At 40.3% G+C, this 72,089-nt stretch overlaps 1 protein-coding gene across 1 annotated transcript; it reads right to left on the bottom strand.

Moving 5' to 3' along the window:
- Positions 1-23,632: 23,632 nt before the first annotated feature.
- LOC140737774 (sorting nexin-18-like) lies at positions 23,633-57,392 on the bottom strand. The gene is made up of 2 exons (XM_073064406.1): positions 55,371-57,392; positions 23,633-25,709 (listed from the first exon to the last, which is right to left on the bottom strand). Exons 1-2 carry the CDS (start codon positions 56,923-56,925, stop codon positions 25,456-25,458), a joined length of 1,809 nt encoding a protein of 602 aa, XP_072920507.1. The 5' UTR covers positions 56,926-57,392; the 3' UTR covers positions 23,633-25,455.
- Between the last annotated feature and the right edge of the window lie 14,697 nt (positions 57,393-72,089).

Below are 72,089 nucleotides of genomic sequence, written 5' to 3'. Positions count from 1 at the left end.
TACTGTAAAATGTTGCCAGCTTTCAATTTGTCCTGGAAAATAAGCTGTAACAGAAAACATCAGCAGGGGAGTTGTTGCTATGTTCTAGTTCACTGACATTGTTCCTTCAAAGCAGATTCTATACCATTTTAAATGTGATTAGGTTTCATCATGGTAATAGAGTGAAAACTCCTGGTTTAATACTAAATTTCCAAGCTTCTTCTTGCTGATATAAAATATCAAATTATACTTGCTATGCCTTTATTTACTGACCAATAAACAATATTTATTTTTATACATCAGCACGTTGAATAAATGATAAATTATCTTTTTCAAAAAAAAATTGTATGCTGAACTAAATGAAATAGCAAGTGAAATATTAATAATACATGCAGAAGCATACAGGCTGAAGAAAGTATTAGTCAATATCCCAATGAGGATATTAAAAGAATCGGCCATCATTGGAGTGGCCATTGTCTGAATGGAAAGAGTCAGAGTAGTGATCTTAAGGCTGTAGCTCTTCGAAGCGAAGAGAGGCCTCACTCAGAGAAAGTAAAGGAAAGAAAAGCTCATTGTTTTGTCCTTCTCTCCTTTATATCTGCTCAGCTAGGTAGAAACGACAGGCAGGATAGAGCAATGCTCCTCTTGCAAGATGCGGAAAGGCAGGGAGACCTCCAGTGTCCCGGACCGCTACAACGTCAAGAAGTGCATCCGGCTGCAGCTTCTAGCAAATTGCGTTAAAGAGTGGAGCTGGAACTGGATGAACTCCGGCTCATTCGGAAGGCTGACGGAGTGATAGAGAGGACATAGAGAGAGGTAGTTACACCCAAGGTGCAGGACACAGGAAACTGGGTGACAATCTGGAAGGGGAAAGGGGTTACAGAGCCAGTGCAGAGAACCCCAGTGGCAATCCCTCTCAACACGAAATATATATCACTTTGGATACTGTCGTTGGGGAGGGCGGGGGTGTGACCTAATAGGGCAAAGTCGCAGTCATCGGATCTCTGGCACTCAGTCAGCCTCTGTGATTCAGACGGGAAGGGGGCAGAAGAGGCCCACTGTGGTAGTAGGGGATTCGTTGGTTCGGAGAACAGACAGGAGGGTCTGTGGGCAAGAACAAGATTCCTTGAAGGTATGTTGCCTCCCAGGTACCAGGGTCTGGGATATTTCAGATCGAGTCCTTAGCATTCTTAAGTGGGAGGGTGAACAGCCAGAGGTCGTGGTCCATGTAGGTACCAATGACATGGGTAGGACGAGTGACAAGGTTCTGCATAGGGGTCAGGGAGTTAGGTGCTAAGTTAAAAGGCAGGACTTCCAGGGATGTAATCACAGGATTGCTACACATGCCACATGGCACAAGATTTTTGGAGCATTGGGCTCTCTTCCAGGGAAGGTGGGACCTTTACAAAAGGGATGGTATGCACCTGAACTGAAGGGTGACTAATATCCTAGCAGGAACATTTGTTAATGCTGCACAGTGGGGTTTAAACTAGAGTTGCAGGGGGATGGAACCAGAGTGCCAGAACAGTTAGTGGAGAGGTTGTGGAGGCAGATGTTGTCAAGACCTCAGATGAAGTCAGGAATCAAAAGGTTGAGCATGGTGCAACAAAATCAAAAAGGATGAATATAGGACAGAAGGTGTTGAATCTGAATGTGTGCAGTGTATGGCATAAGGTAGATGAAGTTGCTGCACAGTCACAGATTGGCAGGTTTGATGTTGTAGGCATCACTGAATCATGGCTTAAAGATTATAACTGGGAGATTAATGTCCAAGGATACACATTGTATCGAAAGGGTAGGCAGGAAGACAGAGGGAATGAGGTTGCTCTGTTGATTTAAAATGAAATCAAATCATTAGAAAAAGGTGACATAGAGTTGGAAGGTGTTGAAGCATTGTGGATAGAGCAAAAGAAATGCAAGGGCAAAAAGACCTTGGTGGGAGTTGAATACAGACCCTCAAACAGTAATAAAAATGTGGCCTACAAATTACAATAGGAGATAGAAAATGCATGCCAAAAGTTATAATAGCCACGTGGGATTTCAGTATGCAAGTAGATTGCTGATGCACCAACAATAACTCACTCTGAGACGTAAGAAGCGAGATATCGGCTTTTATTGACTGGAAGAATGAACAACACTACATCCTGGAGAATGAGGCCGGGCTCAGGCCTCAATCGCCTTTATACAGGGGTCTGTGGGAGGAGCCACAGGAGCAGTCCAGACAGGTATATGTAGTTCACCACAATTGCAAAAATCAGGTCGGTGCTGGATTATAGGAGGGGGAATTTCCAGAGTGCCAATGAGATGGCTTTTTAGAGCAGGTCATAGTTGAGCCCACCAGAGGATCAGCTATTCGGGCTTGGGCATTGTGCAATGATCCAGAATTGATTAGAGAGCTTAAGGTAAAATAAGCCAGGGGAAATTGATCATAATATGATTGAATTCACCCTGAAATTTGAGGAGGAGAAGTTAAAATCAAATGTATCAGTATCAGACTGGAGTAAAGGGAATTACAGAGGCATGACAGAGGAACTGGACAGAACTAATTGGATGGCAGCAGAGCGGTAATGGCTAGAATTTCTGGATGCAATTTGGAAGGCACAGGATTTCTACATCTCAAAGAGGAAGAAGTATCTGAAGGAAATATGACACAACAGTGGCTAAGAAGAGAAGTCAAAGCCGACATAAAAGCCAAAGAGAGGGCATGTAATACAGTACAAATTAGTGGGAAGTTAGAGAATTGTGAAACACTTAAAAACCAACAGAAGACCAACAAAAAATGTCATTAACAAGATAAAGATGGAATACGAAAGTAAGCTAGCCAATGATATTAAAGAGGATACCAAAACTTTCTTCAGATATATACAGTGTAAAAGGGAGGCCAGAGTGGATATCGGACTGCTGGGAAACGATGCTGGAGAGGTAGTAATGGGGGACAACAAAGTGGTGGATAAACTGAATAAGTATTTGGCATCAGTGTTCACTGTGAAAGACACTAGCAGTATGATGAAAGTTCCAGGTGTCAGGGGACACGAAGTGTGTGAAGTTACCATAACTAGCGAGAAGGTTCTTGGGAAACTGAAAGGTCTGAAGGTAGATAAGTCACCTGGACCAGATGGTGTACACCCCAGTGTTCTTAAAGAGGTGGCTGAAGAGATCGTGGAGGCATAGCAATGACCTTTCAAGAATCACTGGATTCTGGAATGGTTCCAGAAGACTGGAAAATTGCAAATGTCATTCCACTTTTCAAGAAGGGAGAGAGTCCTGTGGACAAATCAGTCCCCCAATTTACAACAGGTCTTACCAGTGTAGAGTGCACAACAAGTGCACTGGACACAATAGACAACCCCAGCAAATTCATAGATGAAGTGTTGCCTAGCCTGGAAAAACTCTTTTTTAGGCCATGAATGGAGATGAAGGAGGAGGTCTATGGACAGCTGTAGGACCTGGGCCGCTTGAGTGCTGGGAGGGATGACTGGATAAGGGAATTGCAGAGGTAGTGATCCTGTGGAAAGCAAAGGGAGGTAAAGATATGCTTGATGGTAGGATCCCTTTGGAGAAGGCGGAAATTGTGGAGGATGATATGTTGGATGCAGAAGCTGATGGGATAGTAGGTAAGGACAAGCGGAACTCTATCACTGTTTAGGTGGTGGGAAGATAGGGTCAGTGCAGATGTTTGGGAAGTGGAGGAGATGCGGGTGAATGCAGCACAAACAGCTCTTTAAAGAAACTCTTTGAAATTGTACTTCCTGCCATTTAGACACCTGCCCATCCTGACATGTGCCTGTTCTTCAAGTCCAGGTTGGTTTCATGAGCCCTACAAATCCATAGCCACCATCAACTGAGCACTGTGATGAGACAGACGTTGGGAAGAGTTGGATTCTTATTTTTCTAGCCACAGCCTCCTTGCCCTGTTCCAAGTCACCATGCCATACGAGTCTTCCAGATAAACTGGGTAAAGATATCACTGGTCACTCCTTTGAAGAAATTGCATTTATTCCAGTGATTCTCCAGCCTATGGTCTCTGTTGGCTCTGAGGAAAAAACTGGTGCCCTATATCTCCGCCATTTAACACAGGCAACTTCCCTTACACATACACTAAGCCATTCATGGAGGCAGCTTACCATCACTTTTAGGGGCAAATGGTCATGGGGAATAAATGTTAATCTTGTCAATAATGTGTATGTTCAACAAAAAATGAACAAACATTAATATAGTTTATTTATAATAACCCTTTGAAATTTCTTAGCAAATGACTTAGTTGTATCGAGCAACCACAATCGAGGAAAGCCAAGGACAGACAATAAACTTGCCTGTGCAAGTGAACCCTCACTTCAAGAGTTACGAAAATGCTTGCAGCCATCACCATCTGTTCTAGTGTTGCAGACAGTCTTGTGACAAAACACCAGCTTGTAATCATGAATTACCTCAGCATGAATCAACACCTTCAACTGAGAGTGAAAATTAAACACATTTTGAGTAGTGCACCAGCACTGTCCATGACAGCAAATGTTTGACAATGAAGGACAGTAAGTGTAAAAGTGGGGAGACAGTCCTAGATTCAAGATCTTCTGTATTAACAAACTGAAAGTGGAAGCTATAAGGAGTGAATGTAGGGCATGTTGTTATAAAAATGCAGAAAAAACCCAAAAAAATAAAACCAGGTTAATTTGATAGATACACTGTTGGTTGTTCAGAAGGGAGAGGACAGGCCTAAGATTTGCACATGACATCCACAGGCTACCCAAAGGTATTGTCCAAGGAGACATGCAGTCTGTTTGCCTTGAGAACAATTCACTCTGAATATGGTACTTGGACAAAGCCTCAAAAATTGCCCATATTTATCACATTTAAATTGGGAAAAAGTATTGTTGTGCTGGAGGAAATACAACTCAAGAATTAAAAATCAAGTCAAACATAGTTAGCAGCAGAGATGATCAAAACTTTATCAACTCTAGTGGGTTGCAGCTCATCTCTTTGTGTACTGTGGGTTTGCGAAAAAGGTGTGGAGAAAGATGCAAGAGTCTGTGTCGTGGTTCATCCTGGGCAGTTGCATGACAGAGGACTTTCTGATCTATGGTCTGTTCTCAGGGGCACACAAGGGGACAGTCATGAAGGTCTGCTAGTAGATCATCAACTCAGTAAAAGACCCCCTTTGGTATGTCCAAAAGTTGTTGGTCACCCAGCACAGAGCAGTCCATGGAGGAATGCTGCCCACTGGCACACTCCAGGCTGCAGGAGTACGTGCTGAGGGACGCACTGAAGCTTGGAGCAGCCACTGCAAGGTCTTGGTAGGGAAGGACCATAGTATAGGGTTCTTCTGCTACTGGAGAGGGAGAAGCAGTGCTGGGTGAGGAAAACCCTCAATGAGTGTAGTAATGTACCACCCCAGAGGGCCATCTGAGTGGCAGCAGTTCTGTTGATATGTAGGAATGATATAGAACAGTACTGAAGGCATTGACTATGGATGTAAAAAGTGAAAAAGCATTACATGGTTTAATCTTGTAAATATATTTTTATTATGAATAAAGTCTGATTGAAAAAGAAATATTGATCGGGAGAGTAAAAAGTGAAAGGGAAAAAACTTGGGGAATTCATAGGAAGAAAAGGAGGAACACACAGAGAGGGTGGGACAAACTGGAGAAGTGATAGCTGGAGAGTATTGAAACAGAAATGGATGAAGTCATTAAATGCTTAGCTGATGTGACAACAGAAATTACTTAATTTAATGCCTAGCTCACATCACTGAAGTTGCCAATTTTTATTTAATAACCTAGGAATGGGATTTGAGCCCCATGGGAAAAATGGACGGAAATCACTGAAAACATAGCACTGACTAATCCAAACATTGGAATTAATCACCAAGAACCATACTTCAACAAGAAAATAACTAACTGCAAGAATAACATTATAATGCTATTTGGAGGCATTGTACAAATAAGAAGTAAATGTAGAATGAAATAACACATGCAGATAAATTAAGAATCAGCCATCAAAAATATATAAAATATTTGCGTTTTAAATTTACTCAGTCTGCATGCACAAGCATGACAGGCAGGTGAGCAACACACACACACACACACACACTCACTCACTCACTCACTCACTCACTCACTCACTCACTCACTCACTCACTCACTCACTCACTCACTCACTCACTCTCTCACTCACTCTGCTGGAGGGACTCAGCAAATCAGACAGCACTTTGTGTGTGCTCCTGAAGATTTCCAGTATCTGCAGAATCTCTTGTGTTTATGATTGGCAAATGTTTTCCTTTTCTGTTGGACCGGAAGGACCTGTTACCATGCTGCATCTGTAAATAAAATAAAACTTTAATGGCATTGAAAATACCATAGCAAAAGCATACTTACTTCACCAAAATTTTTCTACCTAAAAATTAATCACTTCACAGTCTTAGGCATTTTAAATGGCATGAGAATGTTAAAAAAAAACAATCCCATTATGTAATCTGAATTTCCAGTTGTTAATCGTAGTCCAGCTATAAGATTCCATTATTCTATGTGAAACTCATTGAAGTATTGCTCCATAGGGAAAATAAAACACAGACCAGCATTTTCACACCTTATGCCTTATGGAAACTGCAGACTGTGTGTTCTTGAAAACCACAGCGCTGTCAACTGCTCGGAAAAATTTTAAGTGCTTCAGAACAAGTATTGTGCACTTGGAAAACTGATTGATTGCTAGTTAGGATACTGAAAGAAGGGGATACACAAAGCTAAAGATGGTCATGGGCTGAGAGACTGAACAGACTACTAGGGACAAGTAGGGGTTGCTTAGAGGTATCACACATACAAATTCAATCTTGAACAGCAGGGCAAAGAGTGGCCACAAAATATTACATGAGGATCCATTACATAGACATTCTTGCTATTGAGGGAGTGCAGCGTAGGTTCACAAGGTTAATTCCCAGAATGGCGGGACCGTCATATGTTGAAAGATTGGAGCAACTGGGCTTGTATACACTGGAATTTAGAAGGATGAGAGGGGATCTGATTGAAACATATAAGATTATTAAGGGATTGGACACACTGGAGGCAGGAAGCATGTTCCCGCTGATGGGTGAGTCCAGAACTAGAGGCCACAGTTTAAGAATAAGAGGTAGGCCATTTAGAACAGAGATGCGGAAAAACTTTTTCACCCAGAGAGTGGTAGATATGTGGAATGCTCTGCCCCAGAAGGCAGTGGAGGCCAAGTCTCTGGATGCATTCAAGAGAGAGTTAGATAGAGCTCTTATAGATAGCAGGGTCAAGGAATATGGGGAGAGGGCAGGAACGGGGTACTGATTGTGTATGATCAGCCATGATCATAGTGAATGGCGGAGCTGGCTAGAAGGGCCAAATGGCCTACTCCTGCATCTACTGTCTATTGGCATTACAGAAATTCATACTGTGCTGATCTGAAGAAATACAGGAGATTCTACATGACTGCTTCGAGTCAGTAGACAGATCCATATGCAAGGACTCAGCAGTCAACCTATATGGCTATGTTATCACTGTTACAAATTTTATCAGCAAGTGTCTTGAGGGCTATGTATCAAAGTGGTCAATCTGGATTCTCAATCAATGCTTGGAGCCGAAGATATAGCCAAAATATGACTAAGTGCTTTTCATCTGTATTCACTTTGGAGCAAGACATTAGTTGGTAGACTTCAGTTGGTAAAGTGAATTACTGGAGAACTTTAAAACTGAAAAGGTGGAGGTAAATATATTGATAGGCATTAAAGTTGATAAATCCCTAGGGCATACCAGGTTAAAGTGTGGTGATATCTGGTAAGGGCATGAGATATCCTCTGAATAGTAGAGCCCTAGGGAATATTGAGGAAAAAAGTGACCTTGGTATAAGTTCTAGCTTGAACTGAAAGTCCAAAATGCATCAGCTCACACTTATCCACGTTAAAGTCTATTTGCCATTCCTCAGCCAATCTCCTTAAATTAATCAAGATCTCTTTGCAATGTATTGTAACCTGCTTCACTATCAAAAAATCCCATAATTTAGAGTCATATGCAAACTCGCTAATCATGCCATGTACATTCATATCCAAGTTGTTTCCCTCTTTTCCCTCTCACACCTTATGTCCTTGTCTGCTCATCTCTGGCACTCCTCCCCCTTTTCTTCTTTCATGGCCTTGTGTCCTCTCCTATTTGACTCCCCCTTCTCCAGCCCTGTATCTCTTTCACCAACCAACTTCCCACCTCTTTACTTCACCCCTCCCCCTCCTGGTTTCACCAATCACCTTGTGTTTCTCCCTCCCCTCCTCCCACTTTTAAAATCTACTCCTCATATTTTGTTTCTCCAGTCCTGCTGAAGGGTCTCGCCCGAAAAGTCTTTTCCATAGTTGCTGCCCGGCCTGCTGAGTTCCTCCAGCATTTTGTGCATGTTGCTTGGATTTCCAGCATCTGCAGATTTTCTCTTGTTTATGCCCCTTTATTCATTGGCAACATGGAAACCCGTGTTCCAAGCCTTGCCTGGTAGTGCTCCCCAACTCCTCCTGTGCTAAATTGGCGACTGCATTTGTGCTGCTTCATGCACCCATGCTGAACTCATCAGTTTCATCAACTTTGCCTCCAACTTCCACCCTGCTCTTAAATTCACTTGGTCCAGTTCTGACTCATCTCTCCCCTTTCAAAACCTCTCTGTCTCTAGAGACTTTCTACTGATATCTTTTATAGACCTACCAATTCCCATGGCGATCTTGACTATACAGTACTTCTTACCCTGCCCTCTGTAAAAAGGTCATTCTTTTTCTCAGTTCCTTTCTTATATAGACCAGTCAATTTTGAATCAAAAGTACCAAATCAAAGTGAATACCATACATCTTAATCTTCTGTATTAGCCGATCATGAAGGAACTTGTCAAGTTCCTTATTCAAGTCTACATAGACAACATCCACCGCCTCACTCTCATCAATCACCTTCGTCACCTTATTAAAAATACTCAAGTTTGTAAGCCAGGACCTGCTCCGCACAAAGCCATCATGACTGTCCCTAATTATCCCCTGTGTTTCCAACTACAAGTGTATCCTATCCCTAAGAATCCTCTCACTGACAGAAGACTCACCAGCCTGTACTTACCATGTAAATTTGGGACCTCCATTTTAATTCTGGACAGCTGGCTATTCTGGTGCAGTAAATAAGGAAAAACTCTTTCCATTGACATGAAGGTCAGTAACTAATAAATGTAAAACAATTGCCAGGTGAATTACTTTTGAATTGAGGCAACTTGCAAATCTCTTGGAGTCGTTTACTGCATCCAGTGCTCCCAATGGAGCCACTTCTACATGAGTGAAACCCAATGTAGATTGAGGGACTGTTTTGTCAAGCACTTTTACTCCATCCACAAAAGACGGGATTTCCCAATGGCCAACTATTTTAATTCCAATCCCCGTTCCCTTTCTAACATGTCAGCCCATGGATTCCTCTATTGCCTCTCAGGTTGGAGAAGCGACATCTCATATTCGATCTGCAAAGCCTCCAACCTGATTGATGAAGATCAATGTCTCCAACTTCTGATAATTTTCCCCTCCCTTCCCTCTTCTTCAATTCCCCACTCTTGTCCCCCTCTTACCTCTTCTCTTCTCCTCACCTGCCTGTCACCTTCCTCTGGTGCCCACTCTTCTATCAAATTCCTTCTTCTCCAACCCTACCTTTTCCACCTATCAGCTCCCAGTTTCTTACTTCATCCCCATGTCCCACCCACCTGCTTTCACCTATCACTATGTAGCTTATACTCTCCCCCCTCCCACCTTCTTAGTCTGGCAACTTCTTCTTCTCTTCCTTTGATGATGGGTCTCACGTGAAATGTTGAATGCTTATTCATTTCCATAGATGCTGCATGACCTATGAGTTCCTCCAACACTTGTTCTGGATTTCCAGTATCTGCAGGATCGCTTGTGTTTATGAATTACTTTCCCAACACAGCTAATAAGTGAGATAGGTAACTCTGCAGTTGAAAGGACATTGAAATCAGACTCCATTCAATGTTTCAGAAGATAGAAGGATATGCACTGGGAGGACAAATATGTGGGATAAAGTAGAAGAAATTGGAGAAGTGGGTGTAGTTCATTCAAAGAACCCACAATATTGAACAAATAGTCTCCTTCTCTGTTGATTCAATCAGGCTCATCCTAACCTGCCTAAGAAGCTCATCAAACAGAACTGCCTTCACAAGTATTCACTTACTGGTTTAAAATCAGACTTGAATTAGCTATGAATATTTGTAATGAATTAACTTCTGTTTCTACATTCTGAAAAATACTATGGCAATTAAAGTTGGAAATTTTTAACCCAGAATGAGGTTCCATACTGATACAGAAGACCTGTAAGATAACTACAATCACACCTAGTCTTGTAGTTTGTAAGGCTTCTGACCTTGAGTACACCATTCAAAAGCAACTGTATTGCTGGTTAGGACACCAAATGTAGAAGCAAAATTAGGGAGAGCGCTTCTTCTAAAACTTGGCAGTTTCAGTGTACTCTCTAGTTTTGTTGCTCATCTTTTGCCTTGAGGTCTCTTGAGATAAGAAACTTTTGCTTATATAGAAATGAACTGCAACACCAAGAATAAAGCACATTCAAGATGTAACTTGATTAAACACTAGAAAGAATAATTTTTTGCATCTCTTTATCTAATCAACAATGAATAAGCAAGGTAAACAGGTTTTCCGAATTCTTTGTCATCTTAAATATGAACAATTTGCCCTTTCACACAGTCTGGAAAGCGGGTTCAGTGGAGTTTGGTGTATGGCAGCAATCTTTAACTAAAGGGCATCAGTCATTCTTCAGCTAGTACTTACTAACAATGAAATATTTGAGATAGTCAATTTACTCTGGCAAAGGATATAAATATCCAATTAGTAAACAGAAATGGTACTTGCTCTACATGTTCTAAAGCAATAAACTGCAAATGCAGATAGGACCGGTATAAATCACATTAAGGCACAGTCCATTATTTGATAACACATTGTTTATTCAGTGATTAAGGCGGTAAACAAAAATAGAATTTAGTGATATTATATTGCAGGGTAAGATTATGCTATTGTACACTGTTAAAATAAAAAGGCTAAAAGCTTTAGTAAACCTGTAAGGAGACTTTGCAAAAGCTTGCCAAATTTGTCTGCACTAAAGGTGTAATTTCATCCTGAAGTACAGTGCAATAAATGTAAATGTTAAGAAATACCATCTGAAGTAAGTATTCAAGATTCAAAGTACATTTATTATGAAACAATATATAAATTATATACCTTGAGATTTGTCTACTTACAAGCAGACACACTCTTTTTAACACTCTTCAATTTTAATAGTTATTTTGCTATTTTGACAACGTCACAAAATCAAACCTCATTATACAATGCTATTTAAACCATCCACTAATCATTCACTGTTGAATATATAACATCCTTAACATAGCAAGCTGCTTCACAAGTTTATTATCAGTTAAGTTTTACACAAATTAGAATGGTGATATTAGAACATATGTTCAAAGGCTTGATCAAAGTGATAATTTTATTAAGAACTTTATAAAGAATTTATAAAGAATTTAGATAGAATTTCAATCTCAGCTTTTTTGTTTAAAAATACAACAATAATGGTTTTGGCATGGACTAGATGGGCATGATTCTGTGCTGTACTTATCTATGACTCTATTATAGAATCACACAGCAAAGAAAGATAACTTTCAGCCCATCATGTCTGTGCCCACATTTTAAAAGAGCAATCTAATTAGTCCCACCGTTACACTCTTTTCAATGTCTTGTCATTTTATCCTCTCTTGTACTTATCAAAATCCTATTTAAATGTTATTATTTAATCCATTTCTCACTGCTTTGAAGGCTGCATTTTTTCCAGATCACTATAATTAAATGCATTTTTTTAAAAAGTAATCTCCAATTCATTTCCCAAGTAGCTTAAATCTTAGAGTATAGCAGTCTCTCAATTACTTCATTACAGTCATTTGTCTTTGAGCACCTCTATCAAATTTATTTTAAATCACATTTTCTGCTAAGTTAAACAATTGCAGTACCCCATACAATATGTCCCTTATATCAGTTACCAATCTACTCATTCTTATTCCATCCTTTCTAAAGAATCAAACTTCTATGCTGTCATTCCCAGAATAAGACCAATGAGTGCTTTACAAATACAGTATTTACTAAAGTTCAAAGTAAAACTTATTATCAGAGCACATACATGTCACCACTTAAAACCCTGATATTCTTTTTCTAGTGGGCTTACTTATTAAACCTAGAGAAAATTAACTGTAGATATCAGTTAATGCAAATGCAAATATAAATAAATAGCAATAAATAACGAGAATGAAATAAAAAGTTAAAGAGTCCTTACACTGAAACCATCAGTTGTGGGAACACCAGAAATAGAATTACCGGTAATGTAGTTATCCCCTTTTTTTCAAAAGCCTGATGGTTGAGGGTAGTAACTGTTCTTGAACCTGGTGGTATAAATCCTGAGGCACTTGTACCTTCTACCTGATGGCAGCAGCGAGAAAAGAGCACGGCCTGGGTGGTAAGGATCTTTTTCAGGGGCTGGGTACTGCTTTTCTATGACAATGTTTCATGTAGATGTGTTCAGTTGTTGGTAGGGCTTTCCCCGTGATGCACTGGGCCGAATCCACCACCTTTTGTGGGATTTTCCACACAAAGACATTGGTGTTCCTATACCAGACTGTAACACAGCCAGTCAATACACTTTCCACCACACAGCTTTAGAAGTTTGTCATGGTTTTAGATGACATGCTGAATCTCTGCAGACTCCTGAGACACTTTTGATGCAATAATATTTATATGATGGGTCCAGGACACCTAGGAATTTAATGTTACTGACCCTCCAATGATTAAGGGCTCATGAACCTCTGGTTTCCCTCTTCTGAAGTCTACAATCAGTTCCTAGGTCTTGTTGACATTGAATGAGAGGTTATGGTTATAACACCACTCAGCTAAATTTTCAGTCTCCCTCATGTATGCTGATTCATCATCACCTTTGATATAGCCCAAAACAGTGGTGTCATCAGCAAACTTGTATAAGGTGTTGGAGCTGTACTATGACTATTATCTGACTGTACCTAGTTTCTCTATTAACAAAATGTACAAGAATCTGCTTTTTCATTATGGTTCAGCTCTCTTTAACAATGTACCATCAGTTACATAACTGTGCCTACCCATTTTATTAACCTGTGTCCTCTTGAAATCTGCTACTTGCCTCCTATTTACTACTTTCCCAAGTTTTTGTTCACCAGATGCAATCTCTCATACCCTCCATTATATATCTCCATTCCTTCTGAAAAACATACAGCCTACTTTCTGAACCCTACCCATTCATATCAATTCTCCCTATGTCAATTTAATACCAATTTACTACTACTGAGCAATTGTAACAATTCAACTCTCACTTTCCACAGCTTAATCACTTCACCATTATAGATCAACTTTGAATCATTGACCATTAGTATACAACAAGCTGGCAGGACAGGCAAAACAGCACAAGCTGAATCAAGCAACACACACAAAATGTTGGTGGAACACAGCAGGCCAGCCAGCATCTATAGGGAGAAGCACTGTCGACATTTTGGGCTGAGAGTCTCGGCCTGAAACGTCGACAGTGTTTCTCCCTATAGATGCTGCCTGGCCTGCTGTGTTCCACCGGCATTTTGTGTGTGTTGCTTGAATTTCCAGCATCTGCAGATTTCCTTGTGTTTGCAAGCTGAATCATACCAGTAGCAACATGAAGTGTGTATTGTGGCAAATCAAGTTTAAATGGCATGAGCCTGTTTGAGATTTAAAGTAATGCAAGTGCTAGGTAGCAGCTTCTAAGTATCTTGTTAAAGAACAAATGTTAAGCAACACACACCTATAGAGAGATAGCAATCATAACCAAAGATTAACTAACCTCTTAGCTCAGTTAATAAGAAGGCAGCTGTGACATTAAAATCAAACAATTACACAGCTAATATTTCTTTTAAAAATGTATGTTGCAATTGACTGTTGTAAACACTAACATATTCTAAAAATCACACAACCAATAATTCCAGTAACCTAAAGTTTTCTTTCACTCAATTGTTCCTCCATTTAAAATCAGAATCACAGAGTTACAGAGAGAGCATTGAAGGTGTATATTTGCACAGTCATGTCCATATTGGCTCCATTCAAAAGAAAGACATCTCATCCTACTCTCCTGCTCACTCCTTTACTTTCAGATACTAATCTGATTTTCCTATGAACACAACTATTGAATCTACATTGACTACTGATCTTGGCAGAGCATTCATACCCTGACTACTGATAATGTAAAACAAGTTTTTCAAGTCTATTTTGGTGGCTTAGCCAATCATCTTCACTCTAACTCCTCTTGTTGATCCTTCCACCAATGGGAATGGTGTCTCTTTACAATGTGCAATTCATGATCTTAAATGCCTCTGTCAAATCACATTTTTTTTCTTTTCCAAAACAAAACATTCTGGTTTCTCTTGCCACCCACAGAAATACATCATCCCTGGAATTATTTTGAACAAGTTCTCTGCACCTTCGTTAGCGGGCACTCACAAATGGACCCAATATTCCAGCTGCAGCCAAATCAATGTTTTATATAGGAGACACAAGAGACTGCAGATGCTGGAATCTGGATTAATAAACAAGCTCATGAAGGATTCCTCCAATAGATTTGTTTTTGTTCCAGAGTTTTAGAAAGGCTCACCATGCCTTGGTTCCTTAAGATTGCCATAGCTGGGGAGGAGTGTCGTGGAGATAAGCTCTCACTACCTATTAAATACTCCCAATGGTGTGCATCTCAAATCGTCTCTGACAACCACATCCAGCTCCTGACCTTCATGTGTGGCTTACCTGCTGGAGCCCAGTGGAACAGTTTCTACTGACAAGAGAAGAGATAAATATGGGTTACCGGCACCTTAAAAAGTTGTTTTGGACAAGTCAGCTTGGTTGGCAGCTCACTTAGAAGGAAATCTCTGATCTCAAACCTCTACTGCCTTGCGACTATACCCTCTGATGGGGAAGGTTTCAGGAATAAACCCAGGGAAAATATGGAGCTGGAGTCCCTAAGGCAGATCAATGTTGAGTTGCACTGCTGGTGCCAAACTGTATCAGTCTCTGGCGATCCTTTGGATTCATCAGCAACATGTAGAGGAGGAGACTGCTGCATGAGGAACAGCTTGCGTTCCATATTGTATTACCCTGGCTATTATATTGAACATAGACAGCTAGGATGAAATATCTATGGTTAACCCTGAGCAACAGAGGGTCTCATCATCCACCAGGCTTACTTACTCTTATACTAAATGCCTCTTTTCGTACAACCCAGGATACTATATGCCCTTTTAACCACTTTCTGAAACTGCCATTTAACCTTCAATAAACTATACATGGGTATGCCCATTTTAAAATTCTGCCCTCTATATTGCCTCCCTACTTCATATCAAAAGGTAACAATTCACATTTCTCAGCATTAAATTTAATTTTTTGTCCATTTGCCCATTCTACCAGCTTGTCCATATCCCAGTGGTTAGAGAAATGGAAACAATGTCACTATTCCCCTACTTAAGTTTGAAAGAAATTTGTCTTTAACCTATATCTCTTAAAACACTTCCATAGCTTTTCCTCTATTACTTCAATATAAAAATGAGTTTCCCTAGAAGTGCTTATTATTTTAATTATAAAAGGTGTCTGACCAAAGACAGTGATGTAATTTTATTTAATTTTGTAGGATGTTCCATCATTTATTGCCTGTTCTGCATTGTGATGGTTAACTACTCTTCAAAATTGAAAACTTGTCAGTTATTTTTTTAAAGTGTAAAGACAAAATTTTGTGTTCCCACAGAGATATAGAGGCTACTGGCAATTTTGAATTTTAACAATCTTTACCAACTTGAATTAATATTGTTAGATGTTAAAACATTTACACAGCTCGTATTTAAAAGTTTAAGCTTAAAAATTAATTAAAAACGTTAATCAGCTACAGTAACAGATTTTCAGTTTGTAAAGATTAAAAAGTATGCAATTCAAAAGCTGGAAATAGAAAGCAAAATGGAGTTTGGTTCCTTAGATTTGTGACATTGCCCCAGCTGTCACATGCAAAGAAATTAACCATCTCCACAGCAGCCTTGTTCTAATTCAAATATTTTACTGAATATAAATTTATACATTGTCATCAAATGTCTACATTAGCATCATAAACTCAATAAAAAGCACAAATAGTTCATTGATTATGGCTCTCTCAGACCATTAATACATGGAGTACAGCAGAAAAAGAGCCAACTGTTGCAAGAATGCATCTGCGCAAGTCAAATATTGCAGAGATTGCACTGAATTGAACTCACAGTTGTCAGAGCAGCAATGGCTGGAGTTTCTGCAAAATGAGGGAAGTGCAAGACAGATATTTTCCAAATAAGAAGAAATTTTCAAAGGGAAGAAGGACACTACCATGGCTGACAAATGAAGTCAGAGTCAAAGTAAAAGCAAAAGAGAGGGCATACAAGAAAGCCAAGTTAGTGGGAAGATAGAGGATTGGGAAGCTTTCAAAAACTTGCAGAAGGTCATTAGGAAGGAAAAGATGAAATATGAAAGGAAAACTTTTTTAAGTATATAACGGGTAAAAGAGAGTCAAGGGTAGATAAAGGACCAATACAAAATGACGCTGGAGATATTGTAATGATAGGTGCAGAGATGGCACAGTGGAAGACAACTGCAGTATACTGGACATTCAAGAGCGTCAGGGAAGTGAAGTTTGTGCAGTGAAAATTACAACCGAAAAGGTACTCAGGAAGCTTAATGGTCTGAGGGCGGATAAATCTCCTGGACCTGATGGAATGCACCCTCGGGTTCTGAAGGAAGTAGCTGGAGAGATTCTGGAGGTATTGCAGAGGCTTTGACAATGATCTTTCAAGAATTGATAGATTCTGTCATTGTACCAGATGACTGAAAAATTGCAGATGTTACTCCGCACTTAAGAAGGGTGGGAGACAGAAGAAACTACAGACCTGTTAGCCTGACATCAGTGGTTGGGAAGTTGTTGGAATCGATTGTTAAGGATGAGATTACGGAGTACCTGGAGGCACATGACAAGGTAGGCCAAAGCCAGCATGGTTTCCTGAAAGGAAAATCCTGCCTGACAAATTTACTGCAATTCTTTGAGAAAATTGCAAGCAGGGTAAACAAAGGAGAAGCAGGAGACATGCTGTACTTGGATTTTCAGAAGGCCTTTGATAAGGTGCTGCACATGAGGCTGCTTAGCACAATAAGAGCCCATGGAATTACAGGGAAGTTACTACCATGGGTGGAGCATTGGCTGGTCAGCAGAAAACAGAGAGTGGGAATAAAGGGATCCTATTCTGGCTGGTTTGGGTTACCAGTGAAGTTTCACAGGAGTTCATGTTGGGACCACTGCTTTTTACGATGTATGTCAATGTCTTGGACTACAGTATTAATGGATTTGTGGCTAAATTTGCCGGTGATACAAAGATAAGTGGAGGAGCAGGTAGTGTTGAAGAAACAGAGAGCCTGCAGAGAGACTTAGATAGTTTAGGGGAATGGGCAAAGAAGTGGCAAATGAAATACAATGTTGGAAGGTGTATGGTCATACACTTTGGTGGAAGAAATAAACGGGCAGACTATTATTTAGATGGGGAGAGAATTCAAAATGCAGAGATACAAAGGGACTTGGGAATCCTTGTGCAAGGTACCCTAAGGGTTAACCTCCAGGCTGAGTCAGTTGTGAAAAATGTGAATGCGATGTTGGCATTCATTTCCAGAGGCATAGAACATTAGAACAGGAATGTGATGTTGAGGCTCTATAAGGCACTCGTGAGATGACACATGAGTTGTGTGTGCAGTTTTGGGCTCTTCAGACACGGGTGAATTTGTTATGGGGAATAAGGAAATGGCAGATGAGTTGAACAGGTACTTTGGATCTGTCTTCACTAGGGATGACACAATCTCCCAGATGTAATAGTGGCCAAAGGAACTAGGGTAAAGGATGAACTGAAGGAAATTTATATTAGGCAAGAAACGGTGTTGGATAGACTGTTGAGTCTGAAGGCTGATAAGTCCCCAGGACCTGATGGTCTGCATCCCAGGGTACTTAAAGAGGTGGCTCTAGAAATCGTGGACGCATTGGTAATCATTTTCCAATGTTCTATAGATTCAGGAACAGTTCCTGCTGATTGGAGGGTGGCTAATGTTGTCCCATTTTTCAAGAAAGGAGGGAGAGAGAAAACAGGGAATTATAGACCGGTTAGCCTGATGTCAGTGGTGGGAAAGATGCTGGAGTCAATTATAAAAGAGGAAATTACGACACATTTGGATAGCAGTAGAAGGATCAGTCCAAGTCAGCATGGATTTATGAAGGGAAAATCATGCTTGACTAATCTTCTGGAGTTTTTTTGAGGATGTAACTATGAAAATGGACAAGGGAGAGCCTGTGGATGTAGTGTACCTGGACTTCCAGAAAGCTTTTGATAAAGTCCCACATAGGAGATTAGTGGGCAAAATTAGGGCACATGGTATTGGGGGCAGAGTAATGACATGGATTGAAAATTGGCTGGCTGACAGGAAACAAATAGTAGTGATTAACGGGTCCCTTTCGGAATGGCAGGCTGTGACCAGTGGGGTACCACAAGGTTCAGTGCTGGGACCGCAGCTGTTTACAATATACATTAATGATTTAGATGAAGGGATTAAAAGTAACATTAGCAAATTTGCTGATGACACAAAACTGGGTGGCAGTGTGAAATGTCAGGAGGATGTTATAAGAATGCAGGGTGACTTGGACAGGTTGGGTGAGTGGGCAAATGTATGGCAGATGCAGTTTAATGTGGATAAATGTGAGGTTATCCACTTTAGTGGCAAAAACAGGAAGGCAGATTACTATCTAAATGGAGTCAAGTTAGGAAAAGGGGAAGTACAACAAGATCTAGGTGTTCTCGTACATCAGTCAATGAAAGCAAGCATGCAGGTACAGCAGGCAGTGAAGAAAGCTAATGGCATGCTGGCTTTTATAACAAGAGGAATTGAGTATAGGAGTAAAGAGGTCCTTCTGCAGCTGTACAGGGCCCTGGTGAGACCTCACCTGGAGTATTGTGTGCAGTTTTGGTCTCCAAATTTGAGGAAGGACATTCTTGCTATTGAGGGAGTGCAGCATAGGTTCACAAGGTTAATTCCCAGAATGGCGGGACTGTCATATGTTGAAAGATTGGAGTGACTGGGCTTGTATGCACTGGAATTTAGAAGGATGAGAGGGGATCTGATTGAAACATATAAGATTATTAAGGGATTGGACACACTGGAGGCAGGAAGCATGTTCCCGCTGATGGGTGAATTCAGAACTAGAGGCCACAGTTTGAGAATAAGGGGTAGGCCATTTAGAACAGAGATGCTGAAAAACTTTTTCACCCAGAGAGTGGTGGATATGTGGAATGCTCTGCCCCAGAAGGCAGTGGAGGTCAAGTCTCTGGATGCATTCAAGAGAGAGTTAGATAGAGCTCTTATAGATAGCGGGGTCAAGGGATATGGGGAGAGGGCAGTAACGGGGTACTGATTGTGTATGATCAGCCATGATCACAATGAATGGCGGTGCTGACTAGAAGGGCCAAATGGCCTACTCCTGCACCTACTGTCTATTGTCTATTATCTTAGAAAGGATATACTGAGATTGGAGAGAGTTCAGAGAAGATTCACAAGAATGATTCCAGGGATGAAAGGGTTACCATATAAAGAACGTCTGGCAGCTCTTGGGCTATATTCCCTGGCATTCAGGAGAATGAGGGGGGAATCTCAGAAACATTCCAAATGGCAAAAGGCCTGAACAGAGTAGATATGCAAAGTTATTTCCCATGTTAGGGGAATGCTAGGACAAGAGGGCACAGCTTCAGGATTGAAGGACGTGCATTTAGAACTGAGATGCAGAGAAATTACTTTAGTCAGTGGGTGGTAAATCTGTGGATGCCACGAGCAGCTGTGGAGGCAAAATCATTGGGTGTATTTAAGGCAGAAATAGATAGATTCCTGATTAGCCAGGGCATCAAAGGGTATGGGGTGAAGGCAGGGGAGTGGGGATGACTGCTAGAATTGGATCAGCCCATGATGAATGGCAGAGCAGACTCAATGGGCCAAGTGGCCTAACATGGTTAATCACACATCATCACAGTAAGTACACGTGGCCGCAGCCCAGTCCTGGAACTAATTGATAGCATTAGTTCTGGATTTGATAGCTTTATTCTACAGATATTACCACTGAGGGTTATAGGAATGAAAGCAATTTCTATAATGTTATGGAATAAGTTGAATACTTTATTTATATAACTGCATGAGTGGATGAAGTTACATATATGGATATCTTTTCAAAGCTGTATTAAATAACAGAAATGCTATACTCAGTAGGTCAAGCACAAGGGAGGAAAACAAGTTATATGATGCACTTTTATCAGAACTGGGAAGTTTAGAGACAAAGAAGACTGCAGTATTACTTAAGGTTTTGAGTGAAAGGCAGGCAAGCTTGAAAGTGAATGGATAGGGAAAAAATGGTCAGTCAGATGTAGGATTAATTGAAGTTACATAGGAACGTTAACTGTATGCTGAAACTCTCAAGTAAGAATTCCATAAATGCTAGTTGCTTAATATCGAGTCCCTAAGTGTATAAAATAGATAGAGATATCTCCTCATGATGTTAAACTGAACTTTGTTGGAATGATGTAGGAAAAATTTTGGAATAATGGACTGAGATGAAGAATTAAAATGAGTGGAAACTTGGTCCTACATAGCAGACTGCATTTCCTGGAGTATAGACAACTGAAACATGTGCACTGACTAAAAGAACACAAGAAAATGTGAATAGTAAGGCACCAGACCCTTCAAATCTGCCCTAACATTCAACATGATCCTGGATGATCTGCTCTAAGCTGCTGTGCCAGTTCCACACATTCCTTCGTTCTGCAATATTTGTAAAAGAATACCTACCTCCTTTTTAAATACCTCCAGTGATCTATCCTCCATAGTCCTTCAGGGTAGAGCATTTCAAAGTTTCACTAAACTCTGCAATAAGAAATTCTCATGCATCTTAATTTTAAATAATCACTTCAGCTTGTTAGAAACATTGACATTCCGTCCTATCAGCATTTAAGTTTGGTAAGATCAGCCCTCAGTTGGTATGTTTGCCTTCAAAGGCCAGTATATTGAGTATGGGTTGTGACGTTATGTTGCAGCTGTGCAAACCGCTGGTTAGATCACATTTCAACTACACATATAAATCTAGTCACCATACTACTGGAAGGGTGTGGTAGCAATAGAGAGGGTGCTAAAGAAATTTATCCAGATGTTGCCTAAAATACGGTTATAAGTGATTGAGTTCAAGATCATTAGGTAATGAGACAGCTCTATAAAACTCTGGTTAGACCATACTTAGAGTATTAAGTTCAGTTCAGTTCTTGATGCCTCAGTAGGGAAAGATTGTGGAAGCTCTAGAGTGCAGCGGAGATTTACCCAGATTAGAGAACATGTCTTTTGAGGCAAGGTCAAGCAACCTAGGGTTTTTATCTTTGGAGCAATGGAGTTTAAAGGTGACTTGATAGAGCTGAATGGATTATGACAGTCATATATAGAGTGAACAGTCAGCAACTTTTTCCCCAGGGCAGCAATGACCACTATCAGAGGACGTTAGTTTAATAAGAGTGGAGGAAAGATTAGGAGAGATGTCATTGGTAGATTTTTTTTAAAAAAAGAGTAGTGGGGGCCTGGAATGCACAGCTTGGGGGTGGCGGAAGAGACCGATACAGAAGGGACATTCATAGTTAAACACATGGATATTTTAAAAATGAGGAATTATCAGCTGTGTAGAAGGGAAGGGTTCAATTAATTGGTCAGGGAGTAAGTTTTTGTAGGTCAGCACAACATAATGAGCCAAAAGATCCATACTGCACTGTACTGTTTTACATTCTATTTTATTGTCAAAAGAATGTTAGAAGCCAACAGGTGGGCTTTTAGAGGTTCACAGAATTATAATGGGCATAGATAAAGTTAAATAGAATCATTCAAGATTTTTTTTCTTCCACACAGTGGCTATCTGGAACATGTTTTCAGATTGTGATTATAGAACATAGAAATCTACAGCACATTACAGGCCCTTTGGCCCACAATGTTGTGCCGACCTTGTAGCCTACTCTAGGAACTACCTAGAATTTCCCTAGCCCATAGCCTTCTGTTTTGCTAAGCTCCATGTACCTTTCCAAGAGGCTCGCAAAAGACCCTATAATATCCAGTTCCACCATCGCCGCCGGCAGTACATTCCATGCAACCACCACTCCGTGTGAGAAACTTACCTCTGACGTCCCCTCGGTACCCATTTCCAAGCACCTCAAAACTATGCCCCCGTGTTAGCCATTATAGCCCTGGGGAAAAGCCTCTGGCTATCCACAAAATCAATGCCCCTCATCATCTTATACACCTCTATCAGGTCACCTCTCATCCTCCGTCACTCCAAGGAGAAAAGGCCAAATTCACTCAACCTATTGTTATAAGGCATGCTCCCCAATCCAAGCAACATCCTTGCAAGTCTCCTCTGCACTCTGTCTATAGTATCCACATCCTTCCTGTAGTGAGGTGACCAGAACTGAAAACAGTACTCTCAGTGGGGTCTGACCAAGGTCTTGTATAGCTTTAACATTACCTCACGGCTCTTGAACTCAATCCCATGATTGATGAATGCCAACACACCATACCATTTCTTAACAACACTGTCAACCTGTGCAGCATCTTTGAGTGTCCAATGAACAGAGACCCCAAGATTTCTCAGATCCTCCACACTGCCAAGAGTCTTACCATTAATATTATATTCTGTCTTCAAATTGGACCTACCAAAATGAACCACTTCACATTTATCTAGGTTGAACTCCATTTGCCACTTCTCAGCCCAGTTCTGCATCCTATCGATGTCCCACTGTAACCTCTGACAACCCTCCAAACTATCCACAACACCCCCAACCTGTATCATCAGCAAACTTACTCACCCACCCTTCTACTTCTTCATCCAGGCCATTTATAAAGATCACAGAGGGGAGGCATTCCAGAACAGATCCCTGCAGAACACCACTGGTCACCGACCTCCAGTAGAATACGAACCATCTACAACCACCCTTTGCCTTCTGTGGGCAAGCTAATTCTGGATCCACAAATCAAGGTCTCCTTGGATCCCAATGTTCCTTACTTACTGAAGCAGCTTTATCCAGTGCTTTACTGAAATCCATATACTGTACACTACATCCACTGCTCTATCTTCATCAATATGTTTTGTTACTTCCTCAAAGAATTTAATCAGGCTCGTAAGGCATGACCTGCCCTTGAGAAAGCCATGCTGACTATCCCTAATCACATTAAGTCTCTCCAAATGCTCATAAATTCTGCCTGTCAGGATCTTCTCCAGGCAGATCAAAATTGGAGAGAGAAAGTGGTTCACAATGCAGGGTGAAGTAGTGAGGAACACTGGTTTTAAAAAAAAAAGTTTCACCCTGCAATTTAAATATACAGCATTTGGATCAAATATATTTGTCAACACTTTAAATATATAAAGCCATAGTAATGCTATATTTAAAAAAATTTACCCACAAGTAAATAATGCCCAGAGAATTCATTTATAGTATTTTAATCTATTATGTTGCATACAATGAAAACTGTGCCGATGATTCATATAAAGAGCACTTTCACAGAAAGTCTGACAGTTTTGATACAAGTCTTTTGAATGAACAGTCATTTTATTACACAAATCCTGGTTATCAAATTGTTGCAGATCAGGAACCATGACAAGGAATACAAAAAGTTGTAAACATCTTCATATCTTTCTGGTTTCCCACAAATATCCTCTGTAAAAACACTTTATGGCTATTTAGTGTAGACTGCAGCAAAAACCAGTTACTTTTGCTCACAGCACCATTACACAATGTGACATTTTAACTAGTAGCAAAAAAATTCAGTAAGTTTTCCTTTAATTAATGACAGCAATAACTGTACATTGCCCAGTAATGGCAGACTATTCCAGTGCAGTTGATTGCTAAATTAAAATTTCAGTTAAATTTCAAACCTTTTACGATTTGATCAATTTCAATGTACTGTTATGAAATATAATACTTTCATTTTCAGATGAAAAAGCCTAAAAAACAGCCAGTTCTTTGGTTGTCGTGCCCAGGACAGCTAACAATAACTCCTTGTCAGCTACTGTATTCAAAGGGTACAATGGATTGCAAGAACTCCCACCAAGCAACACATTTTATGTCAGAATATGTATGCTCCACAGACAACGCATTGTAGTACAACCCAGAGTCAGAGTGGGAAGGTGGGTGCAAAAGTCGGCCAGATAATGCAGAATGGATTGATATCAATGATTTGTCAAAAACAGGAATTGAAATGTAGTTTTAAAAGTACACAGAAATTTCATCTTCATTAATTCTCATTTAGGAAACCAGCTGGTGATTTGCACATTTTTCTGTTTTTAGCTCATGAAATATCCTTCAATTTAAAATGTTTTAGACAAATATTCAAGTTAACTCAATACATACACAGCCTTAAGCTACTGAGGAAAATAAAGTGGTTCCACATTCTTACAAGATTTAAATAAAGTTTCCCCTAAATTTTGTTAACTTTATTTCCAACTGACATGGAAAAGTCAGCCTGAAACCTGTCATTCCTGCCTGCATAATGGTTGTGTTTATAATAGCATCCCCTGATTTCCTGAGTGTAATTTCATTCATATTTACTGTGATTGCCACCAACCCAGAGAGCTATATAGTCTTCCTTCCCTGATGTGTCAGAGCTCAATAATCACTCTCTGGTGCAATTTAAGTAGAGGAAACTCATGATATCCTCTGCCTTTAACAGACGCATTTAATAAAACTATGAAGACAAGTGACTCAAAAGGCACATGAGTAACATAGCTGCTGTGGCTGGAATCCATAAACATGTTTTAACCCTTGCGTTTCATTTGTTACAGAACAAACTAAAGTCTATTGGCTTTCCTCAGCATTCAGAGCAAGACGTGTGGAGACTATACATTTGATACATCCATCCACCTGCCCATTGCTTTAAGATGACACAGGATTTTGAGTCTAATAATGTCCCCAGGATAACCTTGTTAAATAAAGCAAAAATTTAGATAGTATACACATACTGCATATTGCAGAATAAAGTTAGTATGGTAGTGTTAGCATATAGTACATTATATTTAAATAGTCTTCTTCCCAGTCCCTTTCCTAACACAATTTGGAGTAATTTGTAGCAAACTTCATGTGTTTTGTTTATACAAAAGACTGCTCAACAGATTTTGATGCTCGATCACCCAACCTGGAAGCTCAATGTAATAAACATCAAGGCTAATCCAAGAATAATTTGACCATCTGAAGGTCACTGTATTAATTAGGTGTGAAAGGCCACGAAAGAAAGGATCAGATTTTCAGAAGTTAAACATCATCATACTTCTGCAAGGCCTCCTCCAATTTTTGAGTCACCTTCTGGTAAAAAAGAATCTGCTGCTTAAGAAACTGCTGCATTTGTGTCTTGAAGTCTGATACACGAATAGTGTGAAAATGGTGAATTTCGGCTAACGTGGCGAAGGAAATAGTGTCACAACGTTCACGGACCCCATCTGCCTGATGTAGCTCCATCTTCCCTTCTTCCACATGTCGGTTACTCTCCTTTACTTTGGTAAGAGCACCTGTTGTAAACAGAAACCAGTCAGTGAAATGGGAAAATTTAAACACCGTTATGATTCTTAAAAACCTAAATATTAATGGATAGATTTAAATTAAACAGCTGATCTTTAAAATTGATACAAGGAAAACAGTGAAGAACACACTGAACTAACTATTCACTGAATATAATTAAACATAATAAAAACGCAAGTTTCCACAATTTTAAGAACGTTGCATTCAGTTCAGTGCAACTCAACTGGTTGCTCCTGGCAGAGTAACTCGAGAAAACCAGAGTAACAATAACAAACTGCTGTAAAAACCCAATAGGTGAATATTTTATTCAGGTACAAATGGTTTAATGCAAAGTAGCATCATGCAACTTGTTAACATTACAAAGTGTATCAAATTCTGTTAAGACTTATTCAACATATAAAATAGCTTCTTTTCACCTGCTTAACATTGCCAATGCATAGGAGGTACAGAGGACCATGAAATGCTGCAATTAAAGTCCCACAGTATACTTATTCATACAACCTTTTAAGTAAACTAGGCACTTTTTGCTATAAAAAGGTACAATATCAAAGAATACAGTCGGCCCTCCTTATCCACGGTTCCACATGCGCAAATTCAACCAACCGTGAATCGAGAAAACCCGGAAGTGCTCTTCCAGCACTTGTTGTTCGAGCATTGTTTGTCTCGCATCTCATTCATCCGCTATTATTAATGCTTTTTGAGATGGTGATTCAGATGCATATCATATTTTTTTACTGAGTTAAGTATTGTATGTAATTAGTTTTGCTACAACAAGTGTATGGGACATTGGAAAAAAAGTTGAATTTCCCCATGGGGATGAATAAAGTATCTATCTATCTATCTATCTACTTTGTGTTCCTGTGGGTGGGGGGGGGGGGGGGGGAAAAATCGCTCCTAAAAAGCAATTAGGTGGTCAAAGCAATTCCACAAAGGCAAAGGGAGCATGAAGTGCTCTCTCTCGCCAAGAAAGTAGAAATATTAGATCTTTTGGAAAGTGGCATGTCGCTTTCCGAAGTGGGCTGTAAGGTCGGTAAGAACGAATCGAGCATTCACACAGTAAAGCAGAAAGAAGCTGAAATTCATGGAGTGTTAGTGCTGCCCCTACAACGGCAAAAATGGTCTCTCTGGTTTGTGATAAAGTGCTTGCGAAGACTGAGAAAGCATTAAGTGTGTGGCTAGAGGACATGTCACAGAAGCATATCCCTGTCGATGGCCAAATTATACATGAAAAAGCTCTTAGTCTCTATGAGCACTACTGTGACGGGGTTGATGAGAGCGAATGAAAGTTTTTTTTTTACTCAGAGTGGTTGGTGCATGGAATGCACTGCCTGAGTCAGTGGTGGAGGCAGATACACTAGTGAAATTTAAAAGACTACTAGACAGGTATATGGAGGAATTTAAGGTGGGGGTTATATGGGAGGCAGGGTTTAAAGGCCGGCACAACATTGTGGGCTGAAGGGCCTGTACAGTGCTGTACTATTTTATGTTCTAAAAGAGTTTAAGGCTAGTAAGGGATGGCTGGCTGGCTGGCTATGTAAAGCACTACAGCCTCAAGAACGTAAAGATCACGGGAGAATTAGCATCGGCTAATGCCAAGGCCGCAGCAGCGTTCCCAGAGGAGCTGCAATTCTGAAGTCTCGATGTTCAACGCTTGATCCTCAGCCCTCAACCTCCACATTTCCTGACTTTAGTATTATTGCGCCTCCTCCAAAGCGTCCTTATTCCCTACACAAGACAGTGTAACTACTGTACAAGTATTACATGTTTTACTCGTTGTTTGATCATTGTTCGCCTCGCGTCTCATTCATTCGCTGCTTGTGTTGTGAGCGAGAGAAGCATGTACAGTTTTTTTCTTCTTGTCAATATTCCCTAAATATTACAGTATAACAACTAATTACATAGAATTTATATTGTATTAAGTATTATAAGTAATCTAGAGATGGTTTAAAGTATACGGGAGGATGTGCGTAGATTATATGCAAATACTACGCCATTTTATATAAGGGACTTGAGCATCCGCGTTTTTTGGTATCCATGGGAAGTCCCGGAACCAACCATTCACGGATAAGGAGGGCTGACTGTATTTGCAAAACTGACTTCCATTAAGCAATCAAGTTGTTTTCGTTAACATCAATTCCTTAATGGAGCCCAACAGAGAACAAATGACAAAATCAGGAAACATTGACTAGAGAATTCCAAAATCATAGCAAATCTTGTAAGAAATGGAAATTCAAGTTATGATATACAAGTGAAAATAGTTTATTTCACAATTAGAATTAATTTTGCTCCCTTCTCTCAGGGCTATCCATAGGGAAACGTTGAATGCACGTTATTAAACCTTGCTTCCAAGTTGCTTCCAAAAATAAACTTGAATTAAACGTACATATAACCGTCATGCTGCACTACATCTATTACACATTCCTGTGTGAATATAACTTGCAGGTGCTATGGGTAAAATTAAAATACACAATTTCTGTATGAATAGAAGTACATACAGAATGCCAGTTTATTTGAAAAGTTGGCTTGAGTTTTCCATTGATTTATCAATTTGGTGAATTCTCATGAATGAAGTTTTTTTTGTTATTCTTTATGTATTGGTCACTGCTGGTAATGTTAGACCTTACTGAACATTCATAATTCTCCTTGAACTGAGGTGACGGTTGAGAGTCAATTACAATGGTGCATCAGGAATCACACGTTAGCCAGACTACGCAAGGAATGAATTTGCTTCATTATTTCATCGTCAATATTTCCAAGAATAGCGCTCTTTTTTAGTACCAGGTTTATTTGATTACAGCAATTTTATGTTCCCCAGCTGCTGTTCAGGAATCCAAAAATGTGACTGGGTTATGGTCCAGAATCCTAACTGCTAGCCCTACTTCTACTCTATCATAGTTGTCGTGCCCTCATTACTTAAGTGATTCAAATTATTTGTACAGAAGGATAAGCAAGAAAATGCTAAAATGCCTGCCACACATCTCCCCATTCTTAAGTATAACGCCCTTTCCTTCAATTCACCAGATGCAAGTACAAATCATACATGTTCTCTATTCAAAAACTGTCTATCCACCTCCACCCCCCCACCCCCCACCACTGTTTGCTGGAAGCTGGAGTGCAGGCAAGGTAGATACTTAGGTTTGAAATCTGACATTTCAGCTTCATCCAACAATGGCCTCCTTTTCAGGTTAATGAAGCTCACACAGGAGACACAATTAGTGTTACTTGTTATTTTTCTAAGCAGTATATTTTAAAAATGTACACGTGTGAAAGGAAGAATTATGACAGGGTAGTTAGAAGGTAATTTCTCTTGGTGAGGTAACCTAGAACTAGAATGCATAGCTACAGAATAAATAAAAATGAGCAAGATTGAAATGACATTTTTTGCAAATATTAAAAATCACAATATTTGCTTGCAGAGTGAACAGCTTTCATCAACCAATACTGGAAGTAAGCTCACCTGGACAAAAATATTTTTTTAAGCTTTTACCACAAAATCCTGCAATATGTATGGCACTTAGCAACAATAACAAATCAAGAGTATGACCTCTTGGCAGTCTTAATTAATAGCAATGGTAGAAACCTATATATAGTGACCAGATTAAAAAACCAGGGATCAACATGCAGCATGGGTCATGTTAACAAGTACTATCAGCTGAGGTTACTTTTGGAAAATCCACCTTATGAAGAACTCATGAAAGCTGTGCAAGTTCTTAAGATAATAAAAACAAATTTCTGGTATCAAGAGCTTTCCAATGGCCTAATATTAAAAAAAAACTCGTTTGACTACACAAACCAAGCATTTTTTAGTAAAATAAAATCCAACCAAAAACTTGATAATAGTTAAGATAAAACTATAATACAAATTGTTTTTTGGTTTAAACGGTAACTGTGCTTAAAAGCTATACAAATGTTTTATCCAGCTCTTATTATTATTACTAATATGATTAGAGTCTTCTAGGAACCTGAATAACCACACTCAGTGATTCAGAAACAGCTTCTCTCAGCCATCAGATTTTTGAATGGTCCAAGTATCTTTTTGTTTTACTACTTTTTTTGTAATTTATGATAAATGACATTGCACTATAATGTTGCAGCAAAACTAATTTGTCAGTGATAACAAATTTGTTTCTGGTATTTGATCAAGGTAAAATCAAATTGATTTTTTTAATTGTTACTGATGGTCTATTATACATGTAAATAGAACTTGCCTTTTGTGCCCTCTTTATATTACTATCATGTCAGGGTCATTGAGGGATCATACTAGAACTCAATTTGACTTTAAAACAAACTTGGCACTGCACAGATGCTCTCTTTGATGAGAGCACTCTACAATATAAACAACCCAGACTTTCATCTTGTGAACATTGTGCATCCATTATAAGAAAAGTTGCCTTTAAGCAAAAATTACAGAATTAATTCTACATTTGAAGGCAAGCACCACAGGAAATGGGTCTTGACCTCCTTCTGCTTTGTGCCCACCATCATTGATAACTGTGGTATTAATCATGAAACCATAGCAAAAATATGATTTTGGGTGCTAGCTAACTGCACAAGTACAAGGTTAAATCAGTTAAAAAGGTTAAAACGGCAGATGCCATCTCTCTGGCATTACATTCCTCCTTAAAACACCTGGAGAATAAAGACGCATATGTAAGGCTCTTCTTCATTGACTACAGCTCTGCTTTTAATACCATCATTCCAAATAAACCGATTCCTAACCTCTGGAACCTGGGTCTTAGCACTCAGATCTGCAGCTGGATCTTCAACTTCCTCACAGACTGGACCCAAGCTATAAAAATAGGGGACAAGCTCTCCTCTACAATCACTCTGAGCATCGGTGCCCCACAAGGCTGTGTACTCAGCCCCCTGCTGTACTCACTGTACACCCATGATTGTGAGCCAAGTTTCCATCGAACTCAATATACAATTTTGCTGATGACACCACAATTGTAGGCCATATCTTGGGTAATGATGAGTCTGAGAAATTAAGAACCTGGTGGCATGGTGCGAAGACAATAACCTATCCCTCAACGTCAGCAAGGCGAAGGAATTGGTTGTTGACTTCAGAAGGAGTAGCGGACCGCATGACCCCATCTACATCGGTGGTGCCCAGGTGGAACAGGTCAAAAGCTTTAAGTTCCTCGGGGTGAATATCACAAATGACCTGACTTGGTCTAACCAAGCAGAGTCCACTGCCAAGAAGGCTCACCAGCACCTTTACTTCCTGAGAAAGCTGAAGAAATTTGGCCTGTCCCCTAAAACACTCACTAATTTTTATAGGTGCACTGTAGAAAGCATTCTTCTGGGGTGCATCACAACCTGGTATGGAAGTTGTCCTGTCCAAGACCAGAAGAAGCTGCAGAAGATCGTGAACATAGCCCACCACATCACACAAACCAATCTTACATCCTTGGACTCACTTTACACCGCACGCTGTCGGAGCAGTGCTGCCAGGATAATCAAGGACACGACCCACCCAGCCAACACACTTTTTGTCCCTCTTCCCTCTGGGAGAAGGTTCAGGAGCTTCAGGAGCTTGAAGACTCATACAGTCAGATATGGGAACAGCTTCTTTCCAACTGTGATAAGACTGCTGAACAGATCCTGACCCGGATCTGGGCCGTACCTTCCAAATATCCAGACCTGACATGCACTACCTTCCTTCCCCTTTTCTATTGTCTAATTATGATTTATAATTTAAATTTTTACTATTTTTACTTCGATTTGTACTTCAGGGAGTGCGAAGTGCAGAATCAAATATCGCTGTGATGATTGTACGCTCTAGTATCAATTGTTTGGTGACAATAAAGTATTAAGTATTAAAGTATTAAATCAGATCCATGAGCAAAATATAGGATGTTGCAAAATCTGAAAGAAAAACTGAAGCCTCATCAGGTCAAACAGCGTTTGAGAGGAGAAAAACAGAACTGAAATCTCCAGTGAATAACTTTAGGTCAGAACTGTTTATTGGTCATTGTCTGGATTCATGTCCTAATAAACCTGCTGCCCTGATGTATAGAATATAATAATTTCTCTACGGCTTTTAAAACTACAATACTTCTTAGCAACTTTGGTTAACTAATCCAGCAATAGGTCCTCAGCGAGGCTAGAAGTACACCTGTTTTTAAATGCATTTTTATGGCATAAGTAAAAGATATCCCAAACATGGCAAATCTTTAATTTCTTCCCCTTTGCCATACAATTCCTAAATGGACATTGAACCCATAAACACGGCCTCACTTCTTAAATATATTATTTTTGCACCATTTTAATCTATTAAAAATATATATTTTATACACATACTTACTGCAATTGATTCTTATTTTTTTATATATCATACATTACATTGTACTGCTAAGTTAACAAATTTCACAAAACATGCCTGTGATAATAAACCTGATTCTAATTGAGAATACTTAATATGCACAAATCCTAGTCAAAAAAAGTTGATAAAAAATACGCAGCGTATTCTACACTTTCCTTGCCTTTTTAACATTTAAGCCCAATCAACACAGTTCTTAATTAAGATTGGAGAGCATGAGCAATTGGGTCTAATTTTAGGACTGCACCAATGGTGGATATTTCAGACAGTCCAACCAAAATACTCTCAAACCAGTTCCTAAATTAGAGAAAATCTGCGGTTGTTGAAATCAAAGTAATACACAAAATGTGGGAGGATGAAGGGTCTCGTCCCCGAACATCGACTGCTTACTCTTTTCCATAGATGCTACCTGGCCTGCTGAGTTCTTCCATTCTGTATTTATTTCTAAATTAAATGCAGCATACAAGTTTACATCAATGCCAAAAGCAAATAATACAGATGCTGGAAATCTGAAAGAGAAACAGAAGATGAGAACTACTCAGCAGGTCAGCAGCATTTGTGTGGGAGAGGAACAAAGTTAAATGCTTCCAAATCCAGACAACAAACAACATTAAAGCCAACCACAATTAAATAAAAAATACAGCAAAAAAACAGACACGTTTGCTCTGTATCTCAAGCTCACTGAAGATTTTTCCACCGCTTTCTTTTAGTTTTCTTTTTTATCCAGTTAAGAGTTTGACTTGAACTTTAAATGCTGGATTACAAAGGTACGATATAGTATAACGTTCAATTGCACAACTGATGTTACAGGTATGACCTCTTCCAGTTATGAAGATAGACAACTGTCAGTTTCTGTAATGTATCTGGTTGCTTTTCCTTACTTAATCTCTCCTACTATATTTTTTATTACAATTAAAACCTCACTTCTGCCATACTAGTTTGCCAGCACATTTTCATGTCCTCAAGTACTTGCAGAGTCAGTATCTACTGCTCTTGCAGTGAGGGTGCACAAAGCTAGATAGGGAGTTAAACAGCTTCCCAAAAATCACCCAAGCCGGAAGACTACTTCAGGGTTTTCAATAAGCAAGCTTGCAAAACTGCAGAAAGTACATGTTATATTCAATATAAAATCATTGCACACCTGAATATACTAATACGATCTGCTATTCTCATGATCAGTGTTACATATACAACATTCCATAATTACGCCATGTAGGCCAGAGTGAACTTGTTCATCTCTGTTAAACCATTATGCCACATAATACTTCCTTCAAAGTACATCTATTAAATGTTTACTGATATTAAGAAAGCATAAGACTAAAAGATATTGCTGTTTCAAGGGCAAATAAGTGGATGGAGATGCGTGTCTTTCTACTATGTGTGCTGCAAGTCAAAAGTCAAATTAATCTGTGTAGGAAATGATGTAAAACAAAAAGGTTATGAACAGGAAGCGATGCTCATACAAACCAGTCAACAAAATGTACAACACCTCTAGCAGCCAAAACACAATATATTATACAATCAAGTCATATCAGAATCTAGTTGTTCTTTAAATTCTACCTGTAATACTTTCATCCCTGATTATGGTAATTGAAATTTGTTTCAAATGATGACATCACCTCCTTTGACACCAGAACTGTTACATCAAATCATGCACAATTTAGCTTACTTCCATAGGCATGTTTCTGCAACGATTACATTGTACCTTGAATGTATGTGCAGTCAAACCCTTATTTGGATAATTATATCCATATGCCCACATACCCTGAGCATTTTTTATCCCATACAAACTGGTATGAAGCTCCTCCCAATGCAAAGGAATATCCTCACTCCAATTTAGATGGCCACATGAATTAGAATTTTGGTACCTATAATAGCTGATATTTACTAATGCTCCTTTGGGATACTATCCCTATTTTCAACATCAATCCTCAAGGAAAAATTCACAGAGTACATCCTTTTCCCAACTATTATCCCATTTCAAAGCCAACATCTCCAAAATGACACTGCTGCTCTCCAAGTTTATATACACACACAATTTCCTGAACTCCCTTAGTGACTTCTATGCCATGTATGTACAATCCTTATCCTTCTGAGATTTATTCGCACTCTTTTTGAAATAATTGATTTCAACATCATTGTTCAATATCCCTTGACAACCATTCTCCTGTGGACTTCAACTTTGCTCTATGTTCACCTATAGAGTAGTACCTACATGGGCAGTGGTTTCTTTATCCACAGATATGGTCATCACTCTTCCAAGGATGCAATTCATGAGTAACTTTATCCAAAACACTTTCTAGAGGTACAGTGATCACACCCATCTCCATCCTTGGGCTTTAATTGACAGTTTGTACAAGTGAATTTCCTCCAATCATATACACTACTAGGAAAAAACAAAGCCAATACAAACATCCTTCTCCATCTGCCAGCTTCATCCATCTGTATCTGAGCCAAATAGTTTACAAATTCCACAAGCAGACGAGCACCACCAGCACAACAGGCTATTTATATATATCATCCAACACTTCCCCAGCCCCTTGTTTTCCCATTACCTTTCTGTGATCTTTAGAGTGACTACTCCATTGCATTTCTTCCTTACGTTCCTCATTCTGTCTCCGTGAAATTGGTCATTCAAAACGCTGCTGTCAAATGGCAGAGCAAGTTCAAAGTGCAACATAGATTTCTAAAGGTTTTAACATCCATTCTTACAAAATCCATTCACAGAACTTCAAATCTATTCCAATCCATGCCATTAGTTCCCTTATGAACCTCACAGAATCATCTCTATTTGCTTATCAAAAATACCTTGCATGTGCTCTGATAACTTGAATTTTGGTAACTTCAGTAATTTATCATTCAGGGTCATTCCTACAAAAACCTTCCCAGTTACAGACACCAATTATCATTTTTTATTGCTACTCTATCTCCCTTTTTGAAGTATTCTTGCTTCTCAATGTCTTGTAGCAATTTGATTATCCTCTTCCTTTTACATTATCTAGGTCAACAACACTAGTACACCTCTTCAGATGCATCTCACCTGTTGCTTCATGGGGTGTTTAGTGGCAGTCAACCAACACCATTTACTGGTTTAATTCTAGAAATTTATGGTGCCTTATTTTTTTAAAAAAACTTCTTCCCAAAATTTTACAGACCATCCCTGGTATCTTTAAGTTTCAACTCAAAGTATGACCTACACACATTTGAGCATATTCATCTTGCAAAATACACAAGCCCAACACAGGTCCAGTCCATGTGCCACTTTAGATTTAGATTTTGTTTCAAATACACTTACAAGCACCAATCAACTGTCAGCCCACAGGTGCAAAACTTCATAGATCTAACAATGCACTCCAAATACAGATGGCACCAAGATCAGGGTGTACTGAACAGTCAGGAAGACTATCAAAGCTTGCAGCAGGATTTGGACCAGCTGGAAAAATGAGCTGAAAGTAAAAGGCAGAAGGAATTTAATGCAGACAAGTGTGAAGTGTTGCACTTTATAGGGACAAACCTGTGAAGACTTACAGTGAAGCAGTAGGGCAGAGCTCAGCAGAACAAAGGGATTTGAATATACAAATCTACAATTGTTTGAAAAGGGGGTCATGGGTAGATAGGGTCATAGAAAGCTTCAGGCACAATGATCCTCATAAATCAAAGTACTGAGTGCAGGAGTTGGGATGTTGTGTTGAAGTTGTACAAGACTGGCGAGGCCAAATTTAGATATTTGTGTGTAGTTCTGGTCACCTACCTACAAGACAAATATCAATAAAGTTGAAAGAGTGCATTGAAAATTTTTACAGGGATGTTGCCAGGACTTGAGGACCTGAGATACAGGGAGTGACTGAATGGTTAGGACTTTATTCCCTGGATGTAGCGGAATGAGGGGAAATTTGATAGAGTTACACAACATTTAAGGGTACAGATATCTGCAAGCAGGCTTTTTCCCCCACTGAGGTTGGGTGAGCCTAAACTAGAGGTCGTAGATTAAGGGTAAAAGATAAAATATTTAAGGTCAGCCTCAGGGGGAACTTCTTCACTCAGAGGATGGTGCAAGTATGGAACAAGCTGTCAGCAGAAGTGGTGGATGCAGTTTTGATACAACATTTTAAGAGAAGTTTGGATAAGTACACGGATGGGAGGGGAATAGAAGCCTATGGTGCAGGTCGCTGGGACCAAGGAGAACAGCTTGCAATGGACAAGATGGTCTTCAGGGTCTGTTTCTGTGCAGTATTCTATGACCCTTAATATGAAAGTGCAGAAATCCCACAGAAATTCTAAAGAGAATTCTCAAATTTGACCATTTTCAAAAGTGCTTCCAAATATTTGAATTGAAATACAAATACATGCGCCTAGCCATAACGTAACTGTCCAAAATTAGTGACGAAGGACAGAAACAAAAAAAATCAGCTCTATAACACATTACCTGTAACTGAAAATCCAGCTGATATTATAACTTCGCTCTTAAAGGTGATATGTGACTATAACAGACATGATCAATTGAAAACGCCTGTTATACACAAGCAGAAAAGGATTAAAACTTTTAAGTGCTACCATCTTATAAAACTGCTCCAATATTTAAAAGCTGCCATTTCTGATGGCTGGAAAGAAAATACAGCATCAGTAAAAATTCATGCAACAAAAGCACATAAAATCTCTTCTCAAAGATGAATCAAATATTTTCATTGTGTTGCATCTGGCAAGGGTTTGCTTCAAGATCAGAGGCTACTCAAGATTGGTCATTTTTCTGTTTTATAGCCAGGACCATGTTCTTATCAAAAACAAACAACTGCCGGTTATAATAATTTATGGCATCTAAATTACAAAAAATAAAAACAATAGGTGGTGTTTTCTTTTTCAATTAAGTTTGGAAAGAAAGGGTTATGTTGCCTTTTATTTTCCAGCATGACCACCAACGTTGCTGTTCTATGACAGTATTGCACCCAAGAGCGTCCCCTTGCTTCTATCCAGCCTGAAAAAGGAAAAACACTTCAGTCTTAGCATTGGCTCAGGATGAACCAATTAGGCCAAAATGCCCAAACCTGTATTCAGTGCAACTTTCTTATTCCTTCTAATAGAAATTGATTTATAGTAGTGTTATTATTCTTAAAACATTAGAACATCTGGCATTAGCAGCTGGTTAAAATGCAGAGTCTTGTGCCTTCTTAATTATGGCAGCAGTGTTCAAAGACCAAATCTTTCACTACTGCTGTCAGAGGTTCCCACCTACTTCAAAAGAGTGACAATCATCCTAGTGTCCAAGAGGAGCAGCGTGAGCTGCCTCAACAACTATCACCCAGTTGTACTCACATCTACTGTGATGAGGTGCTTTGAGAGGTTGCTTAAGGCCAGAACCAACTCCTGTCTAAGCAAGGACTTGGACCCACTGCAATAGCCTATACCACAATAGGACTACAATAGATACAATCTCACTGGCTCTCCACCCTGCCTCAGATCCACTGGACAATAGCAATACCTATGCAAGGCTGCTGTTTATTGATTACAGTTCAGCACCCAAAACAATCATAACCTCAGCTTCTAGTAAACAAGCTCCAAAACAAAGGCCTCTGAACCACACTTTGCAACTAGATCCTTGACTTCTTCACTGGCAATTACTGCAGATTGGAAATAACATCTCCTCGCTGACTATCAATGCCGGCACACCTCAAAGATGTGTGCTCATCCAGCTGCTCTATTCTCTTAGTGGCTAGGCACAACTCAAACGCCTTTATAAATTTGCTGATGACAAATACACTTGACAGAATTTCAGATGGTGACGAGGAGGTGAATTTGAGCAAGGTAGATCAGCGGTCAAGTGGTGTTGCAACAACCTTGCACTCAACATCAGTAAGATCAAGGAATTGATTGTGGACTTCAGGAAGGGGAAGTTGAGGGAATACACACCAGTCCTAGAGGGATCAGCAGTGGAAAGGGTGAGCAGTTTCAAGTTCCTGGGTGTCAACATCTCTGAAGATCTATCCTGGGCTCAACATATTGATGCAATTACAAAGACACAACAGTGGGTATAATTCTTTAGGAATTTGAGGAAATTTGTTACATCAAAGGCACTCATTCTACAGGTGTACCATAAAGACCATTCTATCAGGTTGTCTGGTACGGAGGGGCACAGCACAGGATCAGAAATTAAAAGGTTGTAAACTCAGCCATCTCCATCATTGGGCACTGCCCTACCCAGCATCAAGGACACCTTCAAAAGGATTGCCTCAGAAAGGTGGCATGCAATGTTAAGGACCCCGTCACCCAGGACATGCCCTCTTCTCATTGCTACTATCAAGGAGGATGCACAGGAGCCTGAAAATACACAGCAACAGTTTCTTCCCCTCTGCCACCAAGTTTCTGAATGGTCAGTGAATCCATTAACACTAACTTGGTATCCTGTTACCGGTAGTTTCTTTTTGCACTCCTTAATTTCTTGGTGTCATTTATAGATTTTAAAGAATTATGTATTGCAATGTACTGCTACTGCAAAACAACAAATTTCACAACATATGGCAGTGCTATTTAACCTGATTATTGCAGGAGATTTTAAAAGTAAGTTTTCACAAATCTACCCACTGCTTGCGATGCCAATGCCACAAGTGGAACTTAGTTCGTTAGCCAGATTAAAGAGATTTTTTTTACATGAAACATATCTTGTCATACCTATTAATTGAACAATCCCATGGAATATGTAGAATGTACAAGAAAAGTGGTATATTAAAACCAAACTAAGAAAAACTGTTACAAGATCTGTGTATAACTTTTGCATGCAGGCCCACATCTTCAACAAAAGTATTTTCAGCAGTTTTCTACTTAGTCATTACTGGGGTGGGGGTAAGTAACAAAGATAAAAAGCTTCTTTTACATTATTCTCTCAAATTTTCTCTTGCATTAAGTCCATTATAACTTTAACAGTTGCATGTATTTCATATAATCCAGTGAAATTATACCTTAGACATTTAAGGGTCTTCAATATTTAATTCTTTTGATATTACAATATCATACAACTTGACTGAATGAATGTTCATTTTGGCTTTAATAACATTTCTAATAAGAAACAGTTATTTCCACAATGTCTGTGCAACTTATGACCTCGAAAGTATGGTCATTATGGTTGCCTTAATGCAATACAAACACACGTGGCACACTACCGCTAAAAAAAAATCTAATCTCAAGTCACAAGACAAAAAGGTTTCTGGAGACAAGTGACATTTCACCAAATCAAATAAATTAGATATAAAGACAGATCAAATGGGAAATTAAGCTACAGCAAGACGAGACCCCTCAACATGTGATCAAACTGAAGAAATTACCTTGTTGAATGTGCAAAAATTAAGGAAATGGACTTCAAGGGTCTTCTTCCCCCCGCCCCCAAATCAGATGCAAAATCTGAAGTATGAACATGTCAAGAATTAAAAGAGCAGTGGATTTGTCATCATATCCCGTCCTCAAGAGAAGCAACAAACTTGCACTTCCCTCTTCAAAGCATCAAGTTTCTAGAGGTGGCTGTCTTCCAAGCCTCTGCTGAAATTATGTTGCAACATAACTACTATTCTACCATGGCACCCCTATGATCTTTTGGATGTTTTAACTGTATTGCCTGGCACAGAGTACCAAAGGTTTCGATGGATGCCAATAATTCTAGATTTTGACAAGTGCTCCAACTTTGTAAAGCTTATTCTCAAATCAAAGGTCCAATTTTAAACATATTACAACATGCACCCCAATTTTCCAAGACTAACAAAAGCCCTTGCCAAGAGTAGCTTTTTGGCAGACTGCCAGGCTCAAGCTAACAGAGATGATTGTACCTAGTTTTACTGATCATTTCACTGCAATAATTACCTTTAGATCCGAGTCCTACTTTAGGCTAAACACACAAAATGCTACAGGAACTCAGCAGGCCAGGCACAGCATCTATGAAAAAAAGTACAGTCGATGTTTCAGGACAAGCCAGGACTGAAAAAAAAAAGTTGAACAGTAGATTTAAAAAGTGGGGGGTGGGAAAGAGAGAAACAAGCTGATAGGTGAAATCAGGAGGGGGAGGGATGAAGTAAAGAGCTGGGAAGTTGATTGTTGATTGATAGATCCAGGGCTGGAGAAGGGCGAATCTGATAGATCTGGGGTTCGAAGGCTCCGGAAGAAAGAAAAGGGGGAGGAGCACCAGAGGGAGGCGATGTGCAGGCAAGGAGATAAAGTGAGCGAGGGAAAAGGGGAAGGGGAATGGTGAGGAGAGGGGTGGGGACATTATCAGACGTTTGAGAAATTGATGCTCGTGCCATCAGGTTGGAGGCTACCCAGATGCTGTTCCTCCAACCTGAGCGTGGCCTCATCCTGACAGTAGGCGAGGCCATGGATTGACATATCGAAATGGGAAGTGGAATTAAAATGGTGGCCACTGTGAGATCCTGCTTCTTCTGGCAGACGGAGCACAAATACTCAGCTAACCAGTCTCCCAATCTACATGGGTCTCACTGAATGGGAGCACCACAGTATTTGACTCCAACAGACACACAGGTGAAGAGCTGCCTCACCTGGAAAGACTGTTTTGGACCCTGAATGGCAGTGAGGGAGGTGGTGTAGGCGCAGGTGTAGCACTTGTTCCACTTGCAAGGTTAAGAGCCAGGAGGGAGATCAGTGGGGAGGGACAAATGGACAATGGAGTCGCATAGGATCCCTGGGGAAAGCAGGGAGGAGTGAAAGATGTTCTTGGTGGTGGGATCTCGTTAGAGTGGCGGAAGGTCCAGAAAATTATGTGTAGATGCAGAAACTGTTGGGATGGTAGGTAAGGACAAGAGGAGCCCTATACATGGTAGGGTGGCAGGAGGATGGGGTGAGAGCAGATGTGCATGAAATGGAAGAGATGTGGTTGAAGGCAGCATTGATAGTGGAGGAAAAGAAGCCCCTTTCTTTAAAAAAAAAAGGACATCTCCTTCGTTCTGGAATGAAAAGCCTCATTCTGAGAGCAGATGCGGCGGATTGGAGGAATTAAGAAGAGACTGCATTTTTACGTGTAACAGGATGAAAAGAGGTATTGTCCAGATAGCTGTGAGAATCCATGGGTTTATAATAAATATCGGTAGATAAGCTGTCTCCAGAGAGACAGAGATCGAGAAGGGGGTGGGGGTAAGAGGTGTAGGAAATGGACCGGGTAAATTTGATGGCAGGGTAGAAATTGGAGGCAAAGCGGATGAAGTCAACAAGTTCCACATGGATGCAGGAAGCAGTACCAATGCAGTCATTGATTTAATGTGGAAAAGTGGGGGATGGATGCCAGTGTAGGCTTGGAACATAAACTGTTCCACGTAGCCAACAAACAGGCAGGCATAGCTGGGACTCATGCAAGTGCCCACGGCTATCACTTTTGTTTGAAGGAAGTGGGAGGAGCCAAAGGAGAAATTATTAAGAGTAAGGACAAGTTCCACTAGACAGGAGAGGGTGGTGGGGTGGGGGGGAAGATGGAGGCCAAGGAACTCGAAATCATTGAAAAGATCCAGAATGTGTGACGTGTCACCGATGTAGGTAGGAAGAGACTGAACTGGAGGATAAAACAGTTGAGGTATGAAGATATGAGGTCAGTGGGACAGAAACAAGCTGAAACAATGGTTCTACCTGGACAAGCAGGTTTATGGATCTTGGGTAGGAGGTAGAAATGGTAGGTGCAGGGTGCAGGAACTATGAGGTTGGGGGCAGTGGATGGAAGATCCTCAAAGCTAATAAGGTCAATGATGGTGTGGGAAACAACAGCCTTGTGCTCCTTAGTGGGATCCTGTTCGAAGGACAAGTAAGAGGAGGTGTCTGAGAGTTGACGCTGGGCTACTTTAGGCTAGTTGCCAGCACAATTTCAAAGGTCTATGTACAAATCTGGTCACTGGCTTAAATTTATAGAAAGGAGCGCATTGAAATGGTAAATCCATTCATTTTGAGCGACAATTTCTAAACAATAGCAAACGGGTGATACTCATGAGCTCTTAGCAATCAGCACACAAGTTTTCTTGGGCTTTCTAAAGAATTCTTTCCTGTCATCATGAGGAAATCTGGAATGCCTGACAAAAGTGATGTCAAAGTGACTAAGCAGCCAACTGAATTTTGACAAGTGCTAAATGGGAAATTAAATGCTTTGGTTTTTTTCTACATTTTAAGATGTCTTGCAGAGGCCATATGAATGATTGAGAGACATACATGCATGCTATAACTGACACATACAAATTTAAAAACAAAAATTTAAGTCTAAGTTGGCTTTCATACCAAATATTTGGCAAGTAAAACGTAACTGAGTTTGCCTTTTTGTGGTTCAATTCTGATAAAGGTCAATGTCTACATCTTAACTACAGCTCTTCACAGAAGTTTATACAATTTGCTTTGCATTTTAAACACTTCTTTTAAAAATAAAAATACAAAATGATCACACCAGGTTTTTTTAAAGAAAAGAGACATTGAGAGTTTAGAAGAATAAGATGATTAATTAAAAAAAGTATAGAATTCTTCAGGAAGTTGACAGAGTAGATACAAGCTTAGCCATTCCCCTAGCCGAGGTGCCTTGAAGAATGAGTCACAACCTCAAAATAAAGGTCAGCCATTCAAAGAAATGAAAGAAAATTTATTCACCTTTAGAACAGTCGTCGTAGAAACTCCTTCTCAAATTTGGCTATGCGTGCTTAGTCACTGAGTATATCCAAAATAAACTTTTTAAGATATTAAGAGAATAAATGGAAAACATGTTAATGCAAGAAAGTGACACCAATATAAAATCAAGCCAGGTCTTACTAGATGAGAACAGACACAAGGGGCAAATAATCACCTCCTGCTTTTGTGTCTTATGGTCTTAAGAAGAACCTTCATTGTCGGGAAGGTTATGTTAAACTATAAATTATCTTGATCCAAACATGCACCTTCAGGTCTAATATCAGATCTTCCATTCTACATTAAAACTAAAGTTAATTTGTTTAATTAGAAATTTAAATCATTGGTGGTCTTAATGTTGGTACATCCAAGTGTGTGGGTCCCAGAAATCAGGATGAAATAACCAAGGTCCTACAGGAGGTAGCAGGCAAATTTAGAACATAGAATATTACAGTACATTACAGGCCCTTCGGCCCACAATGTTGTGCCGACCCTCAAACCCTGCCTCCCATATAACCCCCCACCTTAAATTCCTCCATATACCTGTCTAGTAGTCTCTTAAATTTCACTAGTGTATCTGCCTCCACCACTGACTCAGGCAGTGCATTCCATGCACCAACCACTCTCTGAGTGAAAAACCTTCCTCTAATATCCCCCTTGAACTTCCCTCCCCTTACCTTAAAGCCATGTCCTCTTGTACTGAGCAGTGGTGCCCTGAGGAAGAGGTGCTGACTGTCCACTATCTATTCCTCTTAATACCTTGTACACCTCTATCATGTCTCCTCTCATCCTCCTTCTCTCCAAAGAGTAAAGCCCTGGCTCCCTTAATCTCTGATCATAATCCATACTCTCTAAACCAGGCAGCATCCTGGTAAATCTCCTTTGTACCCTTTCCAATGTTTCCACATCCTTCCTATTGTGAGGCGACCAGAACTGGACACAGTACTCCAAGTGTGGCCTAACCAGAGTTTGATAGAGCTGCATCATTACATCGCGTCTCTTAAACTCTATCCCTCGACTTATGAAAGCTAACACCCCATAAGCTTTCTTAACTACCCTATCTACCTGTGAGGCAACTTTCAGGGATCTGTGGACAAGTATCCCCAGATCCCTCTGCTCCTCCACACTCCCAAGTATCCTGCCATTTACTTTGTACTCTGCCTTGTAGTTTGTCCTTCCAAAGTGTACCACCTCACACTTCTCCGGGTTGAACTCCATCTGCCAGTTCTCAGCCCACTTCTGCATCCTATCAATGTCTCTCTGAAATCTTCGACAATCTTCTACACTGTCTACAACACCACCAACCTTTGTGTCATCTGCTAACTTGCCAACCCACCCTTCTACCCCCACATCCAGGTCGTTAATAAAAATCGCGAAAAGTAGAGGTCTCAGAACAGATCCTTGTGGGACACCACTAGTCACAACCCTCCAATCTGTATGTACTCCCTCCCCCACGACCCTCTGCCTTCTGTAGACAAGCCAATTCTGAATCCACCTGCCAAACTTCCCTGGATCCCATGCCTTCTGACTTTCTGAATAAGCCTACTGTATGGAACCTTGTCAAATGCCTTACTAAAATCCATGTAGATTTTAGAGTTGACCCATCTTCCCAGATACATTCTGGATAGATGTGAACTGGTTCTATTTGAGATTTAAATCTCATTTAAATTATGAACTCTACCCTAAAATGGGTAAATACTCTGATGACAATGGGATAATCTGCATCCAGCACATCACTCTTTGCCACTTCTGCTAACTACTCCCACCAATAGTCACATTTCCCTCTTGGCTCGCCACCTTTGCCCCCCCCCCCAACAAAAATCACTCCTCATTCCTCCCCAACTACACCAACCCTTCCAACAGTAACATCTATCATTCCTTGTCATCTAGGGACCTGAACACACTAGTCAGAGATTCACATGGACCTCTGTTAAATTGCAGTTAATACTTGCCAAATACTACACCACTGCTCCAATCAGGGGGACCAGGCAGACTGGACGACTGCTTTGCGATGAGTATGCACTCCATTCTCCGTGGCCACCTTCAGCTTCTAGTTACGTCAGCCTAAAACCCTTTTCCATTCTCAAACCCAACCCGTCTGTCCTCAACCTTCTCCGCTGCCATGGTGAAGTTAAATGCAAACCAAAAGGAACAGCATCCTGGATTCCAACTAGTTGGCCTTAAACCCAAAAGGTACAGACATTGAATTTCAACTTCAGGCAACCTGCTCCCTATCTTTCCCACTTCTAGCAGTCCACCTTTGTTATTTCTATCCTGTCCATCACCTACATACCTATCTACCCAACCTATCCTCCCCAATCAGGTTCCATTCACCCATACCACCCTCCATCTATTTGGATCCATTCACTACCTGTCAACCTCCATCTTTTCCCTCCCATCCGCCCACCTGATTCCACTTTCCCATCATCACTGAACCTCATCTGGTTCCACCCATGCGCTACTGACCTCCATGTCTCACCACTTCCTTTATTCAGGATAATCTTCCCTCTACACTCAGTGCTGAGGTAGGATCATGACCATCCCTTCATCTTTACAGATGTTGCCAACCTGCTACATGAGCCACAAGGAAGATCTCCTGATCTAAACTGTTTATGGTAATAGAACAATTTGCTAAGGAATAAAGGAGTCTTGAATAAAATATGGAGGCCAACTGGTAGGGTAAAGACTGTTAGAAAATCTATAAAAAAATGTGCAGATATCAATGAACCACAGTCAGAGTGTTACAGCACAAAAAGAGGACCTTCAATCCATCTAGCCCATGCCTTCTGCTATTCTGTTTAGTCCCAATGACCTTCACCTTGACTATAACCACTTTATCCCACCCTATTAATGTACTTATCCAAACTTCTCTTTTAAGTGTTACAATAGAACCCACAATCATCATTCACATCACAATCTGAGTAAAGTTCCCCCTCAGGCTCCTCTTAAATATTTCACCTTTCAACCTTAACCTATTACCTCTAGTTCCAGTCCCACTTAACCTCAGTTGAAAAAGTCAGATTGCATTTACCCTATCTGTACTCCTCAATCTTGTTTATCGCCATCAAATCTCCCCTCATTCTCCTACACTCCAGGGGAAAAATTCCTAACCCTACTCAACTTTTGCCTAAAACTCAGGTCCTTAAGAACCAACAACATCCTTAAAATTCTCTCTGTGCTCTATCAATCTCAGTGATGTTGTAGGTACTGTAGTTAACCAGAACTGCATACAGTACTCCAAATTCAGACTCACCAACATCATCTACAACTTCAACTCCTGTATTAAATACTTTGATTTATATACAGGCAGTCCCCGGGTTACAAACGAGGTCCATTCTTGAGTCCGTCTTTAAGTCGGATTTGTATGCAAGTCGGAACAGGTACATCTGGTATAGCATCAGTTAGTCAAACGTTTATCTTAGTATATAGTATATATTTTACCTTTCGATGCATATAAACACTTAAGAAACATATGTATTTCAATAATTAAACCACTGCGTTGCTTAGCAATATTTGCAGCTTTCATTGGGGCAGGGCCTTTCACGTGCTCCATTATTCTCACTTTATCCTTTAAAATTGTTCCGATCATTGATTGACTGCAGCCTAACGCTTTTCCAATGACTGATGGCATTTTACCTCTTTCCAATTGCTTTATTATTTCCACTTTATTTTCAATTGCGATCGTTTTCCATCAAGGGAAAGAAAACTGCAGATTCAGCAGCAGCCACGGGCAGCAGATCCTCTGCTCCCCCGGGTCCTAAATTCCACCCACACTGAGCCAAGTTAAATGGGACAAGTAGGGGCGGTGCTGACTGGAAAACGGCGGGGGGGGTGTCAGAGTGAATCTTCCTAAGAAATATTTAAGCCAAATACAAAGTTACACACTCACAATGTTAACAGCAACAACTTAAAATGGCAGACGACGTTCTCCTCCCTCCATTTGTAAGTATGAGTTGTTCATAAGTCGGACATTCGTAACTCGGGGACTGCCTGTACTCCAATGTGTTAAAAAAAAGTCTGTTTATTGCCTTAATTTTGAAGCCATTTTCAAGGCATTATGGATCTGCAGTCCCAGACCCTTCCGTTCTACCACACTCCTCAGTATCTTTCTGTTCACTGAGCAAGTCACACCCTTGTTTGTCGTCATACTTGTCAGCAGTAAATTCCATTGTCAATTTTTTTAAGCTGGTCCAGATCCCACTGCAAACTTTGATAGCCTTCCTTGCTGTTTAGTACTCCTCAAATCTTGGTGCCATCTACAAAATAGCTGATTTAGTATACGTTATCTACATCATTAATATAGATGATAAACAAAGGACTCAGCGCCAATTGCTGCAGCACACTACTGATCGCATAACTATCTACTACTACTTCCTGGCTTCTCACTAAGCCTATGTTCAATCTAATTTACTGTCTAGTGTAACAATGACTCAGCCTAGACAAAAAAAATTGCGTTGTTCCAATGTACTAGCGGCATATATGATTAATGTTCCAGCATTCAAAACCACTCTATGCACTACCTACATATTATGACATGTTTATAACTTACGATTTTGCATATTCTTGATATTGAGGTTGACTGCTTCCACTTCTGTTGTTGACAAGCCGACTGTAGGACAGGCAGATTGCTTGTGAGGAGATGCACTTCCATCACTCTACTGTGTCTTCCTGATGCACATACTACAGATTCCCAACACCATTACAAATACTCTTTCACTTCAAGTGATCACTTGCTAGAGATTCACAAGAGCCAGCGGGCATGTTCCATTTTCACCTCATATTTTCTCCTCACCCCAAGTAATCTTCCCACGATCGAGCTCAGTGTATGTTTCCAGAGTTACTCGTGTAAATGGCATGACCTACCAACTGACCACGGAATTTACGCTGACCTAGCAAGTGGACACTGACATTGGTTACTTTGCCTTCCAGTGAACACATGGAGCATTTGAGAGATGTTATTGTTAGTATTTTCCAATGCCTTGTGATAGAGCAACATCAGAAGAAAGGCAGGGATCACAAAGTTTTTTTTTCCCCTTCAAATTCCAGAACCCAATTGCAAAAGCGAGTTCCAAATGTGTCTCAGGTTAGGAATTGGGGATCGTCACAAATATTCTTCCTATTGTGAATGATTATATAAATTAAATTCTTGTAACTTAAATCTTAAAGTTAAACCAACAGTTGAACAATGGCAAACTGATAGTCATATCCTTATTGACTATGCTAGATTGTACTGCTCAGGTTTAAAAGTGTTACCACTGCTGATATAACAACAAAGAAACATTTCAGTAAAATTATCTCTAAAGGATTCTAGCAAGCTTTAGCAAAATAGCTTTTCAATTCAGTCCCCCATACATCTGTTAAATGCCTTAGGACATTGTTCTGAGTTAATAAATAGAAGCTGTTCTAAATTCACCAAAGCGATGAAAAGGTTGCTATGTATTTTTACTCCAGTAACCATGACCACTATACGAGCATACCCAGAAATGAACTAGAGTAGCAATTCTGAAAGTGTGTTGTAACATGTTGAATTGGGTAAACCATACAGAAAAAAAATAAAAATAGGTTAAAAAGGTCTTAAGTAGAAAGATAAAAGGAAGTACATCAGTGCCAATGTTACAAAATTATCAGATTGAAAATGATGCATCTTAGTTACTGGCAGAAGAGAGGATCTTAAAGCTACTTTGCCAATTTCACTTTGTAAAGAACAGGAAAATGGTGTGGGAAAACAAGGCACGGTGCTGATATGTAGAGGGAAGGAACTAGAGAAAGACTGCAGGAAATAGAACTGCAAGGATTCAGTTTGATAGTTAAATACATGGTTCTCACAACTCTGATTCGGCCAACAGCATTTGAATAGTCCACTAGCCCTATTGATACGGATCTCTAATTATTTACCATCAGAAAAGTCTGCAGCATAGAACATTCCTTAATCAGATCAAATGGATCAGGATGGGGTTGGGCAAGATGACATGCCAGAATCAATCTGAATACATTTCAAAGTTGTGTGCAAAATCTGAACTATTTATTTCAGTACTGTTTCCCCAAAACACCACACACAAAAATACTGTATATGGATGACCAAGCTGTAACTTAGTTATGAAGTACATAGCTTTCTATTCTTTAGATGTTCTCAGGCTCGTAGATTTTCCCCAATTAGTCACAAATTTGGATGCAAACTGATCAGCATGACAGTATTAAGACTTTATAGATCACACAACCTTCTAAATGCTTACATTGTTTGTTCAATTTGGATAACTGAGCTGCTGTGAGCCATGTAAAAGATGATCACCTCCTCTTGGCCTGTAAACCTTGCATGAATTCACATCCTTAGCGTGCAAAGGAAACTCCTTTGATATTTTCTACATAAAAAGAATCTAACAAAATCTAATATATATAAAATTTTGTTAGGATCACTTACATAGAAAATATCAAATTATAGCAACATTGAGATTTGCATTAAGTTCAGACAATTATATTAACTAAACAAAGATAACCATATATTCTTACAAATTTGCTTAAATCTAGTCAGAAATCCCAAAGGAGCCAGAAACAAGATCTCCTAGCCTGTTGTTGCCTAGTGACCACCATACGGTTTACTTTCACTAATCTGCAGCAAATAAACAGTTAGTAATTCTAACATGAATTTCTTATTGTCACCTTCATCTTCGCTAGAACAAGATAAAACTTAAATTTTAAGATCAGCTGAATTATTGCTGAAGGCCCATCAATGTTCTGTTCTTACTTTAAAGTGATAATGCCTGCAACAGCAGTGGCAACCTCAAAAACAGAAGCTAAAAGTGATCCTTTGAGTGTATAAAGAACAATTGTTGAAACTAAAGGTGACTACAGTGCAGATACCAGATTAATCTCTCTGCTACAAGTGTTTGCAATATTTAAGAACTACATATTGCGGGAGTTTGTTTGAATCAACTGTTCCGCTCAAGATTTTATCTGCATCCTAATGATCCAAGAGGTTTTAAGAATATTAAAAAGGCTATGCTTTACATTTCACAATAAAGCCAATAGCACAATTAACAACACTAGCAATCAGTAGGGTGCAAATCACTGAGATTGTTTACATTAGCTAGATTAGGATTTCTTCTAACTTCACAATTAGTTAACTGGTACACATTGAACTCCTCTGAGATTATGGCAAAACTCCCCCTCCCCCCTTCACCATGCCATCTGTTCCAAATTGTGATGTCATTTCCAATCTCATTTCTATTTTGCAGCAGTGTCTTCCCATCTGCTATAATTGACTTTCTTCCCCTCCCAACTAAAGTCCTTAAGTAAATAGCATGCTGTTTACATTTCCCAAATGCACATATTTTGGTCCATAACAGTAGATCACATTTTCATTGCTAATGACTAGCTTCAGAAACAAGAACAGTTTTAGATAGCCACATTAAAAAGATTTTTTGTTTTGGGCAAGCAGTGGGGTGGGGGAGTTTCCTTTGCACGCTAAGGATGTGAATTCATGCAAGGTTTACAGGCCAAGAGGAGGTGATCATCTTTTACATGGCTCACAGCAGCTCAGTTATCCAAACTGAACAAACAATGTAAGCATTTAGAAGATCAATGTCAGCAGTCTGACTCAGCAGCTTACAGCAATAGATCAGCCAATTTCAGTTTTGGTTTGCATGGATTATTTGTGTAATATACAAGTTTACTGGCTTCTTTCCACAGATTAAATTTAATGATCAAAAATCAAAGTTATGATACTGTATCAGAATTTTCTCTAATATTACCCATGGCTTAACACGTGACACTCACTTCAATGTCAAATTTTAGATATCCCAAAACAGCTACACTTGCAACTCAAATAAAATGGACCGTAGTCTGATGCTTTTAAATTCACTAGGACCAGCTGACTGTCAAAATCTTTATGACCTGCCACTCTACAGCTTAATCCAACAGCAAAGAACTTCAAGACATACACACTTGCTTGGCATTATATCATGAAATGAAAACAACAAAGATCAATAAAATAAAATCCATCCTTTCAAAAGGGAACGGCAATATATTTGTGAGAATAAGAGAATCTTGATCAAGCAAAAGCAAATTTTAAATCTGTATAATCATTCTGAAATTTCAACTTTACTCTTAATTTTAAAGATGGTCCAGTAATCCAAATAACTTTAAAATATATGTTTTTGGAAACTTCCAATTGGTTGCCACCAAAGACTCTAGCAAATTTCTACAGATGTACTGTGGAAGTATGACTTGGTGAATGTGACTATGCCTGTGTCACTGCAGGGTGGCGAGACTGCAGGATTGTGAAACATTCTGAGTGTGTCACCTCTGGAATGAAGATCAAAGACCCAGGCAAATCCATCATAGGTAGAACCCTTCCCAACATCAAGGACATCTTCAAAAGTCAGACCTCAGGGAGGCAGCATCTATCATTAAGGACCCTCAACAACAGTACATGCCTCCTTCTCAGTACTGCCATCAGGGAGCTGATGCAGGAACCAGAAGATGCACACTCAATGCTTTCAAAGTTTAAATTAAATTTATTAACGAAGTACATATGTCACCATATACTGCCCTAAGATTCATTTTCTCACAGTCATTCACAGTGGAACAAAGAAATACAATAGAATCAATGAAAAACTACAAAGACTGACAAACAACCAATGTGCAATGAGGAAAAACTGGGCAAATAATAAAATAACAAATAATACTGAAAACATGAGCTGTAGAGTCAGTGAAAGTGCATCCATAGGTTATGGAATCATTCAGCATTGAGGTGGGTTAAGTTATCCACACTAGTTTAGGAGTCCGGTGGCTGAAAGGTAACAATTGTTCCTGAACCTGATAGTGTGGGACCCAAGGCTTCTGTACCTCCTTCCCAATGGCAGTAGCAAGGAGAGAACGTGGCCTGTATTGTGGGGGTCCTTGATGTTGGATGTTGCCTTCTTGCGGCTGTGCTCCTTGTAGATTTTCAGCTTCTTCTCTTCTGCCATCAGATTTCTGAATGGTCCATGAACATTACCTTACTATTCTGCACTTTTTTTAAAATTGTAATTTAGGGATTTTTTTTTTCCAATCTTCTACTGTACTGCTACCACAGACTAATAAATTTCACAGCACATATCAATGATAATAAATCTGATTCTGATATTGCTTAAAAACAGCTTTAAGCTCCTCGGCATCCACATCACCGAGAACCTCATGTGGTCCGTACACACCAGCTGTGTGGCGATAAAGGCACAACAGCGCCTCTTTCACCTCAGACGGTTGAGGAAGTTTGGTATGGCCCCCAAATCCTAAGAACTCTCTACAGCAGCACAATTGAGAGCATCCTGACTGGCTGCATCACTGCCTGGTATGGGAACTGTACCTCCCTGTACAGGATTCTGCAGAGAGTGGTGCAGACAGCCCAATGCATCTGTAGTTATGAACTTCCCACTATTCAGGACGTTTACAAAGACAAGTGTGAAAAAAGGGCCCGAAGGGAACCCGAGTCACCCCAACCCCAATCTATTCCAGCTGCTACCATCCAGGATGTGGTACCGCAGCATAAAAGCCAGGACCAAAGCAAGGACAGCTTCTTCCACCAGGCCATTAGACTGATTAACTCGCACTAATTTGAGTGTATTTCTATGTTACATTGACCGTCTATTTAGATAGATAGATAGATAGATAGATAGATAGATAGATAGATACTTTATTCATCCCCATGGGGAAATTCAACTTTTTTCCAATGTCCCATACACTTGTTGTAGCAAAACTAATTACATACAATACTTAACTCAGTAAAAAAATATGATATACATCTAAATCACTATCTCAAAAAGCATTAATAATAGCTTTTAAAAAGTTCTTAAGTCCTGGCGGTTGAATTGTAAAGCCTAATGGCATTGGGGAGTATTGACCTCTTCATCCTGTCTGAGGAGCATTGCATCGATAGTAACCTGTCGCTGAAACTGCTTCTCTGTCTCTGGATGGTGCTATGAAGAGGATGTTCAGAGTTATCCATAATTGACCGTAGCCTACTCAGCGCCCTTCGCTCAGCTACCGATGTTAAACTCTCCAGTACTTTGCCCACGACAGAGCCCGCCTTCCTTACCAGCTTATTAAGACGTGAGGCGTCCCTCTTCTTAATGCTTCCTCCCCAACACGCCACCACAAAGAAGAGGGCGCTCTCCACAACTGACCTATAGAACATCTTCAGCATCTCACTACAGACATTGAATGACGCCAACCTTCTTAGGAAGTACAGTCGACTCTGTGCCTTCCTGCACAAGGCATCTGTGTTGGCAGTCCAGTCTAGCTTCTCGTCTAACTGTACTCCCAGATACTTGTATCTGTACTGTACTGTAATTTATCATAAATTACTATGATTGCACTTTTAGACGTAACAAATATTTTTACTCATGTATGTGAAGGATGCAAGAAATAAATTAAATTCAAAATGATTGCCTTGTAATCTCTGGATTTCTTAGGATACGGAACTTTTATTGTCAAAATTAAACTATTTATTGATGTTAAACGGATGATAGAAAAATGAAAAGCAATTGTTCATTCATCTGCTAGACTTGCCCACTTAACAATAATGGGAGTTTTTTTTTAAATAATGAAAGAACCTCAAAATGAACCTTAATGATCCTGATTCAAACATCTAGGAACAGCAATTCCACCCATTCTCCTCTCCAAAGTTTCATCTGAAATATTGATTTTAAGTCTTTATGCAGTTAACCAAATTCTAAAATACAGCAAAATAATCCATCGGCTTTTTCTGGCATTTCAGTAGTACTAGCTTCGAGCTTTACTGAATCTTACTCTTGTTAGCATCCCTAAAAACATTTCACTTTACAAAAACAACACGAGTCAATCTGCAGATGCTGGAAATAATTAAAAAAACACAAAATGCTGGCAGAACTCAGCAGGCCAGACAGCATCTATGGGAGGAGGTAGTGACGACGTTTTGACCCGAAACGTCGTCACTACCTCCTCCCATAATTGCTGTCTGGCCTGCTGAGTTCTGCCAGCATTTTGTGTTTTTCACTTTACAAAAACATTAGTTTGCAGCTACATCTCCAAACTTCTCCTGAACCTGTATTTACATAGTGCCTCTGACTGAAAATATTCTGATACATACATGGAACAGTACACAGGAACAGGCTCTTCAGCCCACAATGCTGTGCCAAACTTCTGGTATTAGTAATCAAATTCCCACTAAACTAATCCTTTCTGCCTAGAGAATTGCTACTTTCTTCCATGTCATGTTTTCATGTGCCTATGACAAGTCTGCTGAACACCCCTATCACTTTTGCATCCACCACCATACCTGGCAGTGCTTTCCAGGCACCTACAAAACTGCCCAGTTTATTTTCTTTGAACTTAACCCTTTCATCTAAAATGCATGCTGCCCTCTGGTATTAGGCATTTCAGCCCCAGGAGAAAATATACTGGCTGTCTACTCTGTCTACACCTCTCATAACCTCTATGAGATCTCCCCCAAAAGGAAATAACTCAAATTTGTCCAACCTCTCAATAGAGCACATGCCTTCAATTTTGGGCAGATAAATCTCTTCTGCATACACTCCAAAGCCTCAACGTTCTTTCAATAATGGGACGAGCAGCACCAAATCCAATAATCTAGAGGCAGCCTAACTACTTTTGCAAAGCTGCAATATAACTCATCAATTCAGTTTCTTGATGAAAGGCATATGCTTTTTTTTAAACCACACTGTCAACCTGTGTAGCTACTTTCAGGGAGGTATGAACATGGTGCCCAAGATCCCTCTGCTTGGCAACATTAAGGATCTTGCCATTAATAGTGTACATTTTTAAATCTTTACATTTGATCTCCCAAAATACAACATCTCACATTTGGCTGGGTTAAAATTCATCTGCCATTTCTGCAACCAATCTTTTCCTTGCTGTATCATCTGGCAATTTTCTACAGCATCTACACCACCAATCTCCATATCATCTGAAAACTTACTAACTCACCCATCCAGATTGCTTATATACAAACAACAGTGACTGTGTGGAAAATTATACAACCATAACAATAGTACCAAGTACCACCTTTTACTGTATTAACATATAGAGGACACCTCAAAAGGGAAACATACCTGCATAATCACTGACATGGACAAATGAGGCAGTCATTTGACAAGTTATTACACAACGCTGCTATTAAAAGATCCAGAAATTCCTTTGTAAGGGAATGATTTTCACATTGCAATGAACCTCGAGTAGATTCTAGGTTGACAAAACAACTGAATTCAATAAGCTTTTACAGCATGTTCAGAGAATATTTATAATATCAGAACTCAATAATCTCTTTGCCTTGAGATCACCCATCACAGACGATATGCCCAAGGCTCGACAAACCACAAAAACCAGATCTTGAAACGTTAGCACCCTACCTAGTTGTTTGTTTTTTTTTTGTTTTGTTTTTAAATCGCTTCTCAAAAAGTTGCAAAACTTCAGCACACGATTTGACTGGGATAAGTGCAACCATCAATTTGACTGACAGATGATCAACATGCTCAAGTTTACAAAGAAAATTGCATACATGGTACATGATGTACCATATTCTACAAGGGCTCGAAGTAGTGATACATCTACAACATTGACTAACTTGGTACCATTTAAATTACTATAATCACATAAATCTGAATACAAGTCAAAATATTAGGAAAGGTGTTACGCTAACATTGTGTAATGTGCAAAACGATAATTGTGTACGTACCTTTCTGTACGTGAATAATATCAGGAAAGTTGGTCAGATGTCCCTGGTAAAGCGTTAGTAAGTCCACAATGGGGTCGATATCTTGTTTAGGCTGTTCTGCAAAAAGCTCTCCGATAGCATCGTACACGTCTCCAGTAAATGCGATGGCACGATTGAGTCCAACCGAGAAGGACTGCTGGTCCATCTCGAAAGCCTGGCTGAGCAATCGGAAAGAGGTGCCAACTTTCTGGTATTCTTTTTTGAAGCCCACTACCTGCTTCCTGGCAAATTCATTGGCAGTGTGACTGAGCTGGAACACGCTCTCGTCCATTCTCTTGGTGAACGCTTTGAAACCGTCCACCCTGCTCTCCACCTCCTGCAGGTCCAGAGGGGTGGGCGGGGTGCTGAGAGTCAGGAAGAAGTTGGCACCCACCATGTCGTCCTTTTCGGCTTTGCGCTTGCCCTGCTTCCAAGCCTTCTCGTCGTTACAGGTGAGGAAGTGCTGGAAGACGTCGCAACGTGCGAGCACCGGGTGGCTCGTCATGTGGTTCATCCACAGGATCAATCCCTTCTTGCGCTTGGAGATGAAGTCTTCCTCGAAGCGGCCCGTGGCTTGCTTCTCAGGGATGTGAGGCACCGAGATAACAGGGAACTTCTCCACCAAGCGCCCGTACAGCCAGTCGAAGTGCTTGTAGCGCCGGTTAACCTGGCTCTGGGTGTGGCTGGGTACCAGACGGTAAGAGATGTAGCTCTTGATGCCCTTGAACTTGGTCTGCTTGGTGGGCTCGTCGATGGAGCAGGAGAACGGGTAGGGGTTCTCCTGCCACTCGGGGCCGTGCGAGCCCAGCACCACGCAGATCTTGTCGCCGTCCTTGACGAAGCCAGCCGCCTCACCCAGGATGAACGCCTCGCCGCCCGACTTGACGAAGGTGGAGAAGCGGTTGAGGTTCCTGCCGACTGTGGCCGTGCTCTTGGAGGAGGCAGTCGACGAGACGGAGCCCGAGGCGGCCCGGCCACCCGAGCCCACGCTCACTTTATAGCGGCCGGTCCCATCGAAATCAGAGTAGCCGCCCCCGCCTCCCCCCATCCCGACCGCCGGCAGCGGCTCATCCGCCACCGTCGAGTTGTCGTCCCAGTCATCGTCCCAGTCGTCGTCGTCCCCGCTGCCCGACGGCTGTTGCTGAAGCCCCCCGAGGCCGCCGACGCCGACCCCGACCCCCGGCTGCACCAGCGGGGACGGGCAGAAGGTGCTGACGACCGGGCAGGCGGGCAGCTGGAAATTGCCGGGGGGCTGGGCCTGGGGCGGCACCACCATTGCTGCCGGAGGGTCATAGCCGCCGCCGCCGGGCACGTTGGCGTAACGGGAGGCGGGAGGCTCGGCGTCGCCGCCGCCACCCCGCAGGATCTGCACGTACGAGGCCGGGAAGAGGCCCCGCTCGCCGCGGCTGTTGGCCCCTTCCAGCCAGCCCTCGATGTCGTGCTCGCTGTAGACGGTCAGCACCTCATCCTCCCGCACCGAGATCTCGCCCACGTTCTCGCTCTGGAAATCGTACAGAGCCCGAGCCTGGAGCGCCATCGCCCTCCGCCGACACCCGGCTCTGCAGTCCCGCGGGGAGCGCCCTCCCTCCTCTTTCTCCCGGACCCCTACCTTACCCACGCCCCACGCTCGCCCTCTCCCTCACTGGAGCTGCGGGCGGAGAGGCTGCGTGGGGCGGCTTGCACTTTTCCCCCCGCTGTTCGCCGATTTGTTTGCTCTCTCCAGCAAGCTGTTGCTTTAGTCACAGATTCACATAAATCCTGCGAGGCAAACAGAGAAACAAGTCCCAGATGGATTCGGGGTACCAAAAGAGAAGTCCTGACGGCGAAAATTGACCAGGAACACCGGGGATATTTTCTTTTAGCAGTAAACTTCCAACTGCAAACCTCGGGAGCCGCTCGTCTGTGTGAGTGAGTTGACTGACTGACTGCCCCAGTCAGAGAAAAAACACACGTAACCAGTCTGTGTAAGCGAGCTCCGACAGCAGGGGCAGGGCAAGAGAGCAACTCCCTCAGTAGGTTAGGTACAACGTAACGAGCACCAACCCATTCATCACTGAGCATACTAATTAATGCACTATTTTAGTCCCCACGTGTTACTTAATATGGCTATATTTTTAATACGGTTCTTCCGACTTCGGTATAACTTATTCTCATGTTAGTGGAAGTTTCCCCTTGGCTTCATCATAATGGGGTTTGAAGTGGTCTCATTATTTCAGAGTAAGTAAATATGTGATTAGTAATAATTCATTATTTTAATTGTTGAAATGCTTGTATCGTCTGCTTTTTATATGCATGCATAATTATAATTACCGGCAGCAATGGATAACAATACAGTATATTAAGAGTAGAGCTTATGATTTAAAGGATGGCTTTATACTGGAGCACATGAAGGGATATTAAAAAGGAAGACCCAGAGCTTGATCAAATCATCAAGTTTTAATGAGTGAGAGGAGACTGCAGATGCTGAAATCCGGGGAAACACACAAAATGCTGAAAGAACTTAGCAGATCAGCCTGACGATTATGGAGGGAAATGGGCAGTTGACGTTTCAGGTTGAAACTCTTCATCTACACTGAAAAATAAAGGGGAAATAGCCTTTATAAAATAGTGGAAGAAAGGCGGTGGAGGAAATCAGTGGTTCACCAGCAGTTGTGTGTGGTGTGTGGGGGGGGGGGGTAAATTATCGATTTACCTTGGGTCTGAGTCCCGCATCAGGACTGCAGGTTGAAGAGGGAGTTGGCCAGAGGAGATTAGTGGATTGAGGAATGGTGAAAGATGAGAGGCGGTCTGTACCAGAGAGGGGAAGGGAGAGGCAGGTGAGTAGTAGATAGAGACAAACAGAGAGAGGGGGAAAATGAGGTGAAGGAGAAACCTTAATGATTGCATTAAAGAAGTAAAATGAGACAAAGGTTTAAAGAGAGCATGGTTAGAGCTTAGGACCTTGAGCAACTATTTAAAGAAGAATTCTAATTATGGATTCTCCGAAATGTAGACTGGAGGAGCATGGTTGATTCAGAGTGCTGTGTAACTGGAGGATATTAGAAGAAATGGAGCCAGTGAGCTATATGGATATTTGAAAGCAGACAAAATATGGAGGCCATTATCAATCAGTGAGCTTCGGTGTAATAGGACTTAATGTGAGTTAGGATACAGCTAACAGAATTTCAGATGAAGAGGAAGGTCTATTTTCCTGCATGATCCTCATATCCACTGAAATAAAATACCCTCTGAAAGTCATTAAACCTTCATAAATTTCCAATATATATAAATTTCAAAGAATTGCAAATCTCTGAGCAAAGACTTCATTTTCCCACCTTGCTCCAAAATAGTCCTTACTTTCCAACTGTTTCTCTAGTTTTGGATTCAAAGTCCTGTCACGGGTAGAGTGGTGAAGAAGCCTTTTGGCACACTGGCCTTCAGGGCAATAAGTATAAAAGCTGGGAAGTCATGGTGCAGCTGTGCAAGACACTGGTGCGGCCACACTGGGAGTATTGTGTTGCACTACTAGAGGATGTAGGTTTAAGGTGAAAGGGAAAATATTTAATAGGAACTTGAGGGATTAATTACAAAGGGGGGAATGAACTGCCAGAGAATGTGGTTGAGGCAGGTGCAATAATAACTTCCAAAAACATAGTTGGATAGGAACATACATGGAAAATGTTTAGAAAATTATGGGCCAAATGCGAGTAAATGAGATTAAATTGGATGAAGCATTTCGGTCAGCATGGACCAGTTGGTCTGAAGGGCCTGATTGTGTGTTGTATTCTTCTATGTCCTGCCCCACTACCTTGTCACACTCTTATCAGCTTCAGTGTATACAGTCTCGTAGTTATTCTTTCCTCAAGGGCAACCTTACCATTCCAATAAATGTGGGTAAGTGTAAGGTCATAAAAGGCAGACTAAATGGCAAAAGGCTGTGGCTGAGAAAAATACCGAGGGATCTGAGTTTTCTGGTGCACAAAATGCAAGGGTTAGTAGACACATGCAACAAGTGTTTAGGAAAATAAGGAGCATATTGGCCTTTTAACTAGAGGACTGGAATTTAGAAATAGGGAATCATTGCTATATTATTACAGGATAATGGTGAGGCTATATCTCGAGTACTGTACATGGTCTTGCTATCTTTAAGAAAGGATATGCTGGTATTAGAGGCAGCCCAAAAGGGATTCATTTGACTTATTGAAATTTGACTATTCAAATTAGACATGCTGTACATTCTCTGAAGTTTGGAAGAATGAATGACAGGTGATCTTATTGAAACCAAGATGATTCCAAGCAGGCAGATTTTTAGATGTTTCCACCAGTGGGAGAATTTTATGCAAGGGCCATGGTTACAAGATTTGGGGCAATCTTAAAACTGAGATGTGGGAACATTTTCTTGGAGAGTATCATGAATATCTGGAATGCTATATCCTGGAGAGCAATGAAGATTTGACATGCATTTTACTAATTCCCTAATTTCCCTTTTGCGCTCTGTGGATTAGTGGCATGAGTGCTCTGTGGCACCTGGATGGACCCATATAATTGATTTCAACATCTGGTCCTGTGAAGTCCTGCTTTATATGGGCAGTTAGGTAAAATGCATTTCATTCTTCATTAGCTGACAGTGTGTGTCAGTTGTGCAATGTACATTTGAGGGGGTTAGCACTGTACAAGATTTTATTAGAACATATGTTGGGTATGAGTCCTGATTATTTGAGATAGTTGCAGGTGAATGACTGCAAGGGTGTGGTTCCTTGAGTAATGTGCATAGTTTGTGACGTAGATCATGGAAATGGCATTTTAGGAATGTGCATAAATCTTAAATTTGCCTATGAGCAAATTTAACCCCACTGTCTATCCACTGTGAAGTCAGGACAATTGTCATTCTCTCAACTACCTTCAGCATTTGGAAAACCTGGAATTGTGATGCAAATTCTTGACCCCCTTCTGAGGCAGAATTGGTACCAGAACACAGACCAGCACCTCCTGCAACCACAATACACTTCACCAGGAGAGGTGCTAGCTTGTTTTAACCGCTGTAGGCTAGTTTCATTTATTTTAGCTACTAATGAAATCAGGGTCCCTACTGAAGCAAAAAGTCAATGAACACAGATCAAGCTCTACAACAATCATAAATGAGCCAGCAGCAGCCGTTGGTGTGATCCCAAAAAAGTCGGTGGGAAAAGATTAACAAGGCATTGCACTGATTTCGCCCATTTCTGGAGTTTTCCCAGTTTAGATCCCAGTTTATCTGAGACATTATACCAATTTATTAGTGAAGACTTCCTGTATCACATGGTTGTTAAGAGTGTGTAATCTGAATGTCATTCTGTTGTACAGAATTGCCCATTAATTAAAAGTAAATCATTTGTTAGTTAAGGTGACTATCAAATGAAAATGTGAATTAACTTTTATTGTTATGTTGTATTCTGATGTTTCTTGCTTTTGGAACATGTGAGGAATCCGGAGCACACAAGGAAACCCACATGAATCACAGAGATGAATGCAAACACCACACTGATAGCACCAAAGTCAGGGTCAAACTGGAGTCATGGAGCTGTGGGTTAGTTGGTCTAATAGTTGTGCCATCACGCTAGCCCAAAGCCACGTGGTTCTAAGATTCTGTAATGACTGTGTCACTGAGCTTCTGAATTACAACAGAATTTCCCGATGTCACTGACCATTTCTGTGCTACTTCTACTTGCTCACTTCATTACTTGGGACAAAATCTTTAAGTTGAGGAGCAATTTTTTCCCTATTTTGTCAACAGATTATCAGCGTCAGAAGAATCAAGGGTCCACTTATAATAAAGAAAATATCGATGTAAAAACTACTGACCATAAGACAAAGGAGCAGAAGTCGACCATTCGGCCCATCGAGTCTGCTCTGCCATTTCATCATGAGCTGATCCAATCTCCCCTTTAGTCGCATTCTCCCGCCTTCTCACCATAACCTTTGATGCCCTGACTACTCAGATACCTATCAATCTCTGCATTAAATATACCCAATGACTTGGCCTCCACTGCTGCCCGTGGCAACAATTCCATAGATTCACCACCCTCTGGCTAAAAAAATTTTTTCGCATCTATGTTCCGAATGGGTGCCCTGCAATCCTCAAGTCATGTCCTCCCGTACTAGACTCCCCCACCATGTGAAACAACTTTGCCACATCCACTCTGTCCATGCCTTTCAACATTCAAAATGTTTCTATGAGGTCCCCCCTCATTCTTCTAATCTCCAAGGAGTACAGTCCAAGAGCGGTCAAACGTTCCTCATATGTTAACCCTCTCATTCCTGGAATCATTCTAGTGAATCTTCTCTAAACCCTCTTCAATGTCAGCACATACTTTCTTAAATAAGGAGCCCAACCTGATAATCACAAAGATCTACATTCCAGAGTTTTGAAAAATGCAGTATGTCTACAGAGATAGTAGATGGTTAGGTTACCAACGTCCAAAATTCCCTACATTACACACAGTACAGGACAGGCCCTTTGGCCCACAATTTTGTGCCAAATCAATTAAATTAGTAATCAAATGGCCAACACGAGTAATCTCTTCTGCATGCACAATGCCCATATCCTTTCATTTTCTTCAAATTCATGTCCCTAGCTAAATGTCTCTTAAAAGTCTCTAACGTTCCTCCCTCTACCGCAGTGAATTCCGGGTACCCACCACTCTCTGTGTATAAAACAAACAAACCTGCCCTCAGATTTCCTTTGAAATTATCCTTTTCACCTTAAATACATGCTGTCTGGTATTAGACATTTCAAGCCTTGGAAAAATATATTGTCTATCTATGCCTTTCATAATCTTGTAAATCTCCATTAGATCTCCCCTCAGCTTCCACCTCTCCAGAAAAAACAACCTCTTGTTATAGCACATGCTCTCTAATCCGGCAGCATCCTGGTAAATCTCTTCTGTACCCTCTCCAAAGCCTTGACATGGGGCAACCAGAACTGTGCGCAATACTCCAGATGCAGCCTAACTAGAGTTTTATAACACTGCAATATAACTTTCTGACTTTTAAACGTAATGCCTCAACTAATAAACGCAAGCATACTATATGCCTTCTTAATGACCCTATCTGTGTAGTCATTTTCAAGGACTAATGAACTTGGACCCCAAGATCCCTCTACTCATCAACACTGTTAAGGATCTTGCCCTTAACAGTGTACTGTCTCTTTGCATTTGACCTACCAAGGTGCAACACTTCACTTTTGGCCGGGTTAAACCCCATCTACCATTTCTCCACCCATATCTGCAGCTGGTCTATATCCCATTGTACTCTTTGCCAGTCTTCTGCACTATCCACAACACCACCAATCTTCATATCATTTGTATTTTTATCCATGTGATCACCAACAACAGAGGTCCCAGTGTGGAACAAGATTAAGCACAGATCTCCAGCTAGAATGAGTCCCATTGACCACACCCCTCTGTCTTCTATAAGCAACCCAGTTCTGAATCTGAATGGTCAAGTCACCTTCGATCCATGCATTGTAATCTTCAGGGTGAGCCCATGAGGGACCTTGTCAAACGCCTTACTGAAATCCAAGTAGACAATGTCTACAGCTCTACCTTAATTAATCACCATCATCACCTCATCAAAAAACTCAATCAAGTTATTAAGACATGACTGGCCCCAACAATGACACTCACTAGTCTATAGTTTACATTATATCCCTGATTCTTGAATAATGGAATACTATTAGCTACTTGCCAGTCCCAGCAATCTCTTATCTTGCCCCTCTCAATAATCTATCAGAACATCCCATCAGGCCTTGGGGACTCATCCACCCTGATGCTCTTTAAGAGGCCCAACACTACCTCTTCCTTTACTTTGGAATGCCCCAGCTTATTAATACTCTCGATACTGATCATCTTATCCAAGTATGCAGGTGATTATGTAAAAGATTGACTGAGAACACGAGATGAAGGAGCAGTCAGAATCCCAGCTATAATACAGAAAATGCACACGCCACAAACTCCTTATACCTACACAGCTGTTCCAGAACGCTGTCATCTACCTGGTAATGTGGAAAACTTTCCACGTATGTCTCAATCACAAAAAGCAGGACTAATCTAATCTGGCTGATTGCATCAAAGTCAATTCTCAATCATCAGCAAGATGATGCAAGATGCCTTTGACTGTGTGTGTGTGTTGTTCTGTAATAACCCACTCCCTGATACCAGTTTGGGTTTTGCTGACATCACTCAACTCTAAAACTTAACAGAGCTTCAGCCAAAGGTCTTAATTCCAGATGTGAAGTGAGAATGCTTATCCTTTTTATGAAGGCAAGTATTACATGAAGACACCTTGGTAAAACTGAGATCAGAGTACATCAAAGGGAAAACATTTCAGTACCTGGAGTTGTACGTTACACAAGGAAAATGGTTGTGGTTCCCGAAGGTCAATGATCTCAGATCTGGAATATCCCTTTGAATGTCCCTTGCAATAGTGGCAGAAGGCTCAACAACCTTCAAACGTCAAAGTAAATGTATTATCAAAGTACGTATATGTCACCATATACTACCCTGAGATTTACTCTCAGATGTTTATTGTGGAACAAAGAAGTACAATAAAATTAATTTTAAAAAAAGATTCACACACACACACAGACTGACAAACAACCTTCAGCTCTTTCAATAATGATCTTCCATCATAAAGCTGAGAAGTAGAGATGTTCATTGATGATGCTGCAGTGTTCAATTCTTTTCATAACTCCAGCAAAGAAGCAGTTCATGCTTGTAAAGCGAAGAGCTGAGCAATATTCCGGCATAGGCTGGGAAGTGGAAAGTACAATTCACACCATAGAAGTGGTAGGAAGTGACCACCTCAGATAATAGGGCATATCACCAACTGCCCTTGGCATTACCATTGCTAAATACCTCATCGCCAATACACTGAGCAATGCCATTGAGCAGAAACTCGGACTAACCAGCCTCAGAAAATCCAATGGTTGCAAATACTGGTCAGAGGTAGGGTTTCCAACAGTGAGTGAGTCATCTTTTGATAACCCAAATCTATTGCAACATCAACAAGGTGCAAGTCACAAGTATGACAAATACTTTCCATTTGCCTGGATAAGCTTCAAAAAGCTTGTTTCCATCCTAGACAAAACACTATGAAACATTTATTCCCTCCACCACATAAACACACAGTGGCTGCAGGATGTAGTATTTACAAAATACACTGCTATTATTCATCCAGTGTACTCTAACAGGACCTCCCAAATCCATAACCTCACACAGTCCTGGCTTCAAAGTATATCATTCATCCTTTATTGTTACTCAGTCTAATCCTAGGAACTACCTGCTCAACAGTTCTTGGGAAAACATTTATAATTGTCCTTGAAGGTTCAAGAAGACATCTTCTTGACGAAGATCATAGACCCTCAATGATAATTTAATAAGTACATGGATGTAAATGGTTGAGATGGATTTGGGCCAAATGCAGGCAAATGGGGGAGCTTGGTGTGCACCATGGTTAGCAAGAAAGCATTGGGCTGATGGGCCTGTTTCTGTGCTATATTACTCTGTGACAACTGTGATTAGCGATAAATGGCCTTACCAACAGTACCCTAATCACAAAAATACATTTTATAAAAGAAAGTCACTTGCGGGATACAGCGAGACCTGGTGTTTGCTCTGTAGTTAATCAGAATCAGAAAGGACTATACAGTCGGTCCTCCTTATCCACGGGGGATTGGTTCTGGGACCCCCCGCGGATACCAAAAAAATGTGGATGCTCGTCCCTTATATAAAATGGCATAGTATTTGCATATAACCTACGCACATCTTCCCATACACTTCAAATCATCTCTAGATTACTTATAATAGCTAATACAATATAAATGCTATGTAAGTAGTTGTTATACTGTATTGTTTAGGGAATAATGACAAGAAAAAATAGTCTGTACACGAGACGCAAGGCGAACAATGCTCAAACAACGAGTGCTGGAGAGAGAATTTCCGGGTATTCCCGATCTGCAGTTGGTTGAATCCGCGCGTGCGGAACCCGCGGATAAGGAGGGCCGACTGTGTATAACATTTCCAAGTTGCAGGAATGTGAGTTCCAATGCAGACTTTGTACAGAGGCTTCAAGGTGATATAAACAAGCTAATTGAGTGGCAACTAGATTTAGTAAAACAAAGTTGTCTGGATTCAAAGTTTGAAGTACCGGTATATTTATTATCAGGGTATGTACAGTATACATTGTACAATTTTGAGATTCATCTCCTTTCCTTTCAGACAGCCAGAAAACGAAAACCAAAAGAATCCATAAAAAATACCAACAAACACCCAGTATGCTGTGAATGAAGAAAAAAACAAATTGTGCAAACAGCAAAAGTAAGCAAATAGCATTTAAAAGGAAAGTGAGTCTTCAGACACCAAGCCCAGAGCAGGCCACAACCTCTCTGTTCAGTGAAGAGCAGAGCCAGCCTGACCCTCTCCTCTGGTCCCAGTACACTGCCTTTTCAATCCACCTGTCCCAGTGTTTTAATCATCCAAACATCAAGTTGTTCCTCACTCTTAAGACCCAAACCCTGTCACATCAATATGCTCTGGGCCTGCATCCTGCTGCCACGTTTCGGCCTGTACCTGACCTTTCCAAATCAGCCCAGCACTTTGATTGCTCAAAACTCACTCTGGGTTCGGGTGGACAAACCTGAATCTGCCTCTCCTCCGCTCCGTCTTTGCTCTGCTCCACTTGCCCCGACTTTGCCTCGAATATGGCTTAACTTCGTCTCGACTTCCTCTTGAACATGCCTTGACCTCACCCTGACTTCAATACCACACACATGCTTCAGCCCTGGACTCAGCCTCGCCTTCACTAGTCTCTTTTTCGTTTGCGGTGATTAATTACCATAATTTTTTATTGAAAGGTGTTATTAATAGAGTATTTAGTTGTATTTCTTGTTTTGTAACTGCCGTTAAGTTGATTCTCACCTTCAGCAGCACCATCTTAAACCAGAATTCATCATTAAATCTCAGAGCAAATGTAAATTAAAGAATATCAAGCCCTGGTATTATCTAAGCACAATATCTATCCAGTCTCCGCTTCTCATCTGCAAGTAGCAAGTTTTGCCAGGTGGAATTGTGTAATGTGCCAAGCAGAGTTCAGTACCTCAATCAAATTACCATCCTAAATTCTTCCTAATACAGTACTCAAATAATTAGTCCTTGAATAATGAGTCTCGAAAAAGTGTCTCAGCCTGAAACTTCGACTGTTTATTCATTTCCATAGATGCTGGCTGACCTGCTGAGTTCCTCCAGCATTTTGTGTGTGTTACTCAATTAATTATTAATTGGTTGAATGACTGTAGGAATTGGTCAATAACTGCAAGCCTGCTGATCCATCAATGTCTCCATTCAAAATAAATAGATTTATAGAAATAAGGAGCAGGGGCTCTCCCATTTTTTCGTTTTGTTTTCCCTGAAGACTAAACTTCAAAATGCAACCAGATACTACAATGGGGGGGTGGGGGGGAAGGTCGTTTGATCACACTTTTTCCAAAGTCTTTTGTTTTAGTACATGTTTTTCACAGTCTTTTCCTTTTCTTGACTTTTATCCAGTTTTTGCTGCTTCTGCTGATTTCAGCTAACTACACAAAAACTAAAAACTGATCCCGAAGACTTCTTGATTTGTATGGCAAATTTTCACAATGAAATATTCCAATTACCAGCAGAACAATCAGAGAAATCATTGGCTTTATTCACGTTTCATTGGGGAAAGAATCTGATTTTGTGCTTACTTCAAGGAGCTTTACCCACTGTAATTACATATCAACAAGCCATATTGGTGTAATTTGTTAATATCCATTTAAAAAGCACAGACTTAAATCTCCTGATACAAAGGTGGGGTTAGACCATCCCAATCCTTCTCTTTCATAAAACTGATCTTTATATATTTTATAAGGAATTACCCATATGAAGTAAATTGTCCAGAAGCTATTAGATGCTGCATCTAGTATATTTCAGAGTATTCTCTGACTTGAGAAGCCAAAATGTTGTATCTTATTCCCATTGAAGATGGACATCAAATCCAGATCAGAAAACAAAATTAGATCAGTTACTAGGCTTTCATGCCTTGGGTTGGGGTCACCTGTTGCAGCCAGCAGGAAAGGAGACACTGGAGCTGGCTGTGTGCCGCTGAATTTCTTACTGGGGTATGGGGGGGGGGGGGGGGGGGGCGGAAGGGGGGGGGGGGTGGTGATGCTTGTCTCTCCAGTCAGTGCTGCCCTCCAGTGTTTGCTTGGGGTAAAACAGGCGGGATTCCATTCATCTGCGGCTGCACTCGCATGAGATGAGGAGCTATTGCAGGCTGCTCTTGCAGAAACATGCCTTCAGGACAATATCAATGCACCATAAATCTACAGGCCATGACACTCAGGGACTGGGGTTGTATATGTTTTTTGAAACTGTATTTTTCTACTACCACAATGATACGCGCTCTGTGTTACTGCTGGTAATATGTTTTGCACCTTGGCCTCAGAGACACACTGTTTTGTTTGGCTTATTCATGTATTTGGTTGAATGACAATTAAACTTGAAATAGACAAACGCATGGTTTTGGAATAGCTGAATGTGTAGGAATCTAAGTGAAGAAGAGTTACTGCAAAGTTTGAGTGCATTTATTTACTGAACAATTGAAACTGTTGTTCCGAAAAGCATATAAGTACAGTAATGACTGACCAGACCAATCACTAAAGTCCTTTTTTTTTGTCTGGTTACCTCTAAGGTTGACCCACATCACTTTTGCTTCAAATTAGCTGCAGCTGCTATAAAAACCACCCCTCATTTTAAAGTAACAGGAGATGAATCAAACTATTTTCCTTGATTTGAAAAGGCATGAGTTTTGTAGAGGCCAATTACTTTTATAAATAGTCAAGAATTAGCATAAAAATAGCTTGCTTTCCATTGATAACTGAAAGGCCTAGATAGAGTGGATGTGGAGAGTGTGTTTCCAATAATGGGAGAATCTAGGACCAGAGGGTACTGCCTCAGAATAGAAAGATGTCCCTTTTGAACAGAGATGAGGAGGATATGTCTTTAGCCAGAGGGTATCGAAGCTGCATAACTCATTACCACAGACAGCTGTGGAGGCCAGATCACTGGGTATATTGAAAGCGGAGGTTGATATGTTCTTGATTAGTAAGGTTATGGGGAGAAAGTGGGAGAATGGGATTGAGAGAGGAAATAAATCAGACACGATCGAATGGCAGAGCAGACTCAATGGGTTCATTCTGCTCCTATGCCTGTGATCTTATAAATCGTTCTGTAATTTAATCACCATCACGAGCAGAAAATGGAGCAAACTTTCATGAATATTTTACTTCTGAGAATTTCTGAATAAATTCAGAAGGAAATATCCTCTGTTTGGATTTGCAGACTTACTTCACTTTAGTCTAGATTTGCAATTTACTTCAATGCTTAAGTTATAGAAATGATAAAAGTTGGTACTAAAATGATACTTATTTTTTTAGCATTTGATATTTGGGATGAAATGAAACTTGTATGTGTAGATTTTTGTTTAGTGCTCTACATATGGAAATCAGCTACTTCCAGCTTGGAATATTATTCCCAAAGTTTGCAAGAATAATTACAACATGGGAAGTTTGACTGGGCATCTCCTGTTGTGATTTGTACTTGCATGCATGATTTAATTCTGTACAGACATTCATGGAATGATGAAATTCCTGATGCAACATGTTGCATTGAAAGTTAGGTTACATTGTGCTGAAGTCACTTGTCATTGGGCATTTCCAGACCAACCACGTTTCCATTTCACTACTCTCTGTGTAGATTTCAGTAGACAGGGGATCCCACTTACACAGGTTTCCCAATTTAACTCTTCTCAAATTCCTCTGCAACTGATCTCTTGAATTTTTCCTGGGTCCTACTCACATACAGTGCCCTGACTGGCCTCATTTATATATACAATAAGGGACAGTGCTACAGCAGCTCAGTTTCCTAAAGACCTCTAAATTGCCTACAGTGGAAGATAGACATATCACTGGGGAATGTCTCTGTCTCCACTCATATGCACATTTCAATGCAACATTGACTGATGGTAATATTCCCTTCTACCATTCCACAGAGATTTTTAGAGACATTTATTGAATTGTTTTTTTTCAATCTTGTGTTATAGGAGTTATTATAGATTTAATGTTCTCCTATTTCCAAATAGCTTGAGCATTTCTAAATTTATTCCATCTGCTATTTAAACATAAACCCATAATTATAAGTGAATACAATAAGTTGATGCTAATGAATTTGTATTAAACTGAACATGTTATAGTGCCAAATATTTTTTGTAGAACATACCTTTTGTTTCACATTATTTTTTAATTTGTCCTATGATTCAAGAGGCAAATTGTGTATGATGAATTTGAAACAATTAGTGAAGAAATAAGGGATCAAAATAAAGGATTTTTTAAAGTTGTAAATTAATTGACTTCCAGTAACTTGCTTTTATAATTGTTGCATGACAGACAATAGATGTATGTTAAAAGCTACAAAAAGCCATCAGTTCTTGTTGGATTAATTCATTTGCTTAGGAGGAAGAAAGAAGACATTTTCTTCTGGTACATAATCTCTGAAGAATCATTAATTTGTCTCTTTTTTTTTAAAATATTGGGCAAAATAAACCAAGGCATAATGCATTTAACATATTGTTACCTACTGTGGAACTATGTTTCAAGATTTACAACACTGCAGAGGCATTTATAACTTCCGATATTATTGCAAGCACTATTGACAGACTATCTGTGACTGCTAACTTTTTCACTCAGGAAGTTTTGAGTATGATAAATTTGAAACAATTAGTGAAAGAACAAGGAACCAAAATAAATGAGATTTGTTTTTAATTAAATTGTAGATATATTTACAATGTATGTGACTTTGACTGTTTAAATATCCTTCGAAATGAATTACCCAATTGCTATAGAAACTAATAAGGGGTACCATATAGGGGGTACAATTACCATACTATAGTTATAGATAATATGTAAAGCAACTTGAGAGGCTAAAGCACTGGATAGCAAAGAGACATTATACAATAGGAAAAAGAATTAAGCAGATTCACTTGTTCCTGAGTGAAAAAGAGGAAACTTCAAGGTGATCAATGAGATTCTCTAAATTACAAAGATTTTAAAATTATTGAATATAATTTTTAGAAATTAATCAATACTTGTGTGCACCCATTGGTGCCATGAGGACACACAAACAAGAAGGAATCTGAACTATGAGCCACATGAAAGCCAGACAAGATTATGTGTCAAGTCCTTGGTCCCGAAGGTAATTAGTGTTTTGGGCTCAAATACTGCATAACTAGCAATTTTAAGAATATAATTTTACTATTTCTTATTGTGAGGTTACATTGAAATTATTGTATGCATTCTATTGCCCTAAGCAGAAAACTACTGTGACCTTAATGTTTAAATTACATTTCAAGTCCAATACTTTATAGAAGAAAGGAACAAACTTGAACTAAAGGAATACCCAGGAATTTCTCAACTCTGACTACGTTTGAAGATGCCATATCGTATCTGATCGGTGCTGACAGCACAGAGAGCAAGGAAAGCTGACTCTATTAGCTCCTCCCAATCTCGGGGCTAGAAGCACTGCCCTTGTGCGCTCTCCACCTTCTATCTGTTGTAGGTGTGCTCTTACTGGCAAAGTGAACACGCATGTAAAGTGTAAGGGAGGATGTCTCTGATAGGTAGAATTATATTTTTTTCCTCAAATTTGAAGATTCAGTGGGTCTGGATTGTCACTGAAATCAGTTAAGGCATCTTTGCTCTGTGTGTTCTTCACACTAAGAAGGAAGGGAGGCAATAACCAAACATGAGGTAAGAGAACTGAGCTCCCTAGGTCTCTGTTAAGATGGCAGATCTTCTAGGGTGCATCACAACCTGGTATGGAAGTTGTCCTGTCCAAGACCGGAAGAAGCTGCAGAAGATCGTGAACATAGCCCAGCACATCACACAAACCAATCTTCCATCCTTGGACTCACTTTACACCGCACACTGTCGGAGCAGTGCTGCCAGGATAATCAAGGACAAGACCCACCCAGCCAACACACTTTTTGTCCCTCTTCCCTCCGGGAGAAGGTTCAGGAGTATGAAGATTTGTACGGCCAGATTTGGGAACAGCTTCTTTCCAACTGTAATAAACTGCTGAACAGATCCTGACCCGGATCTGGGCCGTACCTTCCAAATATCCGGACCTGACTTGCACTATCTTACTTTCCCTTTTCTATTTTCTAATTATGATTTATAATTTAAATTTTTTATTTACTTGGATTTGTACTTCAGGGAGCACGAAGTGCAGAATCAAATATTGCTGTGACGATTGTACGCTCTAGTATCAATTGTTTGGTGACAAAGTAAAATAAAGATGATGTGGCATTTATTTGTTCTAGACATAAAATGGGTGGAGATATCCTCGAGCAAATGGTATAATTAAGGTCTTATTCGAGCAATACTGTACAGAGCACAGCAATGTAGCAATTGTATGGAAAATGGAAGGAAATATTGGGATGATGGAATATGAGAACCTTGATGTTGCTGATTGTGGCAAAGGCATTTCTGTCCAGTTGGATGGGTCTGATGTGGTGTCAGGGAGTGTGCAGGTATTGCAAAAGGACTTGGTATCCTTGAGATTTCTGCTGTTGATTGCTAAATGACGCATCCAAGCTCAGACTGAGCTGGAA

Source organism: Hemitrygon akajei, chromosome 13 (genome assembly GCF_048418815.1).
Source record: "Hemitrygon akajei chromosome 13, sHemAka1.3, whole genome shotgun sequence".
Taxonomy (NCBI): Eukaryota; Metazoa; Chordata; class Chondrichthyes; order Myliobatiformes; family Dasyatidae; genus Hemitrygon; species Hemitrygon akajei.
Note: the sequence above shows the minus strand (reverse complement) of the source record. Positions and strands in the feature narration are given on the sequence as shown.

Bases quoted from the DNA above. Each gene is read 5' to 3' on its own strand.
- LOC140737774 (XM_073064406.1), bottom strand. From the start codon at position 56,925: ATGGCGCTCCAGGCTCGGGCTCTGTACGATTTCCAGAGCGAGAACGTG. The intron at 25,710-55,370 runs GTACGTACACAA...TGTTTACAACAG, and splicing joins TATTATTCACGTACAGAAAG to GTGCTCTTACCAAAGTAAAG.